The following is a 72,089-nucleotide window of genomic DNA, read 5'->3' on the forward strand; positions in this document are numbered from 1 at the left end:
TGCAAGGTAACAATAGATGGATAATATATTATTTTTCCTGGCATATGGCAACTATTTAGATTTTGCTAGATATGCTTATAAAACAAAACTGCTATCCATATACCTTTGAAAATTTTACACAGTCAATCTTGGTAAATAGTCCAAATACAGGTAGTGATGTCTTTTAGAAGTTTTATAATTTTGCTTATTTTTACCTTCTCCATGAAACTTGGAAATGTTTTCTACTTACAGTATTAGTCATAATGATTCAGATATGAAATTCCACTGATATCAGACCTGGACACACTGTATGAAGCCACTGTCTTCAACGGTAGTTCTGATTCTAGAGAAAAAGTATTTTTCATGGTGTGATTATTTTATATTTGTCCTCACCATCCACATCTGCAGGAAGCATCAGTGACTAAACTCTGACTTTGACAAATGCCAGAACAATCTGCTGCTTTCCTCAGGCATTTTGGAAATGAATAGGGGTGATCTAGGATGTTCATTCCCTATCTGGATCTTTCTGCTCTTCTCCCTTGCGTGATGCCTCCCCCAGACGAACGGAGATGTAAGGTCATTTTTACCTTCTCCCAGTTGAGCCACTTCTGGATGTATGCTGCCCAAAAGACAGGGACCTAGAGTACTCACATTGAGAACCAAAATTAAAAAAAAAAATGAAATGTGAAATCACTTGTAACAGAAGATTAGAAAGGAGATGTCTGAGATCAAAAATGGCAAAAAAGCATTGTATTCCCTAGTTGGAAAGTATTTAAGCAAAGAGGAAAACAACCCACAATATTTGTGTTTGAGCCTTTAATCCATTTTTCTTATTCCAGGAAAAAAAATAGAATTGTATTTTTTTAAAAAATCTATGTATAAAATTCAGGGTTTCCGAATATGCTTGTCTCATAAAGATACTTCCAGAAGTTCTAAAAACAAAAGTAAACGAGTTTCCTCTGAAACCAAAGGTTTAATTTAATCTATTTTGTTTGTTTAGGGGAATTTTTTTGCATATAACAATTCAAAAAAGTCTCTTGTTTTACTGACCTTTTAAGTAGTTCTATATATTTATTTATTCTTTCTTTCTCTGCCTGTCAAACACTTATTCATTCATCTATGATTCAGTTGATGTTATGGGCTGAATTGTGTTCACCCCCTCCCTCCCAGTGAAAAGTCTATTTCAAAGTCCTCGCCTCCATTGCTTCAGAATGTGGCCGTAGTTGGAGAACGAGTCTTTACAGAGGTAATCAAGTTAGAATAAGGTCATCAGGGTGGGCCTTATTCCAGTATGACTGGTGTCCTAATAAGAAGAGGAAATTTGGACACAGATGTGTATAGAGGGAAGACAAATGTGGCGAGACACGGGGGGAAGATGGCCATCTCCAAGCCAAGCAGAGAGACCGGGAACGTATTCTCCCACTCAGCCCTCAGAAGGAACCAACACTGCTCACACCTTGATCTCACACTTCTAGCCTCCAGAACTGGGAGAAAATAACTTTAATTAAGTTAATGCAATCTACGGCAATGCCCTGAGCAATCAGTTACACATAAAGTATACTGTTCTCAGTTGTAGAAGGAATGCAAAGCGTACTTCAAGAGATGGGGATACCCGATACTGATAAACGAATATGAGGTAATGAAGGGGAAAATGGGGATGGGGTGGGGGATGGAGGGGAAGGGACATCTGTAGAATATCTACAGATGGCAAGTTGTTTGACATGAGTAACCTGGGGTGGAGCACACCAGCCAGGGAATGTGAGGGCGCCCCACTAATTGCCTTGAACAGGAATCCTTGTTCAAATCTCTCCTTTCCTTGAGCAGGAAAGAAGAACTAGGGTGGGGGGGGAGGACTTACCTGTATTTGCCCCCGCAGGCCTCGTGATTTCTGTACAGAAGCATCTTCCAAGTGGCTGGCACGTCTAAAAGGCTCGTTTGTCTCTTACCATATACAAGGAGCATCTCAGAGGTGCTCCCTTTTTTCAATAATTAAATGTGTTCCTTCGGCCATAGACGGGTTCCTCCACCTACTGCTTTGTTTGTCCCCAAAGGCCATTTCAACCAAGAAGGCAGGTGGCGTCCTTCGTTGCCTGCATGAACCAGATGCCTGCCTGGCAAATCCATGTGCAGTATCAGTGCCGTCTGGGCCCATCTCTAGCATTCTTGTCAATCTTAAGTTGTCTTATTTAATCTTACCCAGAACCCTCAAAAAAATTAATATTTGGTCTCTTTTATAGGTAAGATCAAGAGCATATTTTAAGTAAATAGCCGAGCCTGGATTTGAAGTCGGAACTCTATGAATTCCCAACCCCTATCCTGCCTCAACCCCCTTTAAGGGTGAAAAGTGGGTTGAATTCTGGCCATTTGAATAAGCATAAGTTTCTTGATCCCATGGTAATATTTTAGTGTAATAAGATTCTGATAAAATCCCCGAGAGCAGTGGGGCTCGACCTTACTGTGCCCTAGAATCAGCTGAGGAACTTCTACAAACACAGATACCGAGGATCAAACCCCCAGAGACTGGGTTTCAGCTGACCTGAGGGGAGCAGGCATCAACATGTTTAGAATATTCTACCAAACACCCAGTATTGTGAACTACTACCACAAACAGAAACTCTACACTATTGTGGGGTGGGGGGGGCGGAGGGTAAGAATAGGGAATATATTCCATTAGTATTCAAAGCAAAAGAAACCTATTAAACAGAATTTTTATAATTAGCTGAGGAGAGTCTGCTAATTTGATAGAACTACACAAGGAAGTAAAAGAGATCAACATATGTCTGGTCATTTTTTTCTCAGAATATTCAATTTGTAGACATTACAGATTATTGTCACCAATTTTTGTTCAACACGATTTATTGAGATGCCACATAGTCTAACACTGGAAAAAAATGCTTAGAAAATAAAAACCCAGATATGTGTGTTCCATGAATAGTTAACATATATGTCTTTGTTCGTATGAATTTTACTTCTTTAGAAATAACTGAAAACCTCTGTTGAGGATTCTTTATAGCCTATTGAGCTATAGTCTATTCTACTGCCCAGCTCTTTCTTGCTGCCTCTGATCCAGCTATTAATACAATGCTTCACTAAGAACTAAATGTTTTCTTTCTTCTTTAGGCTTAAAAATTGAAGTCATGGTTTCACTATTTGAAAAATCCAAAATTCAAGCTGAACTTGAATGTTAGTTACACCGCCATGTTTAAACATCTTTTGATAGAAAATGTTTTATTGCCACTGATTCCAAGCTACAAACATGCTTTGAATCCAATTCAATATATTTCTTATTTGTTTCTGATTTTTCTCTCTTTTTTTTCTTTTAATTATTATTAGAAGGTATAAATTTCCAGAAAAGCTTGTCCCTGACAAGGCTCCATTATTTGCACATGACAAGGTTTATCAAAAACAGTTGGATTTTTCTAAGAAGCCTTTTATGTTTCCTCCATAAAATATAAATAAATGAAAAGGATTAGGCTGAGGAAATGGAGTATAATTCATCACCAATGTGAAACATAGTCAACCGGTTGCAGATGGAACAACGAGAGAACTTAGGATAGTGCTCCAGGCAAGAAAACCCTTTTGCCTGTGCCAGTAAGACATCTTTAACTTTAGTAAAGGAACGGGATCCGTTTTGGGGTTTGTGATGTCATCTTAATTTATTAGCCTTCTTTTGTTTTTTAGGGTTGAGTATATGTCTAAAGCTGGTTTTGACTCTTGAAAATGTATTATATTCTAGCATGGACTCAAAACTTCAGTAAAGGCTCCTTTCTCCCACCACCTTCCACCCTGTCTCCCTCCCCTTCCCCTGTTCCTCTCCTTCCCACCCTCAAAGGAACAGAAAAATAATACAGAAAATGTACAAGACACTGACCACTGCAAAGACAGTGGCTCTTAGCTTCACAAAACCTTGTGTTTGACAGATTTTTACATTTCCAAAACCAGTAATTAGTCATTTAAGCAAACATTCACTTTTTTGTGTATAATTGCAATTTCTCTCCACCCAGACAAAATCAAATATTTTAGTTAGTTTAACCTAAAACATAATAAAATTACTTGAGTTTATATATCTGTCTCTAATTTTGTCCATACTGCTCACCATGGAGTCTCATTCTTGGTGAAATAGAAATTCATGGCACAATTTCCTCCTAAAATCTGTCTGAACTTTCAGAATGAGAAACTTTTCAACTCCCATACTCTTTCCCTGAACTTTCATTCCTATCTAATAATAATAGAGTGCTTTATAGTATATAAATCACATTTCTGTTTAAAAGTGACCTTCTCCATGACCTTTTTGTCTCTGCCTGTCAGCACGTATTCTTCTAGTAATAATAAGCTCTAGCCAGGAACGAGTACTCAAAATTAGACTGATTCCGGGAACCGCCCTTACGAAGGCTGAGATACAGCTCATTTTGAAGTTAAATAACTTAACAGTTTTCTCCAAAGGTAGACATGAACTGGATGTGTCATTTGAAAAATAGAAAAGTTTACTGACGGTTTTGAAAAGGAGAAAAAAAAATTATGCCAATAGGTTTGCAGTTTGAGAGTCCTGTGCAAATGACAATCCAAGTACATTTGCATGATTTTCTGTTAAAACCAGAGTGGGAATTTATTATTTCTCTTTAATTCTACCCCAGTTCTTAGAAACCATAAAAAATTAGAACTTAGTCTGCTGTCTTTTTAACCTAGAATTCTTTTGATCCCAGAATTCTTTAAAATCTAAAATACTATACCATAATGATCCATTTTAGCAGAACACATTATTCCGTGAACCGGCACATTTTTTCCTGTGTGTTAACACTCAATTACAAGGCTTTAGTGCAAACACCACAGGCACACAATTTTCTGATTTTAATATTTTCCCAATAAAACAGGACTCCTTAATGGCTGTCTCAACTATATTATTTATTTAGAGAAAAGGGATACAAGACTGAGTTCTTAGAAGCTATGCCCCAGAAACATTTGAAACCGTCTGATAATAGATGGAGAGGTTTTTTTTCCCCCTTTCAAGGAAATGATTTTTCTTTTAAACCATGGGGGTAAATTTTATATGAATTTTATTTCAGAGTGAATCATAATGAAAAAGGAGCTTTCTTCCATTAGGTCAATTAATATTTCAACCTAGTCTACATTCAAGGTTGGCTTTTAACTAGAAGCTAATTGCTCTTCCCTAAATATACATTTAGGGAGGCATGGGAGACCTGGTGTGTGATGGCCCAAAATGTAAATGACTTCCATACTACAGAAGGTCTTCCTGACAGTCCTACCAAGGCAGAAATGAAGGAAGAACATGGGGCTGCCTCCAAGATCACAGAGCCACAAAATGTCAGCCCTCTCTCAAATCTTGGAGAGGGTCCACAACAGCATTGCCCAGAGTGCTCTGGGGCATGTAGAAAGATCTAGCACAGTGAGAGGAACCCGGGTCAAAGATCGGGGAAGATCCAACATGTTGTGTCTCCCCTTGGATGCTCATGTTCCATAGCATGAACCCTCATAACTCTTCACTGTATTAACACTTAATTTCCAAGGAATAGTGTTCTGTGGGACACTAATTTGAAACTCATCATTTTAAGAATAATGGAACACAATCCAGAGAAACAAAATACCACTATTCAAGATCTCATAAAGAGCAACCCTAGAACTCCAGCCTCTTAATTTGCACACGCCTTTGCTGGATATACCACTTATACACAGGTGACCTCATTGCTTGTGATCTGCCCATATCCTTGTTTTAGTGGACTGAGATTTCCTCATGAGAGGCATTTTACCTGGGAACCTATGGGCCACGGGCCACATGAATGATCATGGCAACTGTGGAAACACGAGCCTTTCAAATAACATCCTATCCAGTCACACACAAAGACACATGGCTATATTCACTGATAAGAAGAGTGCAATAGAAGATAAAAGACCCAAACTCATATGCTTAGACCCCGCCTTTCATAAATAGTATCCTAACATCTGGTTCATTGGCTGAGTTCCCCTAGATATCTTCAAGTGGACCCAGCATCTCACTTTCTTTCCCTGGAGCTTATGACAGTTTGGGAAGCACAGACTGTGGGTAAGATTCCTTCTTCTTCCCTAACTCACACCTGTGTAGAACTTTGATTTCCCTCAAATAATAGTGAACTAGCTCACAAGTCAACCCCATTGCTCAAAGCATTGGAAAGCCCTGAGATCTAGAGATACTAACTACTCTTGCATGGGATTCCTCTGTGAGCTGAAGTTCAAAAGGAACCATTGATGGATTAGAAGAGCCCTTAATGGTGAGCAGAGAGAAGCTGCGAGCAATTGCTGGCCCAGGGTACTCACCACTGTCCTGGCTGCCCCATCAGCAACTTTCATCTGAATCCTTTGAATATTCACAAGGGGCCAGGTGGGAGATAGCCAGGATCTGCGGAATCTTGGAGGTTGAGTGTAAAGAGGATGAGTTGGCAGGTGGCAGTTGAATTATTGAGCTATACTCTCTTGTTTGTGTCAGCAGCAAGCGATTCTTCTTTGTCTCTGTCTCAGAGACAAACTGCAGGCCCCAGGCCTATCAAAAACAGTGACGTGGAGCCATAAAGAATTCCATGGAGAAAAGAGAAATGGTGCTTCGTTTCCTCATGGAAGTGATGGTTGATCAAATCACCATGCTTAAATACCAAGGCAAAATGACACAGATGCAAAAAACTCCTACAGATCCTTAATCACGTTGTGGTACTGTTTCTCTTCAATGCCAGCTCTAAATTTCTGCAGGATGTAGTACCTGGCTTTATTTTTCCCTTTGACTCCAAATTCTAGCACAGTGCTTCTCAAAGTTCAATGTGCATACTAAACACTGAAGGATCTTGGTAAAACTCAGATTCTGATTCAAGAGGCCAGGGCTGGGGCCTGAGATCTGCATTTCACACAAGCTCCCCGGTGGTCTGCTGCTGCTGGCTGACCACCACATTTGGAGCATCAAGCCCCCAGCATATTATAATCATGACTGAGTTGCTGCTACAATTGTCAGGGTTACATATTTGTGAGCCAATCATTGAGAAGTAGACTGAATTCCCAAATAGTTGTTTTGAGTTGGTATTAAAAGTAGCGAAGGTCACTCTCCTCAAGTAGGAAGAATCTTATTGAGGGTAATTGAATGAAATGAGGACCTTTCAATTCAATCCTTCCCTTTCATTTATCATCATAGCTCATGAGCTTCAAAAATTCTCAACTGAAAATGAATGATATAAAAAACACAATCACAAGCAGCTTTTGAGTGCCACTTGCTTGAACTTTTGTTCCCTTCTAAACACCAGTACAGATACTATACCCTAAGGGTATCTTTAGTCTTGTTTTTTTTTTTTTTTTTGTCAACTTCACCTTTGTCAGACTGGGCCAAATATCAGGAGGGGAATTAGGTCAACATTCCAATGAGTTTTTGTATATTTTGAAATTTGATCCATTTTTATTCACTTCAGGCAATATAAAGGTTAAACTCTTCATTTGAAAAATACAATTTAATCATGATTACTTATCCCAACCAGTCATCCTGTAAATGTATTCCAAGGTGCTCACTCAATCTCTTCATTTTGAACAACTAAACACAATTTTCAGAAATGAAACAGTGCTCTAAGTTGCTGAATTAGCTAGATGTGTTTTAACTTTTGCAAAAAAAGAATAGGAAGGGTGCCAGACAGCCTCAGCACTTCTAAGGATTAGTGATAAATAGGGCCTTACTCATCAGCAAGAAGTAGCATAAGACCCAAGGCCTTCTTCATACGTGCCAACGGCAGCTTAATGATCCAAAGCCAAAATGACTTTTATGACTTGCTTTCATAATGCTCCTGGTCATTTTAGGTGGGATCGATCTTTCCTTCCTACTATTAGGGCATTTTTAAGTTGAGTTTATGTACACATTCCTACCTTTTTTCTAGACTGTAAACTGTGGTTAAGAATCCATCCTCTTCATCCGGGCATCTCTCAGAGAACCTAGCATGGAATCTGACATAAGGAAAAGATCTCACACACATGTTTATGGAACCGAAGCTCATCCCAAAGGCTATTTTGAAAGGAATCCAATATAAAGCAAGAAAAATCTAAAATGATATTCTTTACATAAAATGCTATTTTCTTCTCTATTTTGTAAAGATCTTGTGGGGACTTTAAGTCAGGATAAAACACTGCTGAAGTTGACCCAAAGTGATTAAGAAACTGTTAGAGGGGGACAGTGGGCTTTCAGGGTGAGGCCAGGACAGCAGGGATAAGATTTAAGCAATTTGCTTTGGGGCCCTGAGTGCTTAACACAAGGCCAACGAAATTAAAGAAAACTATACTGACAACAACTGCTATATATGTATATAATTAGAAGGTGTGGTGGTTTTACTTTTTAATTTCATTATCATCTTTATTGGAATGCTAGGTGTAATTATATAGCAAGGAAAGGTAAAAAAAAAAAAAAAACACCTATGACTTTGTTTCCCTTGTTATCGTGCAATAGTCATTCAAGTACAGCAATCTTACCATTATCCATGTGAGTTCTGTTTAAAAATCAAAATCTGTTCAAATGTAAAAACGGCAGGATGACTACTGGGTTTCAACGGAGAACAGTAAGGTTTGTTAGTTTGCTTCAATCAAAAAGTAATATGAATCACATGACGGTATTTTGAACATAAACGTTGTGTGTCTTTAGCTCCTTTTCTCTCATTGACTCCGCTACCACAAACAGCCAATTCCCCACATACCCCCTTAACTTTGATTATCCTTGGAGTCCCTTCCCCTCTCACACCCCTTCCTTCTCTCTTGTTATCAAATAGAGATACTCTTCCATCATCTCTTTCACTTCAGGAAGGACTCTGCTATGGGACATGAAGTCAACTTGGGATTACTTTACCATGGAACCTGCCCAGCAGTCCCATTGTAGAAACATGAATTGTAATGGCATTTAAGAGAGATTTACATAAAGGTGGTAACTGATAGACAGAAGCATCAAATGCTATCAAATAATCTTATTATCTTGAGCATTTAAAAATCCAGTGTGCTTTTTGTGTTTGTGTTTGGTTTGTGTTTGTAGAACACTTCTGGGAAATGGGGCCAAAGTTATATATATATATATATATATATATATATATATATATATATATATATATATATTTTGCTGGTAGATTCACTGCAGTTTATCAAAACACTCATACACAGACAGTATCCAACAGTGCAAATAATGTGCTCCTGGCATATTTATGCTGGATAAAAACTCTTTGTTGTTCATGTATCTGGGGACCAGAGCTTATATTTGCTTAATCTCAGGATTTATTACTTCTTTCCCTCATTCTATCAATGGCTTAATGAAGGATTAATCTGCTATATGCATATAATTTCTTTAGTTCACTCCTAAAAGGGAGCATTGGCCTTACTAGAATTTTAAGTTAGTCTTTTGAAATTAGGGCAAAACTCAGCTTTAAGTTTACTCAGACTTTTGACATCTTTGGGGTGTTTGACATAAATAAAGAAACAGAGTGGCATGAGCACTTCAAATGTCCTAAAAAATTAAAACAAACAAACCTTTAAATAATTCACAAGTTAGATATCCGTAAGGAAACTTACTTCTTGGTAAAGGTATGACCTCAGAGCTATAAACCCTTACCTTCTAAGGGCGTAAAACAAATTATAAAAGGACTAGGTCTCCATTCTCAAGGTGTTAAAACAAGTTTATGTCCTAAGAATTGATTTTATTTCTGCACTGGGTCATTAATGTAGCCTCGTTTTACCTACTGAGATAGTTCCTCAGTATGAACTGCTTAATGACATCATCATTAACTTGGTTTTCATTTAATCTTTTCAATATGTTCGTTTTCATAGGGTAAAGGTTATATTTAGAAACTTATTAGTATCAGAACCCACTGATGGTCTTTCTTGAACAAATCTTGTAGCAAATTTCTCTTTCTATGGGGAGAAATGAATTCCTCTTTTTATTTTACCTTTTCTTTCTCCATCTGGAGAAGATAAATAGCTGTCGTTTATACATATATGTGACATTAGAGTTTATGAAATGTGCCTTACAAATAAACTAATTGAAAAGTCTTTGAAAAACAATAAAGCTTTGCTCTGATTCTTGAGTCTGAACCAAGACGAGGATGATTTACCACTGACCTCAGTCGAGAGCTCCTGCAGCTTTGTCGGTTCTCTCTCAATCATTTCATAAAGCTCATATTCATATTCAGACTTGAATAACAAAGCTTGTTAAGATCCTGACATGTATATTTTCCTAGAAGTTGTACTGAATAACTTATTTAAGTCACTACCATATTTATTGCACCACTGAAAACCTGGCATTTGTAAATATTTCTTATTTTTATAGGGTGATTATAGGGTGCTATGCCTTACACAAAATTCTCTTACAAGATTTCTCTATTCATTGGCGAATACGTAAAGTATTTGGCATCCTTATTTTTTTTTCAAAATTCAAAAGATCAAAATAAAAGAAACACAAGAACATTTCCAAACTAATAATATACTTGAAATGAAAGTTGCTGTGCTTTTTTAATACCAAAGTTGACTAAATTCTCTTAAAACTGGCAGGATTCTAGTTTCTCTCAATTGGAATAGCAAATCCACCAAACAGTCTGAATTTACCGAAGTTAAAATTCAGTCGAAACATAATGGATTCTATACTATCTACTGTGAAACACTTTCTGGTATTTCAGTAACTAAAAAATCAAGACTTGACCTCATCTCAAAGATCAAGTTTCTAAGAACATGGTCTTCAAACTGAAGAAAGAGTTTGAACAACCAGCATTAATAATGTCTCTAGCAATTTATGATATTCTATGATATGGGCCAGGCACATATCAGAACAAAGTGTATGTACAACACGTTGCGTTTATTTAAAGAAATATTTTTCTGGGTGTTTCTTTTTTAAAACATCGATTTCCTTCTTAGATAATAGTCACAGAATAATCTTTCCTTGTGATTTTTATATTTCACAATTATGTGTTCATTTTTCATTTGTTCAATTCATATTTATTGTGTATGAACTACACTAATTTATATCTATATAAATACATTTCTTTATAATATTTGTACCACATTAATTGCATATGTGTGTGTGCTGGACACTATTCAGGCTCAGTGTGAAGCGAAAGTGCCTAATTAGGATTTACTGTGAAATTAGAAAGGGCTAAAGGAAAAATACTCTACAAACAGGAAGGAAATGACTTAAAGAATCTAAAAGCAACTGTATTCAGATTTAATTTTTGAATATATTTACACTAAAACTCTTCATGTTTACTTTCCCCTCACCTTCAATTTTCCTCACTAGCTGCATTCCTTGAAGCAATGATATGTTTCTGAAATCTTTGCACTTTTTTTACAGATTTTAATTTATTTATTTTTACCAGAGAGAGAGAGAGAGAGCACACTAGCTATGGGAGGGGCAGTCAGAGGGAGAGGGAAAATCAGACACCCCACTGAGCAGGGAGCCCGATGATAGACTCGATCCCAGGACCCTGGGATCATGACCTGAACCGAAGGCAGATGCTTAACCGACTGAGCCACCCCAGTGCCCCATCGAATCCTTATATTTTGAATAGGGCTTCTCGGTGGTAAACAATAATAATTAAGAAAATGCTGTGATGAATCTAGTCAATGTATCAGTCAAGTTAGTAGATCAGCCAGTACTCCACAGGGAAACAGACAGCCTACTCAAGTGGGACAACTGAAGAGAGCTTAATGAAGGAACTATTGATCAAAGTGTGGGCTGGGTTCAAAGACAACAAAAGGAAGGTGAAACCAACAGCAGGAAGCCACCAGCACCTGGTGCGGACCTACAGAGGGAAGCAAGAGACGGAACAGGGTATGGTCAGGGCTGCCATGTGCTGGAGGAGGGACCCCTGACCGAAGCTTTGGCCTTAGGCAGAGGAACACAACCATCATCAGGCTGACCCATGCCAGGAGGGGAAGAAACTGAGGTAATAAATGCCTCCCCCACTCTCTGATGTTCCTGCAGTGTTTTCTTTCTTTCTTTCTTTCTTTCTCTCTTTCTCTCTTTCTTTCTTTCTTTCTTTCTTTCTTTCTTTCTTTCTTTCTTTCTTTCTTTCTTTCTTTCTTTCTTTCTTTCTTTCTTTCTTTCTTTCTTTCTTTCTTTCTTTCTTCCTTCCTTCCTTCCTTCCTTCCTTCCTTCCTTCCTTCCTTCCTTCCTTCCTTCCTTCTTTCCTTCTTTCTTTCTTTCTTTCTTTCTTTCTTTCTTTCTTTCTTTCTTTCTTTCTTTCTTTCTTTCTTTCTTTCTTTCTTTCTTTCTTTCTTTCTTTTTAAGATTTTATTTATTTATTTGACAGACAGAGACACAATGAGAGAAGGAACATAAGCAGGGGGAGGAGCAGAGGGAGAAGGAGAAGCAGGCTCCCCACTGAGCAGGGACCCCGATGCGGGGCTCAATTCCAGGACCCTGGGATCACAACCCAAACTGAAGGCAGACGCCTAATGACTGAGCTACCCAGGTATCCCCAGTGCTTTCTGAGAGCCAAAGCCAATCAGCAGCCAGAGGGCAGGGGCGCCCTGTTAATGTAGCCCATGGACATTAGTCTCCTGAGGTCCAGAGCCTAATAGAAAAGAGTGAAGAATGAAACTGGAAGGGCAAAGACTATCCAGCACAGTTAGATTACAAATAATAATTCCAAATAAATAAGTCCTGGGAATGTAATGGACAGCATGGGGACTTAGAGTGAATGACACCGGATTGTATATTTGAAAGTTGCTAAACAAGTAGATTTTGGGGGGTGGGGGTGGAGGGGCAGAGGGAGAGGGAGAGAGAGAATCTTGAGCAGGTTGCATGCTCAGTGAAAAGCCCAACTCGGGGCTCAATCTCACGATCCTGAGGTCATGATCTGAGCTGCAATCAAGAGTCAGATGTTTAACTGACTGAGCCACCCAGGTACCCCCTAAGCAAGTAATTCTTAAATGTTCTCAACACAAGAAAAAAAAATTGTAACAGTGTGTGGTGATGGATGTTACTTAGATTTTTTAAGGTCATCATTTTATAATATATACAAATATCAAATCATTATATTGTATGCCTGAAACTAATAAGTTTGTAAGTTAATTATATATCAACTTTTTAAAAAGTAATGGTTCCTATTCACAATAGGCAAATCCATAGAGAAAGAAAGCAGACTAGTAATTGTCAAAAGCTGGGGAGGCGGTAGTGAGTTTAACGATATTTCCTTTCAGGGTAATACAAGAGTTATGGAACTAGGTAGCAGCTCCAGTGATGTTTGTACAATTTTTGGTACATGTTGAAACCATCAAAATGGTAATTTTTTTTGTTATGTATCTTTTATCACAACTTAAAAAGAATCTTATAGAACAACTTGAAAAAAAAAAGAGTCCCTTCACCTCAGATGTAAGACACAATTATATCTAGTATTTGTCTTAAAAATTGAAAATTGGGATCATTTATTTTAAGTGGAATAGGCAGGTCCACTGAACAAAGTGCCAATTAAACTGACGTAAACCCAAGAACAGTCCTGTTGACCTAGTTAAAAATATTTGCAAATTTGTGCAACCTTTACAAAAAGTTCACATGTACATTTCTCACTTGGAGATTTAGTTTTAAAAGATTCTTCATAATCTGTACCTTCTCTACCAATTTTCACTGGTAGCAAACCAGTTATATCACCGACATGTCTTTTTCCAAGGCTTAGTATTTGGTAGCTGGTTCCACTCTGGGAATAGAGAGATTAAAAATATTGGAGAGCTAAACTCCAATTTACATGAACTCAATTGTGGTTTAAAGCAACTAAATAAAAGTACTGAAGTATAAGACTTTTTATGGCTCACATGAGGAAACAATTCCAAACCACTGTTTTCTCTAACAAGGAATTCCTTCAGTGTGTTTTGGAAACAATTCTATAAATGTCAGTATGTTTTATGCTAATTCTTCATATACAATGCATTAATTTTATAGGGATTTAAATCACTAGGTTTTATTATTTCTTTTACATTGTGTGCTTCTTTGAGAAGAAACATGACTCCTTGATTTATCTTTATACAATGCTTTAATTGTTGACTGGTATAGGGTTTTTAATAACAGGTCAGGTTCCTTTGGAATTGAGTTTGCTGATAACTTTCGTATAGGTGCAAAAATTCAGACCCCCATCAGGGTATATGCATGCCCTCATTAGATTAATAGTGTCCTCTTGATTGGGGAATGGTTTAAAATGATTTTGAGGTTCCTTCCAGGGCTAACATTCTATTTTTGACTTAAAACTTTGCATTTTAAATGCTTAAACACACACACACACACACACACACACACACACACACACACACACGATCTCATTGAATTTTGAATCCTTACAATACTCCTAGAGGCAGGGCAAACTTTTTTTCCCTGTTTTGTAGATGAGGAAACTAAGGCTTTGAGGGATTATGTGATTTGTTCAAGACCAAGCCAGGATTTAAGGCTAGTACTACCAAATCTGGAATTGTATCCTGTAGAGATGGATAAATCTTCGCTATCCATATTCCAGGGAAGATATACCCATCATATCTAAAAGTTTCCTTTTAAGCTTTAGACTGGATCAAAAGATTAGTTTCCTCTCATTTATTGTACTAAATTAAAGGAGATTAATAGTATGGGTTTAGTTTTGCCAACCTATGTGTTTTATAGATGAATGAAGATGGACATCAATGAATTATAAAAGCTACTGTCTTCTAACAGTATTTATACAAAAATGATTTAGTATTTATTAATAATTATAAAAATAAAAATATACCACTGCTTAGATTTTAGTGTATGTCCTTTGAATGTTGTATCATTTTCCTTTGTAAAAAATGTACAATTTGTTTTCACTGACATAGATTATAAGATATAGATTGTGAACATTTTCATTGACACAACATATTCTACTGGCATAATTTATGATCATATATATTTTATAATGTTTCATCTCAAAAATATGCTCTAATTCCATTAGCCGATTTGCTTTTGTTGGTAATTTCAGTTGTTTATTATTTTTTCAGAGAAACAAATTCTGTTATCAAAATCTTGATATAGTTTAGATAACTTCCTTAGACTACCGTCCTACAAAGGAAGTTACTGGTAAAAGAGTTTGTGCATTTTTAAGATGTTAGGGAAAAATTTGCCAAGTTTTTCCCCAGAAGTAATATGAAAATTTATACTCTGAAAAACAGTTCCTGACATTTCCTAATTCCTGGTCTCACTGCCAATATTTTCAAAATTTTAATATTTGCTTATTTGGTCGTTGAAAATGGTTTCTTTTTATTGGCATGGTTTTCAGTGATGGGTATAAAGAATTTTTTTCCATCTTTATATTTTCCCTCATTTTGCCATATTTATTGGTTGTGTTTGTCTTTGGGGCATACATTCTTTTCATTTTTTAATGTGAGTAAGTTTGTTTTTATGTTTAGAAAGTCCTTCCCTATTCTGATATTATTAAATATTTATCCCCATTTTCTTTTACTGCTATGATTTTATTTTGATGCACATATAATGTTAATATAGCTGGACTGTATCTTGGTATACAATATAAGTATAATTTTTCTTTCTTTTTAAATATATTTTATGGATTGCAATGCCAGCATCATTTACTTAAAAAAAATCATTTCCCCATATTTTCCCTCAAATATGTCATACTTTTCATGTATGCAATACTTTTTCTATACAAATGAATTTATTTATGTGGGCATCTATTCTTTCCCATTAATCACAATGGTAATTCTGGATCTACCCTTTCCCTGCTTGTAGTTGTCTTATAATATTTTTTTACTACCTCATGGTAAGAGTCTCTCACATTATTTTGCTTTTTAAATTATTCTCTTGGCACTGTGGAAAGAGCCAAGATGTCCATCGACAGATGAATGGATAAAGAAGATGTGGTAGATATACACAATGGAATATTATGCAGCCATCAAAAGGAATGAGATCTTGCCATTTGCAACGATGTGGATGGAACTGGAGGGTGTTATGCTGAGTGAAATAAGTCAATCAGAGAAAGACATGTATCATATGACCTCACTGATATGAGGAATTCTTAATCTCAGGAAACAAACTGAGGGTTGCTGGAGTGGTGGGGGGTGGGAGGGATGGGGTCGCTGGGTGATAGACATTGGGGAGGGTATGTGCTATGGTGAGCACTGTGAATTGTGCAAGATTGTTGAATCACAGATCTGTACTTCTGAAACAAATAATGCACTATATGTTAAGAAAAAGAAAAGAAGAAGAAGATAGCAAGAGGGGAAGAATGAAGGGGAGTAAGTCGGAAGGGGAGATGAACCATGAGAGACGATGGACTCTGAAAAACAAACTGAGGGTTCTAGAGGGGAGGTGGGTGAGGGGATGGGTTATCCTGGTGATGGGTATTAAAGAGGGCACGTTCTGTGTGGAGCACTGGGTCTTATGCACAAACAATGAGTCATGGAACACTACATCAAAAACTAATGATGTAATGTCTGGTGATTAACATAACAATAAAAAATTTAAAAAAATTATTCTCTTGGCTATTTGGCTACTTATTCTTTCAGATGAAATCCAAAACCACTCTGTAGAGTTTTAAAGGCTCTCCTTTGGGATACTAATTGAAATGATCTTAAAAACTGATTGGAGAAAAAGACCTGTACCTCTGAAACAAATAATACATTATATGTTAAAAAAAAAAAAAGAAGAAGAAAATAGCAGGAGGGGAAGAATGAAGGGGGAGAAATCAGAGGGGGAGATGATCCATGAGAGACGATGGACTCTGAGAAACAAACTGAGGGTTCTAGAGGGGAGGGGGGTGGGGGAATGGGTTAGCCTGGTGATGGGTATTAAAGAGGGCATGTTCTGCATGGAGCACTGGGTGTTATGCACAAACAATGAATCATGGAACACTACATCAAAAACTAATGATGCAATGTATGGTGATTAACATAACATAATAATAAAAAAAAGATCTGATAATCCTCTGTATTAATTCAATTATTTATGTACTCATTAATTTATTCATTTATTCTCTCAACAAATATTTACTGATTTATTTTTATTTTCCCAGGACTATATCTGACAAAGAAGGGCAGGAGCATGGGAACATGGGCTAATTTGCCAAGAATTTTAGGAGAGTCTCAAACATCCATCAGTAGCTCCCTAAGGAGCCCCAGGATTTCTTTTTTTTTTAATTTTTAATTTTTTTTAGTTTCAGAGGTAGAATTTAGTGATCCATCAGTTGCATACAATACCAGTGCTCATTCCATAAAGTGCCCTCCTTTAATGCCCATCACCCAGTTACCCATCTCCCCCACCTCCCCTCCATCAATCCTCAGTTTGTTTCCTAGGGTTCAGTGTCTCTTAGAGTTTGCCTCCTTGTCTATTTTCATCTTATATTTTTCCTTCCCTTCCCCTATGTTCATCTGTCTTGCTTCTTAAATTCCACATATGAGTGAAATCATATGGTATTTGTCTTTCTCTGACTGACTCATTTCACTTAGCACAATACCCTCTAGGTCCAACCACGTCATTGCAAATGGCAAGATTTCATTCTTTTTGATGACTGAGTAATATTTCACTGTTTGTATATACCACATCTTCTTTATCCATTCATCTGTTGATGGACATCTGGGCTCTTTCCATAGTTGAGCTATTGTGGACATCACTGCTATAAACACTGGGGTGCAGGTTCCCCTTCAAATCACTATGTTTATATTCTTTGAGTAAATACCTATTAGTGAAATTGCTGGGTCATAGGGTAGCTCGATTTTTAACTTTTTGAGGAAACTCCATACTGTTTTCCAGAGTGGCTGCACCAGTTTGCATTCCCACCAACAGTGTAGGAGGATTTCCCTTTTTCTGCATCTCACCAATATCAAACTCATTGAAAGGAACGAGGCCCTGGAACCAATGTTCCTCAAGGGATTCCTATGCCCCAGAAGGTTTAAGAACTCCTAGGGTTTTGTCCCCAAAGGCAAGAGAAACAAAAGTCCCAGGAGTTCTTAAGCCTTCTGGGGTACACACATATAATACATATATATATATATAAAACACCCAAAATATAACAGACAAAATGTTGGTATCTTCTAATCTTCTAATAGAATAAACTCATACAAATAATTTAAAAAAGTACTAAATAAATGGAGAAATGAGCAAATCAATATGCTGACAATGCTTTTTCTCTGGATCATAGCTGCTTTATTTTTTCATTGCTGCATTTCTATATTTTCCAGCTTAGTATCTATTAACATTTATTGCTTCTGTATTCTGAAAAAAAGTACTTCTCTAATATATGCTATTTTTAAAAAACTTCTTCAGTAAACATTATTTTTAAGAGAGATTAGAAATATAAATTAGCTTGTAAATAGAGACCCACAGCACAACAAGATTTATAAGACAAAATGCTCGTATAGAGATAAAATTAGTTCACCTGTAGTAACTGGAGAAGCATGAATCATATATTGAATTTATCACGTATGATTTTTAAATATCCATTAATGAAATTTTGTTCTATTTGAAAAATAAGGCAAATCTACAGAAAAGAAGTGACATCCAAGTTAACAAATCACTGTGTCTCTCTTTGTCTCTTTTTGTCTGTGTCTGCCTACCTGTTTTTCTTGTCTCTGTCTCTCTGTCTCTGACACACACACACACACACACACACACCCCACAGTAGCATTATAGAATACCACTTGGTCCACTAAAGCAATTTAACAGAGTTCAGAGGCCTAGCATCCGAAGCTGACAAAACACATGTATACATCCCTTTTGAGTCTCCCAAAAACCCCGAGAAATTGACTAGGGCCATAATCAATATCTTCCCATTTTGCAGATGAGGATTCAGGCTTCGCCGCTTGACCTTCTAGAGTTATTAACCTCCTAAGCGTTCATTGGCAAAGCAGGATAGGCCTGACCCATTAGTTTAGCATCCTGGGAGAGGGCCCAGATAATTAATATGCCTTAAAAGTGTCTCTGAAGTTTTGAATGTGCAGCCAGGATCAGAAGTAAAGGAGCAAAATTTTGATTTTCTGACTCAAATTTCTATGCTAATTTTATTGCATCTCCCACAAGGGATATATTATATAAATACACAAGTCTTAAAACATATAATTTCTAATAGGTGCCTGAGATTTTGCATCTTAAGATATTTTCCCCGGGATAGGAGCAAGATGGCGGAGGAGTAGGAGACCTGGATTTCGTCTGGTTTCAGGAATTCAGCTGAATAGGGATCAAACCATTCTGAGCACCTACGAACTCAACAGGAGACCAAAGAAGAGAGTAGCAACAACTCTCTGAATGGAGAAGCGACCACTTCCTGGAAGGTAGGACGTGCGGAGAAGTGAATCCGAGGCGATATTCGGGAGGATAGACGGTGGGGGAGGGGGCCTCCGTCGGCCGCTTCTGGCAAGTGATAGAGCCGCAGAGCACAAAATTGGAACTTGTAGAAGTCGGCTCCGCGGAGGGACGTCGCTTCAGTGGCTAAGAGGGGGGTAGAACCCTCCCTGGGACAGTGTGGTCTTAGGACCCTCGGGGTCACAGAAAGACCGGGGGTGCCTGAGTGCGGCAGAGCTCCCAGGTATCAGAGCGGGGAAGCCGGCTGCAGAGACAGAGCCGAGGCGCGGGCTCTCAGCTCGGGGTTGCCATAAACTGTGATCCGCAGCCCAGTCGGGCCACTGCTTCTTCAGCAGGGACCCAACAAGCGGCAGATCTGGGGAGACTCCCCTCCCTCCCCCGGGAGGAGCGGCGTGGGAGCGCACCGCAGGGATCTGCTGGGTTTGGAGACTGCACATGGGGTCGGGTGCCAGAGATAGAAACACTCGGTCACATGCCGGGTGAACACGGAGTGTGGCCGGAGACCAGGGAGACAGGAGTGACTGACTGCTTTTCTCTGGGGGCGCATTGAGGAGCGGGTCCCCTAGTTCTCAGCTCCTCCGAGTGGAGATTGGGAGGCCACCATTTTCACCCTGGTCCTCCAAAGCTGTACCCAGAGCTTGCAGGGAACAAAAGCTCCTGAGAGCAAACCCGAGCAGCTTGCTTAGCCCAGACCGACAAGGGTGGGGCAATTCCGCCACCTCCGGCAAAGACATTTGGGAACCACGGCAACAAGCCCCTCCCCCAGAAGATCAGCACGAACAGCCAGCAAGCCAAGACCAAGTTTACCCGATCAAGGAGAACGGGAGAACTCCAGCGCTAGGCGAATACTGCACATAGAATTCATGGCTTTTTTTTACCATGATTCATTAGCTTGTCAAAGTTAATTTTTTTAAACTTTTTTTTTAATTTTTCTTTTTCCCTTTTTCAACCAACATCTTATCAATCCCTTTTTTTAAAAAAAAACATTTTTTATTTTTCATTTTTAGAGTCATATTTTATCCCTTCATAGTAGTTACCCTTATTTTTGTCATATATATATAAGTTCTTTTCTCTTTAAAATTTTGAGATACAGTTTCTTCTAACAGATCAAAATATACCCTAAATCACTAGTGTATGGCTTTGTTCTAGTCTCCTGCCTAATCACATTCTCTTCCTTTTTTTTTCTTTTTTCTTTTTTTTAAAAAATCTTCTTTCTTTTTTCAAACAACTTCTTACTGTATCAATTCCTTTTATAAAATCTTTTATAATTTTCATCTTTACAGTCATCTTCAATCCCTTCATTGTATCAACTCTTATTTTGTACATATATAAGTCTTTCTTCCTTTAAAATTTTAGGAGGCACTTTTTTCTAACAGACCAAAATACGCCCAAAATCTAGTGTGTGGCACTGATCTATGCACTAAACTGATCATATTTGATCATATTCGCTTTTTTTCATATTGTTCTGTTTTTGTATTTATCTTTTCCTTTTTTTTCTTTCTTTTCTCTTTCTTTTTTTTTTCTTTCTTTCCCTTTCTTTTCCCCTGGTTTCAGGTCTTTTCTGATTTGTATACAGTATATTTGCTGGGGACGTTTTTAACCTGTTAGCATTTTGTTCTCTCATTCATCTATTCTCCACTGGACAAAATGACAAGAAGAAAAAAATCACCGCAGCAAAAAGAACAAGAGATAGTACCATCTGCCAGAGACCTACTCAATATGGACATTAGTACGATGTCGGACCTACAGTTCAGAATCATGACTTTAAAGATACTAGCTGGGCTTGAAAAAAGCGTGGAAGTTATTAGAGAAACCCTTTCTGGAGAAATAAAAGAACTAAAATCTAACCAAGTCGAAAACAAAAAGGCTATTAATGAGGTGCAATCAAAAATGGGGGCACTAACTGCTAGGATAAATGAGGCGGAAGAGAGAATCAGCAATATAGAAGACCAAATGATGGAAAATAAAGAGGCTGAGAAAAAGAGAGAAACAACTACAGGATCACGAGGGCAGAATTCGAGAGATAAGTGATACGATAAGATGAAACAACATTAGAATAATTGGGATCCCAGAAGAAGAAGAAAGAGAGAGAGGGGCAGAAGGTATATAGGAGCAAATAATAGCAGAGAACTTCCCTAATGTGAGGAAGGAAACAGGCATCAAAATCCAGGAGGCACAGAGAACCCCTCTCAAAATCAATAATAATAGGTGAACACCCCAACATCTAATAGTAAAACTTACGAGTCTCAGAGACAAAGAGAAAATCCTGAAAGCAGCTCGGGAGAAGAGATATGTAACCTACAATGGTAGAAATATTAGATTGGCAACAGACCTATCCACAGAGACCTGGCAGGCCAGAAAGGACTGGCAAGATATCTTCAGAGCACTAAACGAGAAAAATCTGCAGCCAAGAATACTATATCCAGCTAGGCTCTCATTGAAAATTGAAGGAGAGATAAAAAGCTTCCAGCACAAACAAAAACTAAAGGAATTTGCAAACACGAAACCAGCCCTCCAAGAAATATTGAAAGGGGTCCTCTAAGCAAACAGAGAGCCTAAAAGCAGCATAGATCGAAAGTAACAGAGACAATACACAGTAACAGTCACCTTACAGGCAATACAATGGCACTAAATTCATACATTTCAATAGTTACCTTGAATGTAAATGGGCTAATGCCCCAATCAAAAGACAGAGGCTATCAGATTGGATTAAAAACAAGACCCATCAATATGCTGTCTGCAAGAGACTCATTTTAGACCCAAAGACACCCCCACATTGAAAGTGAGGGGGTGGAAAACCATTTACCATGCTAATGGACACCAAAAGAAAGCTGGGGTGGCAATTCTTATATCAGACAAATTAGATTTTAAACCAAAGACTGTAATAAGAGATGAGGAAGGACACTATATCCTACTTAAAGGGTCTATCCAACAAGAAGATCTAACAATTGTAAATATCTATGCCTCTAACATGGGAGCTGCCAGTTATATAAGGCGATTAATAACAAAAGCGAAGAAACACATTGACAACAATACAATAATAGTGGGGGACTTTAACAACCCCCTGACTGAAATGGACAGATCATTTAAGCAAAAGATCAACAAGGAAATAAAGACTTTTAATGACACACTGGACCAAATGGACATCACAGACATATTCAGAACATTCCATCCCAAAGCAACAGAATACACATTCTTCTCTAGTGCCCATGGAACATTCTCCAGAATTGATCACATCCTAGGTCACAAATCAGGTCTCAACTGGTACCAAAAGATTGGGATTATTCCCTGCATATTTTCAGACCACAATGCTTTGAAACTAGAACTCAGTCACAAGAGGAAAGTCGGAAAGAACTCAAATACATATAGGCTAAAGAGCATCCTACTAAAAAATGAATGGGTCAACCAGGAAATTAAAGAAGAATTAAAAAAATTCATGGAAACCAATGAACATGAAAACACAACTGTTCAAAATCTTTGGGATAGAGCAAAGGCAGTCCTGAGAGGAAAGTATATAGCAATACAAGCCTTTCTCAAGAAACAAGAAAGGTCTCAAATACCCAACCTAACCCTACACCTAAAGGAGCTGGAGAAAGAACAGCAAATAAAGCCTAAACCCAGCAGGAGAAGAGAAATAATAAAGATCAGAGCAGAAAACAATGAAATAGAAACCAAAAGAACAGTAGAACAGGTCAACAAAACTAGGAGCTGGTTCTTTGAAAGAATTAACAAGATTGATAAATCCCTGGCCAGACTTATCAAAAAGAAAAGAGAAAGGACCCAAATCAACAAAATCATGAATGAAAGAGGAGAGATCACAACCAACACCCAAGAAATACAAACAATTATAAAAACATATTATGAGCAACTCTATGCCAGCAAATTAGATAACCTGGAAGAAATGGGTGCATTCCTAGAGATGTATCAACTACCAATATTGAACCAGGAAGAAATAGAAAACCTGAACAGACCTATAACTACTAAGGAAATGGAAGCAGTCATCAAAAATCTCCCAACAAACAAAAGCCCAGGGCCTGATGGCTTCCCAGGGGAATTCTACCAAACATTTAGGGAAGAATTAATGCCTATTCTTCTGAAACTGTTCCAAAAAATAGAAATGGAAGGAAAACTTCCAAACTCATTTTATGAGGCCAGCATTACCTTGATCCCCAAACCAGACAAAGACCCCATCAAAAAGGAGAAATACAGACCAATATCCTTGATGAACATGGATGCAAAAATTCTCACCAAAATACTAGCCAATAGAATCCAACAGTACATTAAAAGGATTATTCACCACGACCAAGTGGGATTTATCCCTGGGCTGCAAGGCTGGTCCAGCATCCGCAAATCATTCAACGTGATACAATACATTAACAAAAGAAAGAACAAGAATCATATGATCCTCTCAATAGATGCAGAAAAAGCATTTGACAAAGTACAGCATCCTTTCTTGATCAAAGAAACATCAACATCAGAAAAGTCATCTATGAAAAACCCACAGCCAATATCATTCTCAACGGGCAAAAGCTGAGAACTTTTCCCCTAAGGTCAGGAATGCGGCAGGGATGTCCACTCTCACCACTGCTATTCCAGATAGTATTAGAAGTCCTAGCCACAGCAATCAGACAACAAAAAGAAATCAAAGGCATCCTAATTGGCAAAGAGGAAGTCAAACTCTCACTCTTTGCAGATGATATGATACTGTATGTGGAGAACCCAAAAGACTCCACCCCAAAACTGCTAGAACTCATACAGGAATTCAGTAAAGTAGCAGGATATAAAATCAATGCACGAATCAGTGGCATTCCTATACACCAACAACAAGACAGAAGAGAGACAAATCAAGGAGTCGATCCCATTTACAATTGCACTCAAAACCATAAGATACCTAGGAATAAATTTAACCAAAGAGGCAAAGGATCTGTTCTCAGAAAACTATAAAATACTCATGAAAGAAATTGAAGAAGACACAAAGAAATGGAAAAACGTTCCATGCTCATGGATTGGAAGAACAAACCTTGTGAAGATGTCAATGCTACCGAGAGCAATCTACACATTCAGTGCAATCCCCATCAAAATACCATCCACTTTTTTCAAAGAAATAGAACAAATAATCCTAAAATTTGTATGGAACCAGAAGAGACCCCGAATAGCCAGAGGAATCTTGAAAAAGAAAAGCAAAGCTGGCGGCATCACAATTCCGGACTTCCAGCTCTATTACAAAGCTGTCATCATCAAGACAGTATGGTACTGGCACAAAAACAGACACATAGGTCAATGGAATAGAATAGAGAGCCCAGAAATGGACCCTCAACTCTATGGTCAACTCATCTTTGACAAAGCAGGAAAGAATGTCCAATGGAAAAAAGACAGTCTCTTCAACAAATGGTGTTGGGAAAATTGGACAGCCACATGCAGAAGAATGAAACTGGACCATTTCCTTATACCACACACAAAAATAGACTCCAAATGGTTGAAAGACCTAAACGTGAGACAGGAGTCCATCAGAATCCTAAAGGAGAACACAGGCAGCAACCTCTTCGACCTCAGCCGCAGCAACTTCTTCCTAGAAACATCGCCAAAGACAAGGGATGCAAGGGCAAAAATGAACTATTGGGATTTCATCAAGATAAAAAGCTTTTGCACAGCAAAAGAAACAGTCCACAAAACCAAAAGACAACCGACAGAATGGGAGAAAATATTTGCAAGTGACATATCCGATAAAGGGCTAGTATCCAAAATCTATAAAGAACTTCTTAAACTCCACACCCAAAGAACAAATAATCCAATCAAGAAATGGGCAGAAGACATGAACAGACATTTTTCCAAAGAAGACATCCAAATGGCCAACAGACACATGAAAAAGTGCTCCACATCACTTGGCATCAGGGAAATCCAAATCAAAACCTCAATGAGATACCACCTCACACCCGTCAGAATGGCTAAAATTAACAAGTCAGGAAATGACAGATGTAGGAGGGGATGTGGAGAAAGGGGAACCCTCCTACACTGTTGATTGGAAATCAAGCTGGTGCAACCACTCTGGAAAACAGTATGGAGGTTCCTCAAACAGTTGAAAATAGAGCTACCCTACGATCCAGCAATTGCACTACTGGGTATTTACCACAAAGATACAAATGTAGGGATCCACAGGGGTATGTGCACCCCAATGTTTATAGCAGCAATGTCCACAATAGCCAAACTGTGGAAAGAGCCAAGGTGTCCATCGACAGATGAATGGCTAAAGAAGAGGTGGTATATATACACAATGGAATATTATGTAGCCATCAAAAGGAATGAGATCTTGCCATTTGCAGCGATGTGGATGGAACTGGAGGGTGTTATGCTGAGCAAAATCAGTCAATCAGAGAAAGACAAGTATCATATGACCTCACTGATATGAGGAATTCTTAATCTCAGGAAACAAACTGAGTGTTGCTGGAGTGGTGGGAGGTGGGAGGGATGGGGTCGCTGGGTGATAGACATTGGGGAGGGTATGTGCTATGGTGTGCGCTGTGAATTGTTCAAGACTGTTGAATCACAGATCTGTACTTCTGAAACAAATAATGCAACATATGTTAAGAAAAAAAAAGAAGAAGAAGATAGCAGGAGGAGAAGAATGAAGGGGGGGTATTCGGAGGTGGAGATGAACCATGAGAGACGATGGACTCTGAAAAACAAACTGAGGGTTCTAGAGGGGAGGAGGGTGGGGGGATGGGTTAGTCTGATGATGGGTATTAAAAAGGGCACATTCTGCGTGGAGCACTGGGTGTTATGTACAAACAATGAATCATGGAACACTAACTACATGAAGAACTAATGATATAATGTATGGTGATTAACATAACAATAAAAAAATTTTAAAAAAAGATATTTTCCCCATCTGTAGTGATACAGACTTAAAAGTTTCTTGTTATTACAAATCTCTTAAGAAAATATCAATTTAGGGCGCCTGGGTGGCTCAGTTGGTTAAGTGACTGCCTTCAGCTCAGGTCATGATCCTGGAGTCCCAGGATCGAGTCCCGCGTTGGACTCCCTGCTCAGCGGGGAGTCTGCTTCTCCCTCTGACCTTCCCCCCTCTCATGTACTCTCTCTCTCTCATTCTCTCTCTCAAATAAATAAATAAAATCTTTAAAAAATATATCAATTTATCTCTAAGCCTAATATAAGAATAAATCTAGCATCCAAACTATTTATGCATCAGATATAAAATGTGATTAAGAATTTTCATTGTACCTTTCTGTCTAGACTTGGAAAATAAAAAATTTTGACAAATTTAGGAGCTAAAAGAAATAAAAGTATTTGCCAAAGTTTATTCAAATATGTCACTTTAACATACATTATGTATTCTGTACTCAATTTGAAGACAGTTATTTATTATTTTAAAGAAAAAATATTTTATATAATTGTTTACGATCCTGCCTCGGGGTTTAATGTTCAAAAATTTTAATAGCTATCAGGTATTAATTTTTAATAACTATATTAACAATGAGTTAATGACCATGCTTAATAATTCATCTACTAAATTATACAGCCAAGCAAGTTTCTTCTTTATACATTCACTGAGCAAGTAACAGTGATATTCACATTATTAATATACGTCTTGCCTGGATAAATTCCTGAAGCCTGTTTCCAAGGCATTTGGAAGCTTTTTGTGGAAGAGTTGATGTTTGACAATGGTGCTTCATTTCTTTAAATGTTCCATAGTACAAATTAATTAGTCTCACAGGGTAGAGATTATAGAATTTATTATAGCTGCTTGGAAGACTTCTGTTTCATCCTCAAAATATTAAAGACGTAACCAACATGTTGTTTATGTTGCTAAAAATGTTTAATATAGACCAACACTTGAAACAGAATTTTCTGTAACACAATAAAAAGATGAGTTAAAATATTTTACAAAACAAATAGTGGGTGAGAATGTAATCTCAGTTCAAAAGTTGAACGACACTAAATGATATAGTACCAAATAGCTTTCTTCTTTTTTTCTATTAAAAAGATAATCTTAGATTCAGATTTCAGCATGCATCATTATCATATTAACATGGAGAAAGAATTCATTCAGAAGGAGGCAATATTATTTAATAGAAGAAGTACCTCAGTTGTTAGGTTAGCAAGAGCTAGGTTCCAATCTAGATGAGATGTTGGTAGGTGAGTGAACTTTAAGCAAGTTTCTTAAAGGCTCTAGACATCAGATCCTTCCTTGTGGAATGAAGATAAAAGTATCTACTTTGTATATTTGATCGGGATTCCAAGAGATGGAAAATACAGAGCAAGGGAAGCAGGTTGAGAATGTGTCTTTACTTTTTTTTTTCCATTGATTTCAGGAAATCATGTAGAATTTGGATTAACTCTGATTACAGTCAGATATCATCTTGTAGTATATGTAACTTACTTCCCATTTTTTTCTGAACATGTTGAGAGCAGAGGGCATAGGTCATGTTTTAATGTGTCTTTTCCTATAAAGCATAATAAAGATGATAAACAGTATTGACCAAATAAAGGTATGAATTATTTAGTTATATATTTATTAAAAGATTTATCTTTGTATAGTTTTATTAAGAACAATATGGTGGAAATAATTCTTAAATTACGGTAAAACCTTGAGTTTATAAGGGAAGTATAGTATGAATTTTGACTTCAAATGGAGAAATCTACAGTCTTAGATTCTTAGCTTTGGGCAGTGACTGCCTCTAATACAATTAACCATGAGTAAACTGTAGAAGAGACAAAGTTTAATTTATTGGATCCGGGGACCCCTTCTCATGGCGGGAAAGTACGCTGTTGGTATAGATCAGTACAGTCTCCTATCCAAACTTCAGCTTTTTCCAGGCATCCAAACACAAATTAATTGCTGTGTACCACTGATATTTTGTGGTTGTTTTATGCATTTACATAAAACCTTATTATGGCAGTAGCTAACTATAACAGCTATCCTTAAAAATTACTTTAAAGAAAAGAATTAAAAAAGGCGTGCCAGGGTGGCGCAGTTGGTTAAGCTTCCAACTCTGACTTTCACAGGGGTGGTGATCTCAGGGTCTTGGGATCAAGCCCGGCCTCTGGCTCTGAGTTCAGTGCGGAGTCTGCTTAAGAGTCTTCCTTTCCCTCTGCCTCTCCCTCACCTCTAAAATAAATAAATAAATCGAAGGAGGAGAAGAAGAAGGAGGAGGAGGAGGAAGAATGGTAAATTTAGCAAATATCCCAAAGTAATCTATTGTATGCCTGCTGCGATTTTATTTTATTTTACTTTTACACAAGATTATAAAATGAGTATAATAATGTCAGATTTTAATACATCATTGTTGCAATAGGGGTATGGAAGGGTGACTCCTGGGCAACCGTCCATTGGATGTGCAATTATCTACACCTGGAACCTGAGCAAGACGTTCCCCAGTGCCCAGATAATCTCACGGTAGTAAGACGAGCCTTTGTGTAAAAGTTAAATAAATATTTTCAAAGGATTAAGTCACATATAGTTAAGCTTACGGACATGAGACTCTTGAACAGACACTGATGCCAGAGGCATTTTTCTTTCGCAGGGCTTTTGTCACTCTAAGCCTTTTTTTCTAAAAATAGCAGCAGATCGATCCATAAACGTTCACATTCTCTCATTACTTTAAATCCCTCCCTTCCCCACAAGCTCCAAATCCTGACCGCTTGCCCCAACTCCAGACAAATATATCCCACTGCCTGCTAGACATTTCCAACTGGAGGTCTGTTAGGCCCTCTTACTCAACATATCCAAAGAGAAAACCACTATTTTTCACGGAAAACTGACAGTTGGATTTCCTGTCTCTCTGAACAGCTTCACCCATCACCAAGCCAAAACTTGAGAGTCATTCTTCATGTTTCCTTTTCCCTCAGCTCCCCTCCCCAAAACTTATCACGACTAAAGCCCACACAGTCCCCAAAACTATTCATCACAATTCGCTTGGTTTGCAGGAGCCCAGCTAATTTGTATTTTGGTAATCCATACTGATCATGAAAATATCAAAGCCATTCATTTTTCACAATAATTTGGTGGAGATTACAACACAGCCCCAGAGCAGAAAAACGTGAGGCCTTATTTTTGAACAATAATGCCCAAACTGGTTTTTTTCTCCTACATCAGAATTCACACTTACTGGACACAAATTCAAGTGTATAACATACAGCCTCACTATGTCAAACTTGCTTTATACTTAAAAGAATTTAGCATAGTATTCTTCGGCAATCATTTTTTAAAAATATTTACATTAAAATAAAAACAGTTTACCCACTTTTCCTATGACCTACTCCCCACTTCTGGCAACAAACAATCTGTTCTCTGTATGTGTGAGCTAGATTTTATTGCCTAACTGATTTATTGATTGATTCCACATATAAAAGAAATCATATGGTATTTGTCTTTGTCTGACTTATTTCACTTAGCATAATGCCATATTGTTACAAATGGCGAGATTTCGTTATTTTTATAGCTAAATAATATTCATTGTGTGTGTATACACATACACATATATATACATATATATTTATGTACTATAATTTCTTTATCCATCACCCATTGATGGATACTTAGATTGTTTTCATATCTCAGTTATTGTAAATAATGCTGCAACAAACATGGGGTTGCAGGTATCTTTTAGAGTTATTTTTTTTTATTGTTGTCTTTTTTTGTTTTTGTTTTTGATAAATACCCAGAAGTGGGATTGCTGGATCATGGTAGTTCTATTTTTAATATTTCGAAAAACAGCCAAACTGTTTTCCATAGTGGCTGTACCAATTTATATTTCCACCCACAGTCCACAAGGGTTCCCTTTCTCCACAACTTTGCCAACACTTGTTACTTCTAGCCTCTTTGATCATAGCCCTTCTAATAGGTCTGAGATATCTCACTGTGGTTATCCCATTGTGGTTTTGATTTGCATTTCCCTGATGATTAGGGATTTTGAGTCTCTTTTTATGTACTTGTTGACCATCTCTTCTTCAGAAGTGTCTGTTCAGATCTTCTGCCATTTTTTTTTTTTTAAATCAGACTGGTTCTTTTTTTTTTTCCCTTTTGCTATTGAGGTGAATGGTTTCTTTATATATTTTGAATATTAACCCCTTACCATATATGTGATTTGCAAATATTTTCACCCATTCAGTGGATTGCTTTTTCATTCTGTTAGTTGTTTCCTTTGTCTTGCAGAGGCTTTTAGTATGATATAATCCCACTAGTTTGCTCTTGCTTTTGTTGCTCTTGCTTTTCAGTGTCAGATTTAAAAAATTACTGACAAAACGTCTGTCAAGGATCTTACCCACTATGTTTTCTTTTAGGAGTTTTATGATTTCAGGTCTTACAAGCCTGTCTTTATCCATTTTGAGTTAATTTTTGTGTATGGTGGAAGACAGTGGCCAAGTTTTATTCTTTTACAGGTTACCGTCTAATTTTTCCAACATGACTTATTAAAGAGACTGTCCTTTCCTTATTGTATATTCTTATCTCCTTTGTTGTAAATTAATTGACCATATATGTGTGGGTTTCTTTCTGGTTCTCTCTATTCTGTTCCGTTGATGTGTGTGTTGTTTGTTTTAACATTCCTGCATCCATGTAGCATTTTGAGAAGAACTTTCCAGAGAACCCCAAGAAGGAAGAATTTCCCATCTTCTGTGTCCAACAACTAATCGATCCTTTCAAATATCAAGTTTTTCAATGCAAGGGTTAAGGGGAAGAAAGGAGATTTAAAAGGTAAAACACACCAACAGTTATCTGGCATGGGACTCTTGAAGAAATTGTTAATGCCTAAATGTTCCACACTTTTCAGTGGCCGGGTGCCTGAACTTAAACAGAACTTCAATAAAAAGTCATACAGAAAAAATAAATGGAATGGAATCTAAGGAGCTCAGCAATTATGTTAGAAATGTTTATCTAAGGAGAAAAAAAATAAACACCAATTTTTAGATCCTTTTTTATTATAAAATATAAAGGGACTGAAAGTTTATCTCTAGATTGCACTGGGCAAATGAAATGCATATGTGTTGACTATACATTGATTTTCCCCAAATAATGAATCTGCCATGTGGCTTATTCAACTCTGCTGGTATGAAATCCTGACTGCACAGTGTATATAGCCTTGCAGAATTCAGGAAGCTGAACATACGCGGGTCTTGACATTGATATACCTTCTTCAAAACAGGTGCCTCTTTTCACATATGAAAAACCTAAAGAAGTACCTAGTGGAACTAACATGCTCCGTTTAACTACTTCACTTTGGGTTTAGAGTGAGCATCAAGCATTCAAACAGGAACACCCTGATCTATTGTAACTACAGTATGTGTTTGTATGTGTATGTGTGTTGGGAGGTTATATAATGAATGAGGACATGCCCATTATTGGGATGTGATTTTAATCTGCATACTAATCAAAAGGTGAAGTTCATGCACACCGAACCCTGTTGTGACATCATAAACAAAGCACAGAAGATTCAGAATGGGAGCAGTCAAGACCTTGCAGGGTCATAGAAACAATAAGAGGAACTAGCCCCCCGATGTAAGTGATCTGAAGCAATAGGTATTTGTACAGCAGATACTACAAAAAGTTAGCTGCAGATGGTCTATCGAAGGCACAGTGTGCATTCATAAAAGTAAAGACTGACCATGTTCTTGATGTGATATTGGTCCAGGTCAAAATAACAGAAATCTCAAATCATAAGATCAGAACATTGTGAGAGCACCCAGAAGACCTTCAGCAAGCTTGGGTAATACAGAAACCGAGAACCCAGGCAAGATCTGAGTAAAGAGATTTCTAGGAAAAACTTAAACAAATGATTGGTGGGACAACTGAAATAAACATCAGAACACCACTGTTAAATATAATTTGATGAACTGTGACTAAAAATGGCATCACAAAGTTATGAGGATTAAGTGTTAGTATTTACTCCTGACTATGGAAAGGACCAAGCATAGTGCTTCTCACTTGGTAAGTACCCAGTTAGTGATAAATATTAAATAACAGTTTCTGTTTCAACATAGAAATTCAATGAGTCTTTGGCTGCTTAATAAAATCTTGAGTTTAATAGGAGTTATTTTAATTTGGTTAAACCAAGATGATGTGTATTAGTTATCTTTTGCTGCATAACAAATAACCCCAAAACTTAGTGGTTTAAAACAACAATGTTTATGGGGCACCTGGGTGGCTCAGTCGGTGAAGCATCTGCCTTCAGCTCAGGTCATGATCCCAGGGTCCTGGGATCGAGCCCCGCATTGGGCTCCCTGCTCTGCGGGAAGCCTGCTTCTCCCTCTCCCACTCCCCCTGTTTTTGTTCCCTCTCTCGCTGTGTCTCTCTCTGTCAAATAAATAAAATCTTTTAAAAAAAACGAAACAAAAAACAATGTTTATTATCTTATAGTTTTTGCAAGTCAGGAATCCAAACCCAGCTTAACTAGGTTTCCTGGCTCAGGGTTTCTCAAACAAGGCTAGAATCACCATGTTGGTATGGGCTGCAGTCATCTTGTCTTAGTGGGTTTCTCTAACAAAGTACTACAGACTGGGAGCTTATAAGCAACACAAATTTATTCCTTATAGTTCTGGAGGCTGGAAGTTCAAGATCATGTGCCAGCATGGTTGAGTTTTGGTGTGAGTTCTCTTCTGGGTTATAGATGACTCCTCATTGTATTCTCACATGACAAAAAAAGCAAGGGAGCTCTCTGTGTTCTCTACTTGTAAGGGCACTAATCCCACTCATGACAGCATCATGCTTAAAACTTAATTACCCCCCAAATTACTTCCCTTTTAACACCATCACTGGGGATTAGGATTTTAACCTATGAATTTTGAGAGGACACATATATTCTGTCCATAACATATGTCAAGGCCCGAATGGGGAAAAAATCCACATCCAGGCTTGTTCATGCAGTTGTTGGTGGGATTCAATTCCTTTCTGGGTGGTTACATGAGGACTAAGTTCCTCACTGGCTATTGGCTGGAGGCTGCCTTCTGTTCCCCACCATGCGGATCTCTTCACAGGGTGCTAACAGCATGACAGCTTGCTTCATTGACACAAGCAAGCAAGAACGGCCAGTCAGAAAGAGTGCAAGCAAGACAGGACTCACAGTCTTCTCTCACCTAATCTCAGGAGTGACATTTCATCACTGTTAACATTTTATTCATTAAAAGAAAAGCCCCAGGTCCAGCCAACACTGGACAAGGATGTGCACACCAGGAGTTGGGTATCACTGGGAGCCATCTTACAAACTGTCAACCACAGGGCAAATTGAGAAAACACACCACTGACAGATTAAAGATTTTGACCTGCCCCTACCAAGCAGTTCAATTTAAGCAAGCCCTTTATGGAGCTATAATATTGTAGTCCAGAGTGTGGGCTCTGGAGCAGACCAGTTGGGTTTGAATCAGACCTCACACCCTGTGTGACCTCAGAAATGTACTAAATTTCCCTGATGGTCAGATTCCCCATATGTAAAAATGTGAATAATTATAATACACACTTCACATTGTTTTTGTGAGAACCAAGTGAATTCATACGTATAATCACTAAGACTGCTGAAGGATAATAGTAATAATAGTACCTAGCTATCATGGTTATTGAGAGGATTAAATGAGATGGTGGATGGAAGTTCTTAGCACAAGGACTGGTTAGTAAGACATTCAACTCATGTTGTCTGCTGTTATTAATGTCTACATTCCCATCCCTAGAGAGAGGAGCCTGCTGTGGGTATCGTTCCCCCAACTGTTCTTCCCTGAGGTTTTTATAAAGAGGGTTAAGAGATCTTCAGGGGTGGAGGGTAGCCAGAAAACCTAAGGGGTCCCCAGTATTGATGGCAGTCAACCTACCTCAATATGGTTGTCTGACCCCAAGTGTTTCTATGCCACCTGGCCGAGTGCTAATGAGAAAGTTGGACAGACATGTGCAGCTTCACACAGTAGATAGAGAAAAGGAATCCACAATCCCTCAGGAAGATGGGAGGGGCCTGGGGTATCAGACACGCACAGGACACCAGCCAGGGAGCTGTAGCACACTTGGACTTCTGCAAGGCAGCCTTTAGAGCACAGGGAGGTGAGACTTCTCTTCAAAGTCCTAGGATGAATGGGAACATTTTGCAAAATTTTGCTTAGGAACACAGGTATCAGTCAACTCCTTTTGAGGTTTCATTGGGAAATATGGTTTCTGAACAGTCCAGACAAAAGCGAAAGAGGGGCATTTTTAGAGAGGGGAAAATAAACTCTCTCTGTTACTTAAACCCAAATACTGGAATAAATACTAGAATCTAGGGTCCTTTTAAAGGCAGTTCAAAGCTGCAGAAAGAAACACAATAAAAGTTGAAAGAGGATTTATGTTATACGGTCATCCACACAAGCAAGTTGACTGGTAAATAAAGTATAATGTGATTATTATAATGTGGGTCACAGACAGTGGAAGTGTAGGGAAATTTCTGCATTGGGAAATGAAGGCTCTTATATTAAGTGAGGCACACTGGACATTTCATATGGTTTTTACAACCAAAACAGAGGTCTGTCAATGGGAGGTCCTGAAAAGACAGGGGTGGGAGTTTGGGGGAGTTCCACCTTGCATTGATTTCCGAGGGGAACAGATAGATTATGGCTTCTTTTAAGTAACAACAATGCCTTTTCTCTCATCTCCCTCAACTCAAACCACCCCCATGAACTCACTGGCAACCTTTGGTTTTAGTGACCTGGCATTGTACATAACAGAGACAGATGAGAACTGAGTGACAGCCAGCTGTAAGGAAAAATTTGCTAAGCAAATTTTGATAAAACAGAATAGCCCATAAAGGGAATCTCTTTGGGAAAAAAAATACACACGCACACCACACATATACCGCATGCAGATATATGATAATGCCTCTGAAAGAATATTATACCTATATCTATATATATACGTATATGTATATCTATATATTTTTTTATCTTAAGATGAAAAGAAGTATGTATTGTAACAGAATAAATGGTAGGTATACAACTACATTTTAGAATCATAACATACAATGATATCTTTTGACTACTTGAGCTTCAAAAATTTAGAAATTTAAATTTTTCCAACACTTCAGTGGAAAATGTTACCAAGTAAAGAGAACAGCAGTTTTTAAACAAGAATCACTTCTCAGAAAGAATAACCAAAACCCCAGGCATGCTTGGAGAATTTAGTTTGTTGCTATACATTGGGCAGACGTGTAGCTTAAAGAAATCTGTGAAGGGAATCTTGTGAAGTGTTTCACTGGTGGGGAATATCTTACCCCTATATCTCTATATGAGAGAATTTACTTAGCAGTGCTTCTGAGAATACCAATGGGCCCTCGAGCCCAATTTGGGGTCTTAGAAGAAGCCAGGACAGGCCAGGACCAGCAGTGCAGTGAATGGTGGGGGTAAGGGCAACAGGGTTGGCAGCCTGGATGGGGAAGATGGAGGGGGCATATTTCAGACCAATTAGGAGTTTGACCTTAAGGCTAGAAGTCAGAGGACGTGGATCCTAATTTCAGTTTACGCCTTTAAGTATAGTAGGACTTCTAAAAATTTAGCTGACCTTGACAAACTTTCTCTTATCCTTAAAAGGGGATAATGAGATGTGGCAGATTTCTTTTATGAGGATTAAATAAAGTAAATATGTGAAATATTCAAGACAGTACACAGGTCATTGAAAGACTTCCATAAAGAGTAGCCACAATTATCATAATTATCCCTGCCTTTTAGAGCTAGATCCACCTTGCATGATCACCCCTATTTATAGGCTCTAACAATGCCTAGAACTATCTTAAAAGGAAGATATTGGAGAGAACAAGTTCATAATGAGCTGAATATATTCAGTTCCATTTTAAGCATATCAGAGTGATTAAAGCTTAGGCTAAATTTGAAAAGGGCTGAGTTCAGGGGCCAGTTCTGAAAACCAGCCATGTGATCTCTAACAACTTTTGAACTTCCTTACCTCTCTATTCTTCATCTGTAAAATGGGGGTGGTGATTACAGTTCCTTACTAGTGGGATGGGGGTTGGGTGGAATAAATGCCTATAAAGTGCTTGGCATGGTGATTGGTATATAGCAATTCCTCAATAAATAATAGCTGTTCATAAAATTAATAAAAATAATTGCATACATTGAAGCATTTACTTATTTTTAAAATAAAACCATTTTATATTTTTGGTGGTAGTCCTATGCCAAATCATAAAGCAAAAAAATGAAAAAAAAGTGAAACAATCCCATAGTATTATTGGAGGTCAACAGAAAATAAAGTGCGAAGAAATAGAGACAGAGTTTTATATAAGCCTCTGATGAGTACGAGAACATTTATATTTACTTTATTCACACATGCTCATAAGTGTATTGCCATGTATGTGCCTCGTTGAAATCATTCATTCATACAGTCAGTCATTGATTTGCTAAATATTTTTGAGCACCAACTTGTGACTGAGCTAATGCCTAACTATATAAAATCTGTTGCCTGGTCGATGTGATAAACAATAGGCAAGACAAAATTATACTGAGAATCAAAATGAGAGCTAAGGTGAAGTACAGAGTTCCATGAATGCATTTTGTAGTAAAACCTAATTTGGACAGGAGGATGAGGAAGGGCTTTCTTGAGAAATTAACATTGAAGCTTGGACCTGAAGGATGAGCTGAAATTAGCTGGAGAATGAACACTCAAGCAGAAACAACTGTAAGCATGAAGTCTCTGATTTGGGAAGGATAGGTACCCCCACAAAAGGGGTACTTTTGAGGCAATAAGAGAAGCAGCCCGATTGCAAATTTGTGAGCTGCAGGAAAAGATACTAGGTGAAACCACTTAAAGTACAGAGAGGATCCAGAACATGGAGAGCCTGGTTGCTCATATTAAGGACCTTAGTTTTGATCCTTAGTGTACAGGAAAGCCTTTGGATGGTGTGAAATAATAAGAAATATATGTCTGTCCCAGTTCCTGACACAGACAGTGCTTCTAAAACTCTTGTAAACAGGGGTGCTGGGAGAATCTTTTGTTCTAACACTTGGTCTTTGATCCTGGTTTCTGACACAAAGTTCCTGAGACCTTTGTTGTTTTCTGAATGAAAGGAGCTCAGATGACACTGAGCTCCTAAATCCCTCAGAATTTTCTGGGGGATAGGAGTGTATTTTGTTCTAATGAAGTGACTCCTGACAGGCTCTTGGTTGGGGGCTGGTCATTATAAAGATGAAGCCATGATTAATAACTTGCAACTTTCAGGCCCATTCCCTATCCTTCAGGAAGGGTAGAAGGGCTGAAGATTGAGTTAATAATGGATCATTGCCTACATGATGACACCTCCATAAAAATCCCCAAAGTACAGAGTTTGGGGAACTTCCAGTTTGGTAAACACATCCACTTACCAACTCCATGGGGATGAATCTCCTGTGATGGGGAGCCTTCCAGACTTCATCCTATGAATTTCTTCAACTGACTGTTTATCTGTCTACATTATCATATCCTTTATTATGTAATAGACTGGTAAACATAAGTCAATGTTTCCCTGATTTCTGTGAGCTATTTTAGCAAGTGATCTAATCCAAGAAGGGGGTTGTGGGAACCTTCAATTTGTAGCCACGTCAGACAAGAGTTATGGTGAACCAGGGGACCTATTACTTGTGATTGATGTCCAAAGTGGGGGATAATCTTGTGGGACTGAACCCTTAACCTGTGAAGTCTGTGCCAACACTGATTAATGTTGGAATGGAATTGAATTGTAGGACACTCAGCTGGTGTCACAGAGATTTGCTTGATGTGGGGAAAAACCCCACACATCTGGTGTCAGAAGTCTTATGAGTGAGTAATGGAAAAATGCAAGAGGGGGTTTTTTGGTTGTTTGCTGTTTTGTTTTCGACTCAGAAGGGTCCCAAGCAAGGGGAAACATGGATGGTTTTGCAGTTTAGAAAAGTAATTCTGGCTGTCACGTGAAGAAAAAAGATGGAAGGCTAATTGGAGTAGACATAAGGAGATTAATTCAAAGGTTCTACGACAGTACACTGAAGAAATGGCTACTGGTTGGGTGGCTTGGGTGCTGGTTGTAGATGTGAAAAGAAGTTGATCAATCCAGAAATGTTGGGGAAGAGGAATCCACAGGACCAAGTGACTGATAGACTCTGGGACAAGATGGTAAGAGAAAGAAGTCAAAGATAACTAAGAAAGTGATCAAGTTTTAGTGAGCAATTGGATAGACAGTGATGTTCTTTGTTAACATGGGGAGCACTGAAGAGCAGGCACAGGGTGGGAAGATCAGAGATGTGACAGTCATGGTGGTGGAATAGAGTTAAATAATAAGTAATCATATGAAGGGCATACACAACAGAAGTGAACACAACAGCAACAAAATGTAAGACATGATACTTAAACGGAAGAGCCAGGAAAAGAGCAGGATAAGCATTAATTCCTGAAAAACGGGAGCAGGGTCTGTTAACATCATCAAGCGGATGGAGTTTTCTAGGAAGAGAGTACTTGCCTGAGATCTAGGAAAAAGTTCCGAAGTTATTTTTATAATTGCTGGGGGACAGTGCTCACCATAGACCAAAGAAAGTAAAACCAGTCATATTTAGAATGCCCATTGGACGTTAGATAGTGAGCAAGGTACTTTTCACATATTATATACTGCAATTCCCCTGATAACCTCATGAGGTGAAGCTCTTTTGCAGACATGGAAATGGAGGCTCAGAAAGGACTGGTCATCCAGCTATTACATAGCAAGCCAGGTGCTTCTGACTCTAATGCCCACACTCTTTCTCCTTTATTGTGCTGTCTTTTATTGAAACAGGGGTGCTAAGTGATTTCCAGATGTTTCCGTGCCGCTAACTCCAGTAAAGGTATCATGATTATCAGCTGAGTTTTCACTTGCCTAGGAAACACTTCCTTGTCTTTTGTGGATAGCACCCTTGTTCTTATTTGGGTTAAATCCCTCTCTGATGTGAGGGCACTGCCTGATGAAACTGTTCAAGTGCCCTGTGCTGCCTATGACAAGGAGGTAGGAGGGCTGGTAGCCCAGGATAGACCAATATAAGTTTTCTTCCTGGAATCGGAATTGGGAACTGTGTGATGCAAAATCTGAAAACAGTGGGAGCCCCACTAGGCTGTCAAGCACTCCCTGCTGCCTCCATCTCTATGCTTCCAGGCATGTTCTTTGAGCTGCCCTATGATCCTGTTAGGCAACCTGTTTTTTTCCAATGATTTCCCCTTTGGTGTATGATAAGGAGATCCAGTTTCTGCTATTTTCCACCAAAAAACTGTCCACTGCAACAGTAAATCCATTCCATGTAGAAGATCAAAGAGCTGCATGGAGGGAGCCATCCCACCCTGCAGCTCTGGCTGCAGCGTGCTCCATTCCAGAGTGCTGAGGGCAAAAGGAAGAGAGGGCACCTTCGTTAACTCCCATGGAGTACATGAAAAATAGTGTTTAATAAAGTTTCTCAGGAGTGGTTATTGGCAGCCTCTCTCCAACTCGCTTACTACAGAGAAGGCTTCATAAAGAAAGTTGGATTTGAGCAGAGTTCGGAATGAAGTGGTGAAGGAGAAATGATGGATGGTACATAGGACATTGCTTTTTAAGTACAGAGTTGTCTGAAATTTCTATGATAGGGATACACTTTGACTAGGTACAGACAAAGGAAAATTGTCATTTAAATGCACCCATGTCTAATGATTACTAACCTGGCTTGGGTTCAAACCAGATGCTTCGTAATAAAACATTTTATAAGTTTGCACTTATCGTAAGCTTTTGGCTTTTTGAGAAATATTTTTGTTCTCAAAAATAGTTTGGTTTGGGACACCTGGGTGGCTCAGTCATTTAAGCATCTGCCTTTGGCTCAGGTCACAATGCTAGGGTCCTGGGATCAAGTACCTTATGGGGCTCCTTGCTCAGCGGGGAGCCTGCTTCTCCCTCTCCCTCTGCCTGCCGCTCCCCCTGCTTGTGCTCTCTCTCTCTGACAAATAAGTAAATAAAATCTTTAAAAAAAAAGTTTTGGTTCTTCAAAGAACTTCATACTCTTTTTGAATGGATTCTATCTATGAGACAATGTATTTTTCCAAGGTAATTTCCAGTCTTATTGGGAAGACCATTCCTACAACACCCAGTTTTCCGGGCAAGGGACCACTGCACATTCTGTTAAACAAAGAAATGCGAAAATCCTAATGGTATTCCATTTAGCTGCACCTAAATGCAGGAAAAATCCTTCTTCTGCTGCTGGCAGTTTGATACTGGTGGGCCATTTGGGGACCTGGAACAAAAAGTAGTAATCTCTGAAATAAGGATACTTCAGAGCAGAAAGAGGGGGCAATTAATAGAATAATTAATTATACATTATTATTTATGGTTAGCAATCAGTCATAATTAACATGTGTATTATGATTAGGTAATTGCATAATATTTGTGTATGGTATGTGTATATGATTATACTCTAAGATTATGTTGTATTTTTTATCTGATATGCATAATAAATGGCCAATTTATTTCTTCCAAAACTAGGAGCTTACTTTTTTAAAAAATATTTTATTTATTTATTTGACAGATAGAGGGGGATCGAGAGAGAGAGAGAGCACAAGCAGGGGGAGCAGCAGAGGGAGAGGGAGAAGCAGGCTCTCCAGTGAGCAAGGAGCCAGATGGGGTGCTTGATCCTGGGATCATGACCTGAGCCGAAGGCAAACACTTAACCAACTGAGCCACCTAGGTGCCCCTGGGAGCTTACTTTTGATAAATAAATGTTTTGAATAACTTATATTTAAGGCACTCTATTTGTCCATTTTGAGGGGACACCAAGGTCCCAGGTCAATATGAAATGAATCTTGCTCTCCAGAATGGTGTAGTCCATTTTATACCTAACTGGGGATGGGGAGGAATAGAATCTAGCAAATGACTGAAAGTATAGAATAAGGGGGAAGGTAACTACTTCTAGAATTAGAGACCAAAGAAAACTTCATGGGGAGTTTGGCTCTATGTCATCACTACCAACTGTATCTTATGGAGCCAGATCTTCTCATTGGCCTGATATATGTGGGACTGGTCTTCTCTTTAACCTTGGAGAGTCCACAACCAGCTGGTCTCAGAAAGGCATAGAATGATCTACTGACTTAAGTTTTACACCAGCCTGAGATTCATGTTTGTGGATTTTTTTTTTTGGAACTACCACATCAGTACATGGGGCTTGCTCACCAATAGCAAATACATGGATCTGGAGACCAAGAGATGGAGTTAATAGTGAGAGCACCATAAGGTCCTTCAGGAGAACGAATAGAAAATGGAATCATGGGTCAGGCTATGCTGATTGATCCCTGAGTAGTGATTCCAGATTTTACAAATCAAAATAGAAGATGTGTAAGTACATGTGGAAACCTGGGTCATACTTATACTACATTTTTTTTCATTGTGTATCTGAAATTCAAATTTAACTGGGCATCCTGCACTTTACCTGGCAACTCTATCCATGAGATAAGGATTATAACAGAGGAAAGAGTGAATCTGTAGAAGCCAAACTGAATCTAAGCAATTCAGATAGAAGCAAGGTCCATTGGGGCAAAATATCCTCTTCATCAAATATGGTGAATAGTTGAGGCCAAACTGACTCTAAGAAATTTGCCCCATCAAGTCTACATTCAATCCCACCTTATTCTCTTGGTCAGTAATATTTGCCTATTTTTTCCACTTTTTTCCCCCATCCTGATCCTTCACATTGCTTGGGGTCCTCATTACTAATAGAATCTGCTAGGTGTATGCTGAGGGACACTGTTGGATGGAAGGGGCTTACAGGGAATTCCCTCCTTTCTCTTCCCACCACAGATATTATTATTCCATGATTTCCTCAATTCACCATTAGTTGAATTGTGCCCTCCAGGGACAGGATCGAAGAGTAAGTCATAGTCAAAGCACTCCCAGGAGGGGAGAAAGAGAGATCTGAAGGGTTGCAATGATCTCATCCACACTCAGCCCTGAGATGCAAGGTGGGAGGTCATGAGATAGAGCCCCACATCCCGCTCAGGGCTGGGCGAGCCCCCTCTGGCTGTGTTAGGCAAAATTAGTGAGCGTCTACTCTGTGGCAGGAAGGGTGTGCAGAGGAGGTTTGACAAGACCACAGGGTTTCTATGTTACCTGAGAGGAGTAACAATGAAGTTTATAGTTAGTCTGTCCTAAGAAAGTCTACCCTCACCACCAAAAGGAAGCAGATAGGGAGGACCAGTGACCAGACGGATACTAAATGTTGACGGATATACAGAGGTAACATTTATTCCTTCAAGAAATATTAGTTGAAGAAATCTTGCAGTGCTCCTTTTGTCCTTTAGGCTGTATAAGCCCACTGCCTAGAACCTAGAAAACATTCAAGAGCTAAGACAATGTTTGAGACAAGAAAAATGTATTTCTTGTTTCCAAGATAATAGAGGAAAACTATAAAAATTAATATTCAGTGTTTTAACAAATATCTAAAAATGTAACATGACATCAGTCATGCAACTCAACCATATAATTACATGAAATGTTTAAACCAAGAGAGTGAACAGCAATTTATCCTCCCAAATTCCCCAAATGATGAAAGTTATAATCCTTTTATTTTTTCTAACAGAAATTATATTTAACACAGAATGCAATTATATTAAGAAAAATGGCGTGTTTTTAAAAATTTAATTTAATTTTTATTTTATTTTTAGAGAGAGATTGTGTGAGTGTGGGGGTGGGGGCCCAGAGGGAGAGGGAGAGAGAGAGAGAATCTTAAGCAGCCTCCAAGCCCAGAGCCCAACAAGGGGCTCAATCCCACGATCCTGAGATCATGACCTGAGCTGAAATCAAGAGTCGTCTGCTTAACTGACTGAGCCACCCAGGCGCCCCAGGTGTGTGTGTGTGTGTGTGTGTGTGTTTTAATTATAGTTTTCCTATATTTTGTATCAGTATCAATGCCCCAGGTCTTCAGTTATGTCTCCCCTTTAAATTTCTGAATTATGGGAATAAAGTCAGATTTTCCCCTTTACTTATTACTTATTTACTTATATATGGAGTCTATGCCACCTGTAGTCCTTTGTTGTTAAGTTATTCACTGATAGATAATTTCCATTTTATGTTCTTGATTTAAAAAAAATTATAAACATTTACAGTTGTCCTCATAAATACATTAGCTCTGATGGGTCTCTGAGAAATTCTCTGGTACAATCTCTTCATTTTACAGATGAGAAAATTGAGCCCTAAATGATCGAGTTGCCCTGGGTCACACACTTAATAAATGACAGATAATGAGACTCCAAATCGGGTTTTATCTCCACTTCCGGAGTTTATTTCACCACAGCACACTAACTTTGAAATGTTTCCCAAACACTTTCCTCTCCTTTGCAGAATAAAAATGCTGATGGTACACGGAAACTGTTGTCGGCTCACCCTATTAAGACATAATAGCAATATTATTCTCATCCTTAATTCTCCTGCCCAGGCACACAATTAGCTGTCCTAACTAACCTGAATGAAAATTATCCGGGATAGAGTGAAGATAATCACACTGTTTATTTGCAAACCTCTTCATGTTCAATCTAAGTTTAGAGTCATTCCAAACGAATTTGGATATGAATACATTCATTACTTCAGTTTGCAATTATTTGAAATTATAAAAGCAGGTATTGAAATAAAAGTTCTTTTGGGGTTGACTTTGATACAGTGTATTAATTTTAATTATACCATTCATGATCATAACATGGATTTATCCTTTGCTTCCGAATTTTCTTACACAGAAATCTATTTGTTCAAGAATTTCTATAGAGTCTATAGCCAGAGTATTTAAGAGCTCTAAAAGCAGGGCAAGAGTAGCACAATGAGAGCTTTCATTTCTCCAGAAGAATATTTTAATATAGATAAAACGAGAGTATATTAAAACCAGAGTTATGGAGCAGGATTTTTTTTTTTTTTTGGTCTGAGCTTCAGGTAAGTCAGTGTCTACCTAGAGTCCTTAAAATCTGAAGTATGAATATCTTATTAAAATATGTTCTACATCTTTTTTAGTCTGTCCCTAGGGTCATTTCCTTCCAGGTTTAAATGTAAACTTTTTTTCAAATTTGTGCTTCTTTAACCTTTTTAGTTACTTTTAAAAATATTTGTGTTTGTGTCCTTTTATATTCATTCAATCAGAAAGATCTCATTCTTATCCACAGAGAGTATGTACTTTAAGACATTTAATTTTTTTTTAATTTTTAAAAAGTCATTTAGGCTCCTGGTTGTTTTCGGTAGATGAAAACTTAATTTTAGAAAAATCTCTATTTCCTATCCTAGTGACATTTCAAATTCAAAGTAGTTGAAGAACATTATTAAAATAGGCCTTTAGTAGGATATTTGACAGATGGAGATGAATAAAGGGAAGTCAGCTTTGGAACTCTTCCACTAACTAATCATAAGAGAAATGCCATCCCCTTATTCCTCATTTTCACTCCATTCCTTAAAATTTGTCTCTTATTGGTATTAGATTGTAAAATTCCCTCAGTTCATCCTAATCTTCACCTTCATTACCCCCAGCCTATGTTCTTACATCATTTAGGATGTCCAGGAAATTCCTTTTGAGGGTTGCTAGTGTGCCTTCCCAATGGCAAACATGTGCATGAAAGGAAGGTATTTTCATTTCTTAATGAAGTCAGCAGATCCCCTATGACGCAAAGATGTTTGGAAGATTAGCAGGCACCTTGGGAATTAATAAAATGATTTGTGTCTGACTACTATGTTGGAAAGTAATGACAACTAGTTTTCTTGTCCAAATATCTATCGATTAGTGATGGATCCTCATTCTAACAGACAGACCAAGTCTGTACATTTGGGCCTCTTCAGAAGATAAATAAATAATGATTTTTAATAAGTCACCTAAGCCAGATCTCAAATTTGTTTTTATCTCCTTTTCCTTTTCATTCATTCTGTCCCCCTTGTTCTATGTTGTTTTGTAGAAATATGTAAGTTATAGCACAATCTTTTGGAGCGAATGCATTTTCTCTTGGACACATTTTCCTTCTAAAGCCTGAGTTCTCCCCAACCATACGTTGCAGAGATGAGGACTGTCCTAATGCATTGCAGGGACTTCCAAACTCTGCTTTGTAGAGTCCTCGAGGTTTCTCAGTATCCTTTCAGGGCCACAAGGTGTATAGAATGGGGGTAAACAAATATGATGCTGTGTGTGTGTGTGTGTGTGTGTGCGTGTGTGTGTGTTGGGGGAAGGACTGTCCCACACTAGTTAATTGAAAAGATTATTGGCATTACCAATTAGAGTTGCTTATATCAATTATTTAAATTATAATTCTATTTCTTAAATTAAAATAATAGGATGAAGGGGTGCCTGGGTGGCTCAATCTTTAAGCGTCTGCCTTCAGCTCAGGTCATGATCCCAGGATCCTGGGATCGAGCCCCGCATCAGACCCCCTGCTCCGCAGGAAGCCTGCTTTTCCTTCTCCCACTCCCCCTGTTTGTGTTCCCTCTCTCGCTGTGTCTCTCTCTGTCAAATAAGTAAATAAAATTAAAAAAAAAATAAAAGAATAGGATGTTTAGAAGCCAATGGTCTAAGGGGATAAAGACATTGGTCAGAAACACTCTGAGAACCAAGTTAAACCACCTGATTCTCTTAACCCTCAGTGCACTCACCCAGAATGTAAGGAAGCTACAGAAATGATTTCTAAGTTCCTTCTGGTTCTAGCACTAGATAATTATATGAGAAGTTCAGTGATTTTCCCTTGTAATATATTCGTTTTATCAGGTTGGCTGTTACTTAAAGGTAAAATCTTTATGAAAGTGCTTCTCCAACCTAGGACCAAGCTCATTTGTAGAACTGTTGTCTAGATTTAATAATTTCAAAAGTCCTTCTTGGATCCCAAATTCTAGGATTTTATGGTCTTTATAGTCCATGATAAGTCTACAGGGATACAAGTGATAAGAGTGGAGAATATGCAGCCTTCACTTTCCCTCTGCATGATAATAGAGTTTTCTTTTAACTCTCTCATTCTTTTTTCCTTCTTCATCCTTCTAGGAAGTTCTTGAACTTGTAACTAAAAAAATATATATGGTGAAGGGAATCTCAGGAGGCTGTTAGGTGAAAGCAAAGGGGCTTTTACTGGAAGCAGGTTATTGGAGCAAGATGCAAGGAAATAGTTGTGGTGTGTGTGAAGAGTCAGAGAGGAGCAATAAAGATACTTAAAAAGTATTTCTGGAATCTATATATAAATGTCTTGAGCTATTTTAAAAGGATTTCATTGCATGGACTAATGCTCTTTGTGCTGAGCTATACCTTCAGGATTAAGCTACAGGGTTCATAGCTTCATAAGTGTTCCAGAAGGCAGTATTGTTTAGTGATATAAGTATTAGACCAGAGTCTGAACTGCTAAACTAGCAAAACCATCGGGGAATTTCAGACGCTCACCAGGGTCGCCCTTCTGCTACTCTGTGAACTGCTCCCACCTACCCATAGAGGAGGCTATACCAATCAGAATTAGCCTGTGTCTCTGAGGAACTGAATCACTACTCTCTCATTCTCAGCCTCCTTATCTGCCATCTCTCGCACTTTTGCATGTGCTCTATCTCTCTCTACTTCTCCACAAGCCATGTCTGCCACTCTCTGCATATCTAATTCCCTCTTCTATCTCTGCCAAACAGCTTTCTCTGGGTCCCTTTGGATACAATTTTCTCAGAGCTCCTGGGTTTTATATGCCCTTCATTCCAGACACCAGCAAAAATTGACTGATACCTTTCAGTTGCAATTCCAAATCCACAGCAGCGAGAAGTTGGCCAGCCCAGCTCTGTCCAGGTGTCCACACTTGGTGTCAGCCTCGGTCAGGCAGTAAGTATACAGAAGTGCTTCCTGAAGCATGAAGCTCCAAACAAACATAGGGGACTATTAGTATTCCTCAATTTTGTAAGGCTACTATTTCTAAAATTCAAGGATCCCATGATCTTTCCACACAGGTTGAGCATGTCTTGTGCTTCCACAATTCTCCAATTTGCCACATAATTAAGAATTACATATAGCCCATTACCCAACAAGCAAACCTATGCACACACTGGAATGGGAAAACCTGGGCACTGAACCGTGTACTCTCGTTGCTTAAGCTCCACTCCACTGACACAGATTATAAGACATTATTTACCCAAGACTTCTGTTTCTGGAAGTAGGAATTCTCTAATGGCTATGAGACTCATCATTGCTCAATCTTTCCCCTTGGGTATTCTGAATGTTTTCTGACTGCCTCCGTGTGTGTGTGTGTGTGTGTGTGTGTGTGTGTGTGTGTGTGTGTGTGTGTTTAAAGATTTTATTTATTTATTTGAGAGAGAGAGAGAGAGAGAGAGAGAGAGAGTGGGGGGAGGGGCAGAGGGAGAAGCAGGCTCCCTACTGAGCAGGGGGCTGGTGCCAGGGCTCAATCCCAGAACCCTGGGATCATGACCTGAGCCTAAGGCAGACGCTTAACCGACTGAGCCACCCAGGTGTCCCTCCATGTGTTTTGTTGGTTAACAATGCCGATAAAGCTTAGATGGCTTCTGGACAACCTATGTGTGTTAACTGATAATCCCTCCCAAAGATAGCTGACTAACAGGTCTCACTGCCACAGAGATAATTAAGGCAGATGGTCTGAAAACAATGGGGTGTCACCTGACTTGCACAAGAAGCTTCAGTAGCCCTTGTCTTATTTAGTCAGTTGTCATTATAAAATAAATTGTGTCCCACCCCCCAGATTCATATGTTGAAGCCGTAACACCCACTGTGACTATAATTGCAGATGGGACCTTTAGTGAGGGTAATTAAGGTTAAATGAGGTCATAAGAGTGGGACCCCAATCCAATAGGACCTGTGTCATTATAAGAAACGGAAGAGATCCCAGAGATCTCTACCCATGCATGAAAGAAAGACAATGTGAAGATATAAGGAGAAGGGTGCTACCTGCAATCTAAGAAAAGAGTTCTCACTGGAAACTCATCCTGACATCGTCTTGATCTTGGACTTCCAGCCTCCAGAACTGTGAGAAAATACATCTCTCTTTTTAATCCACCCAATCCATGATATTCTGTTATGGCAGACTCATAGAGTGATGCTGTAGACACATGCTTGAAAACAAAAGAATGGATATTCATCTCTGGCACCAGCCACTCCCAGAAGGGATGATTAGTTTTTTTTCTCTGGGTCAATTTCTCCAGTGGTATTAACATCTGATTTTCACTTAATTGATCTGATCAACTCTGCCCTGATCTGAACTGGTCACCAAGACAAGTGAAAACCCCACATCGACCCTGCCACTGTCTGCTGTTTTTCAGTTGTCTAGACATAGTCATAAATTGTTGGATGACTGCCCACTGTAAATTTTTAATGAGAGATTTTGAAATTAGAAAAGGAGGGAAGCAATTGCAATTTATGGCCTGGAGTTATTCAATAAGCAGGGACCCACCTGAGAACCCAGAGCTGGCCATCCATCAGCAACCTCATGGCACCAGCCCTCTCCGCTATGCAACCCCAGAGCACAAACCCTATTTCACTCCCTCCCCTCCTCTTCCCAGAAAACCCCATGATACTTCCTCCTGATTCTCAGATTATGGAATGAGAATTTAAAAATTATCCAGAAAGCATAACATTCAAATAGGAATGGCTTAGGAAATATCTGTTACTCTGATTAAGCAGTTCCTAAGCAGGTTGGATCGATAACCCCTTTGAAAATATGAAGTAGATATGGCCCTTCTCCCCAGAGAATATCTGTGTATTGCAAAGAATTTTAGGAATGTACAGCTATCTTGAAGGCTATCCATGCACCTGTAGACTCTAGGTTAATACCCCTACAAGATAACCTGTGTACCAGCTCCCTTCTCTGGCATGGATCTGGGTATTTTGACCTCTGTTTTTATATAAATATGATATTCAGAGAGCAATATACCTGGATATATTCTATTAAAATGTGCTTATTGAATTTGGCTATATTACTGTGCCCTCAAAAAATATTTATTTCTATATGCCGAGCATATGTGTGTATGTGTGTGTCTATGTGTGTCATTTTTTTTCTTACAAAATTTTAGTAGAAGACATTGTCCTTGATGTTGACACATGTTTCTTCTACATAAAGATCTTGGGTGAAGAAATGTTTTTTCTCCTAGTTTCTCCCCATTGAGCTTCCCCATAGAGCAAATAAAAATTATACAACTTGACATGTTTACCTTTTTTTTTCTTGGTTCCCAGAAATCTTATAACTAAATTTTATTGCCCATAGCAATAACCAATTTACTCTGAGTTTTTGGAAATTTTCCTTTGGTTTTAAAAGTTTATTTATTTTTTACTAATTTAACCCACAGAACATATTTTTTGGAATAGCAGGGCATTCATGATAAAAGAAAAGAAAATCGGTAAGCCAGCAGACAACAATTACTCTCAGCAGCAAGATAAATGACAGTTTTTAATAGAAATCAAGATACTATTACTTCCAATATTCAGTTAGGATAGTGAATGATACTCTCCTCTCAGTGCAAGGATGAAACTAGATATTTGACTATCAATGGGATATTCTTTTACTCTTCCAGCTAATAAGTACCAAGAATGCAACTAGATGCCAAAGATTCCAGCAGATAAACACTAGAGAAGTGGGGTACAAATCAATCAAGATAAAGTTCTTATCTTAAGAAATAGACCATTCATAACTTGGGAGACAGGCAAATAGACAACTAAAGCAATGTGGAAAATGCTATGTTGGGAGTACACACAGGATGCAACTTTTGTATGTGATTTATTATTTCAATAGCTTCGTAGATAGACAACGTCTTCCAACTCTCAATGGCACAATCAGTCCTTCACTTTGTCACAAACTCAATCTTCCTCAAAACTTTGCTTTCCCATTTAGTTTCTTTGATCAAGAAGTATAGTTTCAACTTTGCATTCCATAAGAAGAAATATAAATGGCCAAAAAAACTGTTACAAACGTTAGCTTCTTAACATAAAGAATTTAAATAATAATTAAGTACATTTTTTGACTACCGATTTTACAAAAAGAACGTGATTAAGCATTGGTTAAACTGTGTGTATGTGTGTGGAAACACCATTATATACTGTCAAAAGGGGCAAAATGGTCCATATATTTCCAAAGACCTAACTTGTTGAAAAACTTCTGAGTCAACCTTTTTCTATAAATTTACTCTAAAGAAATAACCAGTTATATTTGAGATCTAAATGCACAGTATTGTTTATAATAATAAATGAATCTAACAAGCTCTGATGCATAAAATATAATAGTCATTGAAAATGGGACTACAGAACCATGTTCATTATCATGCAAAGAGTTTCATGGAATTACTGATGAAAAGAAAGCAACTTATAATACAAAATATCTAGTAACAATCGTGCGTGTGTAGGTGTGGATGTGTGGGTGTGTATGAGTAAGGTAGGTAGATTGATAGACACATAGAAATACATAGATATATGAATACAAAATCTGGAGAATATACATTGAAACATTGGGGCACCTGGGTGGCTCAGTTGTTAAGCATCTACCTTCGGTTCAGGTCTGGTCCCAGGGTCCTGGGATCGATCGAGCCCTGCCTCGGGCACCCTGCTCAGCGGGGAGCCTGCTTCTCCCTCTCCCACTCCCCCTGCTTGTGTTCCCCCTCTCGCTGTGTCTCTCTCTGTCAAATAAATAAAATCTTTAAAAAAAAAAAACATTGTCTCTAAATCAATGTTCCTCACATGTGTCCAGAGGCCCACTAGTTTAACAGTCCTTCAAAGATTTTGTTAAAATGCAGATTACAGGGCCACAACCCTATCTCTTGAATCAGAACATCGAGACCGGGGACAAGGGTTATATTTTAACAAGCCCCTCAGGTGATTATTATGCTATGGAGACATGCACTCTACAATTAAAAAGGAATGATATTAATGCAAGTTTCCAGTAAAAATTGCTTCTGCAGCAGGAGCCAACCCACAGGAGCTCCTAGTGGCTGAATGGAACAATTAGAGCAACAATATTAATAATGATAGCCTCGGATTTTAACCCACAGACAAGAACATGGATACCCATAAGTCCATATTGATAAAGCTAAAGGATTGAACAAATTCTTCCTACTGAAGAAGTCTAAGAAATGGAGAGACAGAGAAATAGGAAATCACCATTAGGCAAATACCACAGTAATTATTGCAGATAAGATCAACTAGTGCAGCTAAAATGGACCGATACAAGTTTGAGGGGAAGGAAAGGATCTTTGGATCGTTGTTAAGGTATCTCTCCTGAAGTATTTATTAATTACAAAGGGAAAGATTATAACTTTGTGAAGAAACCGGCAGATATCACCTTAACCAAGTAGTTAAGATTAACACCAGGAATAAAAAAATTCGACATCATGAATGTGCCGTGGGTATAGAAGATGATAGCTTCAGTGGAAGCTGGGTGAGGGATAAAAGTGAATGTCAGACTATTCTTTGCAGATTTTCTGTAATTCTAAAATTCATTCAAATAAAACATTTTTTAAAAATTGCGAAGCAGTCCTTGATTCAGCATCTGTCAATTCTCACTTACATATTTATAAATCACAGACAAAGGCAATCATGAAAACACCAAAAACTGACTCTCTGGCTCTAGGAGTGCCAAATTCTTAAAGGAATTCCCTCTAAGTCAGGCTGATGATACTAAATTGAGAAACCCAATTGGTAGCCAACAAATGCTTAACCACTAAAAGAGAGTGAGCAAGCTGATCACTTTTCCCATCATCTGCACCTGGCTCAGAAACTCAGGGTCTGTTTGAGTCAGGAAGCTGGAGAGCCCTATTTCTGTGAAAGTGCAGCTTTCTGAGGGAGCAGCAGCTTTTTGGTTTGGGCAGGAACTTCGGCGGTCCTCCACTATCTGCCTGAAACACAGCAAGGCTTTGGCAACATGGAAGGCTCCAGAGCCTTGGCTGCACCTGCAATGGTTATGCATGAGCTCATCAGATTTTCAGGGCAGAACCCTCAGGGTTGTGGTGAAGAGCCGCCCTGAATGTTATAGGCAGCTGAGCCTCCACAGACAATTTCAGCATCCAACATCACGGAAGGGGCCTGAACTGGAGGAAAAGAAAAAAGAAAAAAAAAAAAAACTTGGCAAAGACACCAATTCGTCTGTGAGCACACATGAGACATCGCTGAGGATTTTCAGAAGTTACTGGAAAGTGCTAGTAATGGTAAAAATGGCAAATACTGGTGACAGCCAGTGGCATATAGTTTATTTCTGTACTCCTGGCATTTGGTAAAGACTCAGTAAATGTTAACTATTATTTTTATTGTTATCCCATTTGCACCCTCCTGCTGGGGAGATCGGATCAAACACTGGGTCTAAGTTATTAAAACTGTTTTCCAGGTGCCGCGTGAGCTGAAGGAAGCAAGGGGGCAACCATGAACAGGGGGTCCAAATCAGGATGTTTTTCTGGATTTGCATTAAACTTGGACCCACAGCTACTCCTCTCTGAGCCTTTTCTGTATAGGTGGGGGGAGTGTGTAAACACCCAGGCTCCTTTCAGCCTTTGCATTCTTGTTCTTTCACTCCAAATTCTTTAAATTCTTTCATTTCACTAATTTTTGGACATGGTTACAAGTTCTTGACCCTCTGCTAAATATCAATAGAAGGTAGAATGAACTCATTAGAGATGCAAATTCTCAAACCTGACAGCAGAGCTGCTGAATCAGAAACTCCCGATGATTCTGATGCTGGATAAAGCTTGAGAACCGCAATTCTTGAATATCCTCTCATTTTTCAAAGAAGAAAACTGATGTCCTAAAACGAGTTGTGAATTGAGTAAAAGTCTCAAAAACATGTTACTGTTGGAGCAAGATCTGAATCCAGATACTTATTACCCCAAAGAGGAACAATGACATAATAACTAACATTGAATAAGCCCTTCCGATATGTCAGACTGATGAATGTTGAACACAGACATCACATTGATTCTTGCACAAACTTTACTAGGTGAACATTAATTTTTGGATTCATATCATAAACTGAGGTTTATAGAGGTGAAACAATTCTCCATAAGTGAGCTAAAGAGTTGACAGTTGAGTCCAAATTGGAGCTAGTTAGTAATAGCCTGCAGCTTCCATGCTGAACCTTTTCATAATCGTACCTACAAACCGTGTTTGTTTGTTTGTTTTTTAAACTACAACCATGATTCTTATACTGGCTACACACACTCCGAGAGAAAAATAAAACCAGAAAATAAAACAATTGCTAGTCTAAAAACTAGTATTATTGTAGCTTTGGTTTGTAACTCCAAATCTTGTTTTCTACATAATTTAAGAGGCTAACACACTTAAAGAAACTAGCTTGTGTTTTGGGGCCACATAATGTATGAAGATATAATTCTGTAGCACCAACAACCAAAAAGGGGTAGGGATGGAGCTATAAAGAAGCAGAGTTTTTGTATATTACTGAAGTTAAGCTGGCATAAATTCAAATTAGACTGTTAAAACTTTAGGATATTAAATGTAATCCCCATGGTAACCAAAAGAAACAGCTATAGAATATAAACAAAAAGGAAGGAGAAATGAATTTAAACACTTCACTACTAAATAAATAAATACATTCACACATATATAAAAACAAACAAACAAAAAAATGCCACTAAACACAGAGAGATACTAATGCAAGAAAAGAGGGGCAAAACAGCTATAAGGCATATAGAAAACAAATAGTAAAATGACAAAAGTCCTTCTTTATCAATAACTACTTTAAATGTAAATGGATTAAACTTTCCTATCAAAAGATAGCTATTGGCAGAATATATAAAATATAAATCTATATATATATAAAACACATGCTCCAACTGTATGCAGTCTACAAGATGCTCCCTTTAGGTTCAAAGAAACAAAAAATTGAAAGCAAAAGAATAGAAAGATATTCCATGCAAATAGTAACTTTAACTATAAATAGTAAAATAAAGTTACTATTTTTATTTTTTTCCCAAAACTATAATAATAGTTTTGGGAAAAAAATAAAAAACTAGAAGATATTTCTAAAACCTTAATGCCCAGGCTTTGCCCCATACCAATTAAAATATGATTCCATAAGCCAATGGCTCTTAGCTCTGGATGCAGACTTGTATCACCTGGCAAACTTTTAAAATGTGCCAATGCCTGAGCCCCACCTCTCCAAGATTACCATTCAATTATTAGGGGTGATGCTTGCATTTGGTATTAAACAAACAAACAAACTCCTCAGTCTACTTTGTTATGATTTGTGAGGGCACCACTTCCAAAATCTCAATGAACTATTCCACTTTCTGGCCATTTCCTTATACATTTTCAGCTTACTCTCCTTCATGCCCCCAACTCCAGACCCACTAGGATCTCACATCCATTGGTACCTATCATCACAAGGGTACCTACATCACCACCACCACTACACACATATACCCCTCTTCACTTTCCTCAATGCATAGCTTAGAGTCCATAGACCATTACAGGCATACCTTGGAAGTATTGTGGGTTCAGTTCCCAGCCCACAACAATAAAGTGAATATTGCAATAAAATGAATCAAATAATTTTTTTAGTTTCTCGGTGCATATAAAAGTTATATTTACACTACATTGTAGTCTATTAAGTGTGCAATAGCATTATGTTTTTTAAAAACTAACATACATACCTTAATTTAAAAATACTTTATTGCTAAAAAATGCTAACCATTATCTGAGCCTTAAATGAGTCATCATCATTGATCACAGATTACCATAACAAATACAATAATAATGAAAATGTTTGAAGTGTTGGGGGAACTATCAAAATGTCACACTGGGTCACAAAGTGAGCAAATGCTGTTGGAAAAATGGTGCTGGTAGACTGGCTCAAGGTAGGGTTGCCACAAGCCTTCAGTTTGTAAAAAAAAAAAAAAAAAAAAAAAACAATATCTGTGAAGCCCAATAAAGCGAATGCAATAAAACGAGGTATGCTTATATTATAAATGCTCTCATGCATTATGATCTATTCCCTTGCCCCTCTCTTCCTCCTTCTTCTGTGCCTCAAAAAACTCCAAACCTGATTATATCCAATTACTTTCAGATTCAACTACACTCCAACAGCTGGATTTCACTGGAGTCCAACACCAGCCATGTTGACTGGTGGCTGGCCTCACTTTGTATTTATGATAGCAAATCTCAAGTGGACCTTCAGCATTGGCAGGCAGCCCCACAGCTGATTTACTCCCCAGTCCTCCATATGGCCAGCTAACACTTTTTCCTCACCCTTCAAACCTCTAATACAACTTGGTCTCCACTATGTGCTCTTTGTTGGACTTGGCTTCTCATTTCACTATCAAAATAGAAGCGATCCAAAGACCATGTCCTTCCCTGCTCACACCAACCTTCCACAAGGCCTGCCTCTGTACCCTTACACTTTGCCTTTCTTCCTGTTATGGTGGATGAATGGTCTGCACTCTAACATAAGAAAAGTATCCCCTTCCACTTGTTGTCTGGATTTCTTCCTAAGCTGTCACTCAAGGACTTTGTACTTATAATTTTCTCCCTTCTCTAGAGTATCACTGATTTCCCTTCCCTGTGGTTCATTGCAAGTGGTACACAAATATGCTGCAATATTTTTATTAAAAAAATCACTCTTTTGATTCCACATGCTTCTATAGCTACTAAATCATTTCTTGGCTCTGCTATAAAACAAAACTTGAAAGTGTTTTCTATATTGACTTTCTCCATTGCCCTATCTCCCATTCTCTCTCAAAATGACTTAGATGAAGCTTCACCCCAATACCCTCCCCAGTCTCCTCTCCACTGAAACTCTGTCAAGGTCAGCAGTGACCCTTATGTTGGTGAATCTAATTATGAATTTTCAGCCTGTATCTTTCTTGATTTCTGAAAAACATTTGGCAAAGCTGGCCATTCTCCTCTTGAAACATATTTTTCTCTTGGCTTCTGGGAGACAGGAATACTCTTGTTTTATTTTTACTTCACTGTCCTTTATTTCTCAATCGCTTTTGCTGGATTCTCCTGTCTTCTTACAACTAAATTTTGGAGGTATTGGATCTCTTTACGAATCTTCTCTAGCTACACTTATTCCATAGGTTTTTCATCTAATGCAATGGAATTAAGTATCCTTTACAAGCTTGATGACTCCCATGTTGATTTCTACAGGCCAAGCCTCTTTCCCAAACTCCAGACTCCATCTCTAACCACCTCTCATGCTGCCTCCGGGCTATCGAACAGGGATTTCAAACAGCATATCCACAACTAAATGCTTCTCTTTTCCCCATAAATATGTTCTTCCCTAATACTTTCCAACTTGCTTTATGGCCAGACTATTAGCTTAGATGTCCAGATAAAATCTGTGGAGACATCACTGACCTTTCCCTCCCTCCTGCTGTCCAGATCTAATTCATGAGAAAATGCTGCCTATTCCAGCTTCAAAAATATATTCCAAATCTCTTATCAGTCAGGCTCGTCTTCAAGCCCTATGGTTCAAAACAGCTTTATTCCCCCAATTGCGTCTTATCCTGAGCAATACTGATGTGGCTTTGGCATCATCCTGGCTTTGCCATTTCCTCTGTGTTTGGCCTAAGGTGAGTCACATCACCTCTGGAGTAAAATTTCCAGAATTCAAATATGTATATGCATGTATGCATATGTGTATGTATGTGTACATGAAAGACAGATGATAGATGGATAGATTTGGATAGATCCCAAATATGACTTCTCACCACCTTTACCACTATCCCTCATATTCAGTCCACTATCATCTTTTGCCTAGATAATTGACAAATGCCCTAAATTCACCTTTCTGCTTCCCCTCCTGTCTGCCCCTGTCTGCTCCCAACCTAAGCAGCCCGAGGAATCCTTCTGAGACATAAATTACATCACATCTTGCCCTGCTCATATCCCTCCAGTTACTTCCCATCACACCTAGAGTAGCATCCAAAGACCTCAGGGTGGTCTACACAGCACTTCTGCCTCTCTTTCCTACTCCCTCTTGCCCAGCTACACCAGCTTCTTTTTTGTCCCACTAACTCATCAGGCAGGGCCGTGCCTCAGTGCTTTGCCATGGCCGTTCCCTTTGTCTGGAATACCCTTCTCTCATCAGTCTGCATTACTGAGTACCTCTCTTTATTCAGGTTTCCTCTCAAATGTTCACCTACTCATAGAAGTCTTTTCTGTTCACTCAGGGCATGTTGGAACAGGCTGTGTCAGACTGCAAGAAGCAACTGTGAGCCAATCCATCTCTTCCCAACTCTGTGTTCGGTGATGTCACTTTGGTAGCCAAAATCATCCATAGTGGGAGTGTTTACACTGCAAAATCAGCAAAAGCCACACAAATCAGGGCCCCTTCATCCCCCCAACCAGGGCACACAACGCTATCTAAAATAGCACACCTTTTAGCTCGTTACTTGGTTTCAGATTTCTCCACAACATCTGTCTCTAAGACTATATTAAAATGGATATAACTGTTTATTTTTTATTTCTCCCACTACAGTGTAAGTTCCATGAGGGCAGGAACTTTGCCGATTTTGTTCACCATTGTATCTCCAATGCTTGGAACAATGCATGGCGGAGTCAATGCTCAATTAGTATTTGTTGATTGAACAAATTGTGAACATAATACCTGTACTTGAAAGGTTGATATGTGCAAATTGCTTGCAGTTATATTGTCAGCCCTTTTTACTCATTTCTTTCCTTTCTCTCAGTTTCTATACTCCCAGTATGGAGTTAATTGTCTTTTCTTCCCAAGTTTCAAATATCCTTGCAAGCCAATGACTGATGGGTATTCTCAAAGCCAGCCTCCTTATCTCTCCAACTCAAAGCTCATGATCTTTGCGACCTCTAACATGACCAAATCACTTAATTTTCTGACCTACCTCTCTGCCAACTGAGTTCCACCCATGGAGCCCAATCACAACCCATTGTGACATTATTCTTTCAATCTATATTCTGATATAATTCATGTCTCATGGGACAAATGAAATGGACCCGTAAAGAGAAAGAAGCAAGGAGGGATGGAGAAGATGAAAAATATGTTATGCAATTAAAAAGATTAGCCTGCTCAATTTTTTTTTTTTTGGATTGAGTTTTATAATCAAGCCCGATGTGTTCCTCTTATTTTCCAACATACGCCTCCCCATTTCGATTTTCTGTATCATCTCTGCCTTTCTGGGAAAAGTCCTTCTGTGGTATAGAATCTTTGTTTTAAAAGCCGTTGACCTAAAACTGATGCTGTTGAGCTGTTTCTGTTAATGGACTTGATGTGCATGGGGAAGAATGGCAATGACACTCCCACTACCGAGCTTGAGCCCTCTGTTTCCTTGCAGGAGCTTGCAGACAATCAATATAGAGTAGGGCTAAGATGTATTAAGGTAAATAACAAAGCATGTTTGGATTCCCTTGTATCATGTCAGCAGAGCCGGTAATTGCTGAGCTTTTCAGAAATGGACATGTATCCACGAATGACCATGCAGTCGTAGAAATGTGATTGTCAGAGGCCAAAATGCAGAGAATGGCATTGAAATAAATCATTTTATCCTGTCTTCCTGCTTTGTTCCAAAAATGGTGACATGTAAGAAATTAATCTATTGCATTTAGTGTAATTTTATCAATATGAAGGGAAAGACTTTTATTAATTCTCATAATTATTTGACAGGAAATGCAGGGGATTAGTCTCCTTAAAACTGAATTGTGAGACAATGAATAAATTGTACTGCCATTTCTTTCTCTCTCCTGTCATCCCTCCAATGTCAGAAATGGTCTCAAGATTGAACAGGTGTTTTAATAATAGACTGGAATTTGCTTTACAATATATTCCTGAAATGTCTTTTCCAGGGACTTAAAGCTGAGGCCCACACTGCAAGGACATCAAACTGAGAAGCTGCTGATCTAGAGGCCTGACTTTGGGTACAGGTGGAACAGGGAACAGCCCGGGTGGCCTGATCACAGGAGTGCTGAGAAAGTTTTCCCATTTCCGACCCCTCCCCCACTTGGCTTGGTAAAGTCTCAAACTACCTCAAATTTAATAATAGGAGATTTCCCTTTGACTTAAGACTCTAAAAATATCCCTCACAAGATAGGTTACGTCCCTTCCTTGTGTGTATTTATGTGTCTATATGTCCATGTGACTATCGATGTGCGTGTGTGTGTGTGCACATTGTATGTGTGGTTTATGAGTGTGTCTGTGAATCTGTGTATATGTGTATATATGTGTGTATGTATGCTGGTGTGTGTGTGTGTGTCCATGTGTGCACACACACGCATACTGGCTTGTCTGTGAGTGCCTGGGTCGGTCCCTTTGCTAGGAGTAGTTTTTGGACCCCAGAAGAGGGGAGGTGGGGGGTCCCTGGCACTAGGCACTAAGATGTGGGTGAGGAACAAAGAGAGCCTCTAAAGGTGGAAAGGTTTTTGGAATGTGGGTTTCAGGAGGCTGGGAAGGACTGTGCCCCAAACAGTTTCTCCACTTCTCTTGCCTTTGCCCACATTAGCCCTGACAGGGTCTTTTGGACTCTTTATCTTTTTTTAAAGATTTTATTTATTTATTTATTTATTTGAGAGAGTGTGTGTGCACAAGCAGGGGGAGGGGCAGAGGGAGAGGGAGAAGCAAACTCCCTGCTGAGCAGGGAGCCCTATGCGGGGCTGGATCCCAGGACCCCAGGATCATGACCTGAGCCAAAGGCAGACGCTTAACTGACTGAGCCACCCAGGCGCCCTTCTTTCAGACTCTAGTTATTTTCTAAGCTTCTATTTTTAGTATAATTGACTCTTCTTCCTAAGACAGCAAAGACCAAATGAATTAAGAATATTCTTTTTTTTAAAGATTTTTTTTTAATTTTTTATTTATTTGACAGAGAGAGAGAGAACACAAGCAGGGGGAGTGGGAGAGGGAGAAGCAGGCTTCCCGTGGAGCAGGGAGCCCGATGTGGGGCTCGATCCCAGGACCCTGGGATCATGACCTGAGCTGAAGGCAGATGCTTAACGACTGAGCCACCCAGGTGCCCCTGAATTAAGAATATTCTAATCAGTAGTGGTGCCTAAATTCAGGAGGTTTCCCTAACTATGCTCACCTGGTATTAATTGTCACTTTAGAGAGAGTCCCTTTCTGACCACCCAACCTCGAACAGCCCCTCAGCCCCTTCCTGCATCCTGCTGCACTTTTTATTCTTCATCGTCACGACTTGATATTTGGTTTGTAGTTTGATTATGTATTTGGATTCTCTGCCCACCAGCATGCGAGTTCTATGCGGAAGCCCAGTGCCAGGAGGAGCACCTCCTGGGGACACCTCCTGGGGACAAACTTATCCCAACTTTCCTGCCCAATCCCGAGGGGCCGGGCATCTGGACTTGCGGCGGGGCAGGGGGAACTCTTATGATAGCTCCACGGTAGTTACTTTAAGGGTCAGGAAGTCCGAGAGGCTTTGCAGGAGCAGGAGGAAGACAGAGCATGAGGACACCCCCAAGACATGCTTTCTCTCTATGATCTAGAGGAGACACTGAGAGAGATTGAAGCACACAATGACCTGTTTTATGGTGGGCTCTGGAGTGAGGCTCTCTGGAATTTAATACTAATGCTTATAGGCTTTATGAATCACTTTGGACAGGGTTTTTAACTTCTCTGCTCCTCAGTTTTTTAATCTGTAAAATGATGTAAATATCTGTAAAAAAAAAAAACAAGGACAAATAACACCCCTATTTGTTCTTAGAAGAGAATGATTTTTTTATATGCACATAAAGTGCTATATATATATATATAGAGAGAGAGAGAGAGAGAGAAATGCAGATGGGGTTCAGAATCTGTAAGCACTCAACATAGCTGCCATCAATGTTGTTGTCATTAATACTATTATTACCACTGCTCAAATCTGTATTCATAATCCTGCTGCTACTCACATCAGACCCCATAGGCTTCTTGGGCCTGGAGAAATTATTTATTGGTTTTTTAATTCAATTTATGAACTATACTGAGGCTCTATTGTACAAGGTACAGAGCTAAATTCTGTGTAAAAATTGAGCATAAAGCAAACATTGCCTGACATCTATTTATGATCCAGTGGGGATGTAAGACATACAAAAATACAAACGCAACCAAAGCAAGGCACCATTTGATAAATATTATGGGAGAGATGCAAACAAAGGGCCCTGGGACTACAGAAGACAGAGCACATTCAGTAGGGGCTTGTTTCTGAATTCCGACTCAAGTTAGGGTGGTGAGAGAGGACCAACAGGAGGAAAGAGGTGGAAGAAAAAGACATTTCAGAGATAGAGCCACGGATCCTTCGCACAGAAGGAGAGAGGAAAGAGATGTTGAGAACAATTCCCATGTTTTGAGACCAGAAATCTAGAAGAAGGTGAACAGAAAATAAACAATCACAACAACAAAGCTGAAAAAGCTTGTTTGGGAAGAAAAAATGATGCTTACGCATCCAGTGCTAAACCAAACATTTACAAGCACATTCTCAACCAAACTTCTGCCTTGGCTACATTCTTCCCGACAAGACCATAGAAATACGGGGTCATATTTGCTTCGTATCCATCTCAGCTTCAATGTTCGTTCATCATTTTGGCACTGATTTTTCTACTCCAATACTTCTGCCCATGGGGACAGTCATCAATGAGTACAGTTCCTCGCTGTGAGAGCTAACCATGCTTTGTCAATGAAAAAGCAACTTCTCCCACATTTCTCCCTAGTCAAACTCAAAGACACGCATAACCTCACCAAACCCAAGATAACAAGTGAGGCATTTTAAGCTAGTCAAATAATGCTTGCCATAGATCCTTCCTACAATGTGGTAACAATATTTGTATGACTGTGATATATTGGGGGGAAAAATGTGTACTCAGTGGCTCTTGTACTTCTACCTCCAACTGTGTTGTGTGCTATTGTTACTATTTTGGCCTAGAACAGAAAACATATTGTAGAAATATACCAGCTTGCTCCTGTGTAAGACACTCAAGCTAACTTTTCTTTAAAAATGTTCATTTGAAGGAGACTGGGTGGCTTAGTCAGTTAAGGTCTGACACTTGACTTAGGCTCAGGTCATGATCTCAGAGTCATGGGATCGAGTCCCGCCTACTTGTTCCTCTCCCTCTGCTCCTCTCGCCCCCGCCCTCGGCTCATCCTGTCTCTCTCTCTATCTCTAAAATAAATAAAATAAAGCTTAAAAAAGAAGTTGTTCATCTGGACTAATTCTTTTCATGTTCGAAACAAAACAAAGAGCATGCTGCAAAAAAGTGACAAGAAGCCACACCGATCTTTTGCACACGCATCTTGGGCTATGATCAAGGAAAACGGGGGCCCTGGGCGTGCTCACACCCTGTGTGCTAGCATCATAGGATATTACCTCTAGAGGTAAAGCATCCCACAATTCATAGATCGGAAAATGGGGTAGGATTGTGAAATTACTAGCGCAAAGTATTATTATTATAAGTGAGTTAGAGGGAGCACTGTGACTACAATCAAGATTTCTTGCACTCTGGAAATATTACTACCAAAAGAAAGAGAGAAACATGAAGAAAAGGGAAAGCCATAGAGGGCAATGAGGGACAAGGGAACCAATTACATGGAAAGATCTATGTTTAGGTACATTCCTTGCCAGGTTCTGAGGCTGGGTGTGGCAGAGACAAGATGGTGACCCCAGACCACTGAAGACCTCAGGACACCTTACTGTGTGCTAGGGCAGGGACTCCCACCAGAATCCTCTGATAGGCAAATCGTTGGTCTCCTTGTGGAGCAAGGGATATAAGTTAGGAAAACTGGCTGAGTAACTTAACCATTTTCTATCAACTTTTACAGCAATCTGTGTCCTTCTCAAGCGTTCTTTTCTGAATGCGTGGACTGGCCAAAGGCGTCTGTTCACTTTGCAGTTTCGGTATTTTCTAAAATTGAGGTAGCAAATTGGGAGTTCTTGGAGTATCTATCAAAGGACTTTTCCACCCCTGAATTAATGGATCTCAAGTCAAGCCAGGGCTCTCCATCCTTTCCCCTTAGGAGATTAATGCAGAAGCACACCCCTGTCTGTGGCAGCGGACTTCACCCCTTATTCTTCTTATTCTTCCACTGAACTGCCACTCCTCTTCCCTTCCCTGACATGTTTGAATGTGGTCTCCAGCCTTAGCTTCTAGGACATCCCCTCTCCCTCTGCAGAGAGGGTCGTTAGGAAACCAGGAAGATCATGGGTAAAGGAGGCCGTGTCTACATGTAAGTTTCACCAGCATCCCAGTATTTTTTCCCCAGGACCTCCTCATTCACCTTCAAAAGATCATGGACATAAAAACCATGTGTGAAGTAGGCTGACCCTCTTTGGGGCACACACAGCAACATAATAGAACACAGCTGTTTAGTATCAGTATCTGTAAAGACGAAAAGACCTAACTATTTAGGTATTGGGGGGGGGTTGGCTATAACCATAGTCTCCTATTATTGAGGAAGACAGCAGTGGCTTTTTCTTTCAGATTAATGCTTTCTAATTCCCAGTCTACTTCAGTGTAATGCACAGGAGATTTTCCGGGATAAATAATTTCTAGAGACATTAACCTACCTTAACATCTCTTCCTGTGATAAAAATGAAAGCCTATATCTTGACAATGATGTTCTTTTGTTTAAAGCAGAACCGAGTAATTCACTTGGATGTGGATTTTAGTTCTGTATAAGGGAAAAACCAGACTAGCTGCTTAATTCAACATCAGGAAAACAATGAAACTGGTTTGTTCTCTCTCCGTGGAAGCAAATGTCCCATTTATACCTGTGATTATTCTGGCTGGCCCACCTGATCACTTTCAGGGATAACAAAAAGCAAAGGGCAGGTTTGCAGCGTTGGTGAGCTCTCCTAATTAAAGACTAAATCAACCTGTTACTCTATTCAAGGCGCAAGGATTTTATACACTTACCTTTTCTTCCCCATGTTTCCTAAGTCAAAATTCCATGTTTTTTCTGACCTTTCTCACACTACCCAGTAGGATTCTATATACCCTTCAGCTGTCAACCTTCCTTCAGGGTGGATTAACAAAGGCCGAAGGCCACAATTCTTTGTCACTCCTCTCATGGAAGTGAGCCCATTCTCCTATCTTTGAATCCAAGCTGGCCTTCTGACTTGCGAGACTTTCAACATTCTTTCTGGAAATAACTTCGACCAGATTCACAAGTTCACGAACTACCTGTTCTTCCATGGTACCACAGGCAATGGTTTCACTATTTTCTACCAGTACCAGGTCCTCTTTTCTCCAACTTCCAAAAACAATTTTCCTGCTGAACTTCTTGCCTTCACCAGGTCTCCTCAAGGCCCTTACAGCTGCCCCTGGTTACCAGCCCCAAAGCCAATGCCACATATTTATTTTTTTTTCTAGTACCAATTCTGTTTCAACTATTTATTGCTATATGGAAAAAAACACCCTAAAACTTGGCTGCTTAAAATAGCATCTCTTAAAATTCTCTTTCACAAATCTGTGGGTTGATAGATTCAGTTGGGTGGTTCTTCTGTACCATGATCTCATATGGAAGCTTGGTTGGGCTGGAGACTGCAAAATATATCTTGCACTCCCTGCCCCCTGACACACACCCCTAGCTGACAGGTGATGCTGATTGTCAGTTGGGAACTCAGCTGGGATTGTCTGCTGGGGCACTTACACGTAGCTTTTCCATATGGCTTGGATCCAAGAGGAAGTAACCCAATAATGAGTATTCTAAGGGATAAAGTGGAAGATTTCAATGCTCTTAACTTGCTAGATCCAGAACTATCACATCATCCCTTCTACCACATTCTATAGATTAAGGCTAAAACAATCAGTTTCAGGGGATGGAAAATAAACTCCACTTACTGGCAGAGAATTTGTAGCTCTACTTTAATGGGCTCTAACCTTCAAATGTTATTTTCCTTGTAGGGGCTTTTTCTAGTTTCTACTTTTTTTCATGCATGCTCTCCTTTTCTCCATTATCAATCCAGACATTCCCTCCCCCCCACACCTGCTATGTTCTTAGATCATCTACAAGATTTATATCATCTGGAAACATCATCAGTCACTAATTCTCTAAATATAAGATTACATTAAAATATGTTGGTTATGGATAAAACAAAACTGTTGCCATTTGATAATTGTTGAAGCCAGGTAATGGAGGCATGGGGGTTTGCTATACTGGTTTCTCTGCTTTTGAACATATTATACATTTCCAACAGTAAAAATCAAGAGAGGGGGATAATATTAGGGATTGGGATGTACTCTTAAGTAATAATCTTGGAGCAGCCCCTAGCTGACTGGCAACTGTCTTAGCAGGTTAATAACTTTTTAAACAAGTTTTCAAACTCCTGGAATATATATAATATAGACTTAGTCACAGGAAACCTAGTTAAATGCATGGATTTACCTGGTTTTGATAATATAGGACTCACTTAAAGTATGTAATTGCCAAAACCTTAGGAGGCAGAGCTGTGCAGTTACAGATAGTAACAGAAATCCTTACAGTAACAAAAAATGTCTGATTAAGACTTCATTATAAAGGCTAAACTTTGAGCTATTTTATAGATACTTAGAATGACCTTCTTAAGATGCAAGACCTGATATGTGCTTTTATCTAACATGCTTAAGAATACCACCTGGCACATTCTAATACTATGATAGTATCATCCATTGTCATTATTGGCAGCAGCAGAAGCAGCAAGAAGTAACCTGGCTGAAACTGGCCAGCGTGACTTGGATGAGACTCTAATTATTTTTGGATGTAGTAGTAGAACAGCAGAGGGCACAGAACAAGAACAGTGACTAAAGAACACCCAGCCTCAAATAAGGACATTCATGACCCTGGAAATTCTATCCAAGTCATAGGTACGAAGTCTTGGTAGGCAATCCCAGACTCCACTGCTGTAATTTCTACCTGCCAGTTATGGTCTGCTTAGCTCATAAAGCTTACAATGTCAACAGAATAATTAATTGAAAAGAATCACAGCAATATTGAGAGTCATTGACCTATATCTCCAAAGAGCTATATGTCCTTCAGGCTCTTGTTGAGCCATGGAGTTGCCATTGCCCCTTGAATATTTTTCTCTTTTGACTTTGTCACCCCTATTGGTAACTTGATGGAGAGCAGAAGCCTAAAACATTACAGTTATTTTCTTTTTGTAGTTGTTTATTGATTCTCTCCCCTATTAGAATACAAGTCCCATAAGGTCAGGGCCAATCTCTGGCTTGTTCTGCATAATATCTCCGATACTTAGACCAGTGCCTGACATATTTGCTAAATGATCTTATGAGGAATGACTTATGGTTTACCAATGTCCTGACTTCAAGAAACCACTTTGGGTAATAGGCTCCCAAACTGGATGGATAAAATCTGTACTTACTCACCGTCTTGATTTCCAAAGTTGATGATAGATGTCATCTTCCAACGTGTTACCTGGATGGGGACCATTTCTATTTGGATTCTCTTCACCTTACAAATAATCAAATAGAGTGTGATCAGTTGAAAGGCTTCATAATTTATCCCAGCATGGGCTTTGCTTATTTTATAAGAAAATAGAATTGGATCTTACAAGGACTCTACTTAAAATATTTGACCTCAAGATTAGTAAAAATTCACATCAATTAATATCTGGTATATATCCAAAGTTAAGTCATGAAATATATATATTAAATTACTCTTCTATCTTTCTACCTTTATTCACACAACCAAATATTAACTGGTTACTGAAGTCATTAAATAATTAATTTAGGTCTATAGTGAAACATAGCTATGAATATAGTTTGAAAAAAACTATCAAAAATCCAAAGCATGGCACAGCCTTTTAAAAACATGCTAACAATAAATTTTTATATAAAACAGTCATTGCCATTATTTTAGGCTGCCCATAGCTCTTAATACTAACTACTGGTAATATTTTTATAGTATTTTATAGTTTGAAAAAAGACTTTCATAAAGTCATTGCCCATTTGGTCTTCACAATAATCCCACACCTAACACACTGTTCCTTTTCTAATAAAACTGTACCTTAGGTTTAATTGTTTCTGTTCTTCAGATGAAAAAAAAAAACTGAGCACTGAGTTTCTTAATTGACGTGTCCGAAGTTGTGAAGCTATTTGCATTGTTACATATTCAAATATAAAAAGTTCTCAAGTATCTTAATTCCACATAATACACATGTATTTTTTTAATATTTATTTATTTATTTTACAGAGAGAAGGAGAGAATCCTCAAGCAGACTCCCCACTGAACGCAGAGCCTAACACGGGGTTCTATCCCAGGACCCTGAGATCATGACCTGAGTTGAAACCAAGAGTTGGACACTTAACCAACTAAGACATCCAGGAACCCCTGTAATACACATTTTTGAAAGCATCACTCTGTGCATGTTATCAGACAATCTACATATCAAGAGAGACAAAGGTGATTCTAAGGTTACTGTCACTTGGAGACAAATGCCACTTGGACTAAACAGGGTTAAACACAGCTTACTCCTTAGAACCTATGGAAGAAGGGAGATCTCCTCTGACTCAATTTTCTTCTTTCTGAACGAGTTTTTAATCACCCCACCCCTCCAGATTAATTCACATCTGTTCCTGACGTAATGCTGTGGGTCAGCCTGGGTTCTGTCAAAATGAAGGCGGTATTACCAAATCCCAAATTACAGTATGTTTTACTAACCGGTTTTATAGACTAGACATTTCAGTCAGGCAGAAAGGAATTCCCACTGCGCTTGAGGGGTAGCAGAGCCTCCAGAACAGGCTACTGGTTCTGCCTGGCTCTGCCTTGCCCCCCGCCTCCACCCACCCCAAAGACAAAGGAACAGGAGAAATTTGGTGAGAGACAAAATCATGAAACTGACCTTCTTGATTTTAATTTCTCCTCATTTGTGAGGAACAGCAAGTAGATGCCATGACCTTTTACTGTGTCGTAGCAAGGATTTTGAATCTAAAAATAAAACATTCTTAAAGACAGAAAACTAATGTCCTGACAGTAATGGAGTGAGAACAGAGGAAGAGAAGAGAAGACAAAGTCACTTTGCTATTTTGTTTTGTTTTGTTTTAAGGCTGTTGCTTTATAAAATTCTACAGAATTAATACAAATGTTCTTTGCAGTTGAACGTATCCATTTTTTTCTGGCTTTACTTAGTAAAATCACATCAAAATATGCTATTTTATTTCTTACAAAACCCCCATCATCTTAGTCACCATTCTGGAGAAATAATTGAAAACCAGTAAGTGAAGCAGAAGGAAATTAAGGGAAGATGCGAAACTACCAACGTGATCCAAAATGCAGGACATGGTCTGAAGCCTATTACAAACATGTTTATTCATGCATTAAAAAATTGCAAGTTGCATTTTTTTCCTGAGCATGTGTTTATGTTTGTGTGTAATAAGGGTTTGAGAATTATGACCTGACATCTGTAGCTGCTATAATTTTGTTTGCTCATTCATCTATTTCTTGACACACCCCATAGTTACTGCATGGCTAAGTTGTGTCAGGGACTCTTCTAGGCACAGGGATGCAACAGAGGATGAGAGGGGAAAATTCTCTGCCTTCTTGCTCCTCATATCATAGTGCAGGAAACAGAAAATTAATAAGTAAACAGGCATATGTGACACAATTTCAGATAGAAATAAGTGCTATGAAAAAAAGGAAGCAGGATAAGAAGTTGCCACTTTAGGTCAAGTCAGGAAAAGCTGTCTGAACAGAAGACATTGGAGCAGAGGGTGAAGACTCAGTCTGTTTGCTGGAGGACACCACAGAACTTCACGGCTGGGTCAATGAATGGACAAAGCACACTGATGTTGACAACCAGGACCCAGGGCTGGATTCCTTAATCACCAGGATCTCCCCAGGTACCTCCCCTGGGAGAAGGAATTCATGATGAGAGAAGTAATCTCTAACTGCAAAAACTCAACACAGGCAATGGTTAGGATGCGATTGTTGAGCTAAGCATGGTGTACTCACACCCCTCAGTTGCCCCGGGGGGCTCATTTGTGCCAGAGTGCTTGGGAGATGTGCTACAGAGAGAGAGCTATACTAGGCAAGTCTCTAAAAATGTCTCTTTCACATCCACAGTCAGTAAAAGAAAGCACCACTTGTGTGGGGAAATTTTCTTTCATTTTATTTTGTACCTGGAATAACTACCTCATGTAACTTCAGAAGCATCAAAGTAACAGGGTAACATGGTTGTGGAAACATGTCGACCCTCTCTGGCACCCTCTTGCTCTCCTTCTTCTGTTCCCAGGACCCCTTTTTCCTAGAGGCCAACCCATTCAGGGAGGGTCAGTGGAGCTAAATTCACTTTCTGTAATAGCAGCAATTTTTTTGACCCAGTAAGAACAGATATGCCTCCAACAAAATAATCAGTGAAGGATGGACATGTGATACAAACCAGGCTTGTTAAAGTCTTCAGCAGGATGTTTCTGTAGGAGCCATTAGGAAAATCGATCTTTTTCTAAGACTAACAAAGCCAGTTAGAGATGGGTGTGGTGCTATCAATTGCCATTCATGACTGCCCTCGGAGGGAGACTGCAAAGAGGGAGAAAGAGACAGTCCTGATGGCATTTGTGAACCCCTGGATCCAGCTATATCTGAAGACTTATCTGCCTATACATGTTCCGGGTACACCAATCGATACATTCCTAGGTTTGTTTCAACAAGTTTGAGTTGGGTTACTGTCATGCACAATTGAAAAAGACCCCCATAAGGAGAATTAGGGAACCAGGGAAATGTGAGCAATGATAAGAAGTATGTCAGGGGGATCAGCTGCTGGCAAAAGTCAACAGAATGGACCATACTGGAGAACAAAGGAAATACTATAAGAAGGAGAGCCATGGCCATCTGAATTCATGTGTCAGAGGCTCCAGGAATGTCATGAAAATCATAGGAAATGGTGAGTGGCATGCCGGGTGTTCTGCTAAGAGCCTGCCACAAAGAATTACTGTAGTTTTATTGTCTCTGTGAGATTATACCTCTCAGACTGGTATGACCTAGACAACTAGAGTCCATACTGTTGCTTAAAAACACTTTTTGTTTGATAGTTCACATTTTCAGAGAGGGCCAGCAGCAAGTCATGGGGTATAACTTCCATTCAGCACATATTTAACAGGTGCCGATTTTGTGCTAGGCCTATGGGAGACAGGGGCTGGAAAGACAACAGCAGTATTGTGGGCTTCCTTTGAAGTTTACCAAAATGGCTGCCAGGATATCATACCCCTTTGCCTTCCCTGCCAACTTATGAAGGTGAAATCTGGGTACCAGGAGGTTGCTTTAGAGGAAATAAGACAACAGAAATATGAAATGCTTCCTGCAAACTGCAGATGAAAGCAAGGAGGTAACTTTGATTAACTTTAGCTGACTTGTGTGTGTGTTTCCCGGAGTATTTTTAGCACAGGCTGGAGACATCAGCTGTTCATCTCTCTTGCTCTGGAGGCAGTTCTGTTTCACCTCCCTTCCCTGGCAACATGGCCTCCACAAAATGGAGGGGCAGGGCCAGGCAATCCTGTGAATTACCTGTGCCCCTCCTGCCAGAACAATTCTGCCTCTCTTTCCATGAGGGAGAATTTGCCCTCTTCCTACAATGTCTTATAATAAATGACTTTGCTCAAGCAAGAACACTGGTAATAATAATACATGTGCTTTCCACGATGACATGTAGCGATGACACACGAACGCTTCCATGAGGAGTAGCACAAGTCAGAGAAGAGACTCTTTGAACTTCCCTCAAATCACTTCCTTTCCCCTCACCTCCAGATTTCCTACCTGGAGCTACCACCCTGCATTGAGTGTGTGGGGATTTGATGTAAAAATTGCACCTGGCAAAGCAATGGGCAAAGGAAAACATGGGGAATGGAATGGGGAAGATGTGGCAACTTCTCTGGGGATAAATCCCTGGTGATTCTGAAGGAAGCATCTGGTGTCGAGAGGTTAATTCTGTGAGACAAAGTAGCACATACAACTGGTATAGTATTCCTACGAAAGGGGCATGAATAACCCACCTTAGTTTGGATTTGACTTGTCTAACTTTGCCTCTCTCTCCCCTCCACTTAGAATCTTACACTTTTTCATGATGTGATTATTGCAACAGTTGAGAAATCGTTTTGCTGCTCCCATTGTAACCAGGAATGTGGTTCCTGGGGTGCTCTGGCTGTGTGACCAACCACCTCGGAGAATGGAGGAGGGCTCCCCTTCTCTTCACCCTGCAAAATATGAAAGAAGGAAAAGGTCTGAATGTCACAGAGTCCTCTCTCAAGAGGACAAAGAACAGAGCTTCTCCGAGTTTCCTACGGGCATGCACACATTTAATTTAAACACATTCAAATTAACAGACTGTGTTGACTGAAGGGTGCATTTCTCTCTGCTTTGGATAAAAACTAATTTAAATGTGGTGGTACCAGGCTGTGAGCACATTCCTACAATGAAGTAAACAAATGTTATTGCCTTCACTTAGGGAGTCTTGCCCAATTAGGTTGATTATAGTGATCACAGAGATGTATCCTGAATGCACAAGAAAGTAGTAATGCTCAGATTTGTTATATAATATTTATAGACTCTGTGGTAAAGCTTCAGACGAATTAAAATATACAATCTTATATTTCCACGGACGAGGGGAATGTAATCCATATGTTTGCTAAAAGCAAGAGACAGAGCCTACAAATTCCCTGACATTTACGTTGATAAGACCTTCTCTGAGAAATTGTAAACTCCTGCTGTAAACCTCTATTTTAAACAACAGCCAACAGCTTCCCTCTGTCACCTGGCAGTTTAACCCCAAAGCACAATTTGGGCTTTGCTTGACTTAAGAAACTGCCTCTATCATTATTCTCTTAAGTGGATCAACTTATGAAAGAATATGCTATATGAAAATAACCCATATGTTACATTGTATTCAACCTGATTATTTTATTATCATACCCAAATTGTTATCAGTGAGCTGATTTACTTAGCTATCTCAAGGAGTAAGTATGGGCTTTACCCTGTTTCTGGGAC

The sequence above is a fragment of the Zalophus californianus genome, chromosome 3 (assembly GCF_009762305.2).
Source record: "Zalophus californianus isolate mZalCal1 chromosome 3, mZalCal1.pri.v2, whole genome shotgun sequence".
NCBI lineage: Eukaryota > Metazoa > Chordata > Mammalia > Carnivora > Otariidae > Zalophus > Zalophus californianus.